Source organism: Diadema setosum, chromosome 12, assembly GCF_964275005.1.
Source record: "Diadema setosum chromosome 12, eeDiaSeto1, whole genome shotgun sequence".
NCBI lineage: Eukaryota > Metazoa > Echinodermata > Echinoidea > Diadematoida > Diadematidae > Diadema > Diadema setosum.
The window spans coordinates 2,737,131-2,798,078 of record NC_092696.1 but is presented as its reverse complement, the minus strand read 5'-3'; the positions used below and the strand labels follow the sequence as shown (position 1 = coordinate 2,798,078).

The 60,948-nt window shown below is 37.2% G+C and overlaps 2 protein-coding genes across 2 annotated transcripts in view; one reads left to right on the top strand and one right to left on the bottom strand.

Moving 5' to 3' along the window:
- The first annotated feature begins 1,092 nt into the window (after positions 1 to 1,092).
- Positions 1,093 to 31,142, top strand: LOC140236286 (uncharacterized). Its single transcript, XM_072316241.1, has 10 exons — positions 1,093 to 1,165; positions 11,484 to 11,719; positions 21,046 to 21,232; positions 23,941 to 24,177; positions 25,122 to 25,435; positions 26,153 to 26,291; positions 27,228 to 27,550; positions 28,682 to 28,823; positions 29,934 to 30,073; positions 31,026 to 31,142. The coding sequence occupies exons 1-10, from the start codon at positions 1,093 to 1,095 to the stop codon at positions 31,113 to 31,115; spliced, it is 1,881 nt and encodes a 626-aa protein (XP_072172342.1). The 3' UTR covers positions 31,116 to 31,142.
- An 11,830-nt stretch (positions 31,143 to 42,972) lies between these two features.
- LOC140235961 (uncharacterized) overlaps positions 42,973 to 60,948 on the bottom strand; it is a 28,317-nt gene continuing 10,341 nt past the window's right edge. Inside the window, exons 11-27 of the mRNA XM_072315957.1 lie at positions 60,883 to 60,948; positions 60,339 to 60,415; positions 59,832 to 59,881; positions 58,856 to 59,051; positions 58,138 to 58,248; positions 57,641 to 57,694; positions 57,111 to 57,134; positions 56,248 to 56,347; positions 55,529 to 55,649; positions 54,801 to 54,954; positions 53,841 to 53,960; positions 52,401 to 52,702; positions 51,236 to 51,313; positions 47,564 to 47,614; positions 45,176 to 45,339; positions 44,201 to 44,317; positions 42,973 to 43,412 (exon numbers count right to left, since the gene is read on the bottom strand). The exon at positions 60,883 to 60,948 is cut by the window's right edge and continues 175 nt beyond it. Coding sequence (XP_072172058.1) covers positions 43,147 to 43,412; positions 44,201 to 44,317; positions 45,176 to 45,339; positions 47,564 to 47,614; positions 51,236 to 51,313; positions 52,401 to 52,702; positions 53,841 to 53,960; positions 54,801 to 54,954; positions 55,529 to 55,649; positions 56,248 to 56,347; positions 57,111 to 57,134; positions 57,641 to 57,694; positions 58,138 to 58,248; positions 58,856 to 59,051; positions 59,832 to 59,881; positions 60,339 to 60,415; positions 60,883 to 60,948 — 2,051 coding nt within the window. The 3' untranslated portion in view covers positions 42,973 to 43,146. The remainder of the gene's footprint in view (positions 43,413 to 44,200; positions 44,318 to 45,175; positions 45,340 to 47,563; positions 47,615 to 51,235; positions 51,314 to 52,400; positions 52,703 to 53,840; positions 53,961 to 54,800; positions 54,955 to 55,528; positions 55,650 to 56,247; positions 56,348 to 57,110; positions 57,135 to 57,640; positions 57,695 to 58,137; positions 58,249 to 58,855; positions 59,052 to 59,831; positions 59,882 to 60,338; positions 60,416 to 60,882) is intronic.

Below are 60,948 nucleotides of genomic sequence, written 5' to 3'. Positions count from 1 at the left end.
GCAGTCATATATATTCCATGAAGTTTTTGCTTTATTTTAATATACACTTGGACAAAACTATAAACTGACTTGAACTGAAATGTAGCATGATTATAATTACAAAGGCACCTGGGGGAATTTGCCGTAAAACTCGACACTGTTTGTTTATTTGTTTGTTTATTTGTTTGTTTGTTTGCTTGTTTGTTTGTTTGTTGTTGTTGCTGTTTTCTTGACGTATCACTGCAGGTGACAGACTAGTCATTGTACACAATCAGAAATTGTGCTATAGCAACGTACTCCCGTTATAACGAACACGGTTATAACGAAATTACGGTTGCAACGAAGTAAAAATTCGGGCCGCAACGTTATACACTAGAAGTGCTTTTTTAGTGTTTATTTAATTTTGTTCGGTTATAACGAAATTTCGATATAACGACAGAAAACTGCCGGTGCCGAGGACTTCATTATAACGGGAATCCACTGTATTGTCCACAATCTGTGCCTTTCGAGGTAACAGCCTACCAATATCGTTTTAGATGAATACGTGTCAATTATTGCATCATTTTAACTTTAATAAGAAACACGGCAGGTCACGCGATTCATGTACTAACTTGCTTTACTCTAACACACACGTAGAGATAAGAACACGAATATCTCTATTCTGAACACATGTAATAAACGGACTCGCACCAGAAGTGCCTGTCTACGTGTTTACGTAGTACGTGTAGTATGTCCTCAATTCCGCAACATTTAGTGGGAAAGTATAAAGTTTAATCGTATTTACTTTTATATGTTCTCCTTTGCTGCAGATGACACAATAGTATTTTTAGCGGTAAGCTTCTTCTTTTTTTATGCGGGTATCGGGCGAAGTTTGGACCTTCGATGTTTTCAGGTTAAATAGACCGAGACTGTCACTTTTGTAGTCAGAACAGCGTCCATCGCCGCGTTGGGGAGTCAAAGTCGGAATTGTCCGTTTCGTCTGGTTATAATGGACACTGTCTGATAGAATCGTAGAGCATCTGTGTCTAGCGTTAAACTTTGTGAAAAGCAATAATTCCCCTCACAAAAAATACAGATTAAGTGTGCAAGCAGTCTTAGACCTGGAGAATCAAGATGAATCTCGTGAATATGCGCAGATTTGTGATAGTCGGTCTTTTGCTGCACGTTTACACGGACGTGACAGAGGGTGAGTACACTGTTCATGAAGATCATTTATTTTCTTTTTAGTATAAAAGAGTGTAAAAAAAAAAATATGTTTGACTCTATCAGCCGATTCCTTTGTGTTAGTGAGATTATAACAGATTTGTATTAAGACAACCGTGCCCTTAGTGGCGCAATAGTTCATTTACCTTAGAGAGTTTGAAATGCAGTCGCTTATTTGTATCATGCTGTCAGAGATCGAGTTCTTTGTCAATAGCACCACTCTATCAAAGGTAATCTTAAAGGTATAATTTACCATTTGCAGATGAAACAAAAACCCAGCATCAGTGCTTTAAAATAGTTCTAAATGTGAGATTGGGATAGAAACAACCACTGTACAAATTTGAATCCGTATAATCGATGTTAAGTATTGTTAAATACACAAAATGTGAACAATAGTTATAATATTTAAAAAAAAAAAATGTTTCCAGACTAAGCCATCTACAGTTATGGTTTAACGAGGAAAGTACTGATATCTCCTTATATTTTAGGCTTTATTGCGAAAATGTTATATGGTAGGATGTTTTGTGATACAACAGTAACACATGTGCACCAAATGTGATATCTTGAACATTTTTTAAATCATTGTTCCCAAAGGTAAACAGGACCTTTAAAACTCTGATTGCTCTGTGATTATCAATGTTGATGTATCTTTCTTTGATAATCCTTCAAAGAGGGTTTTCTTTTTTCAAATAAAGTTCCGGGTGATTAATTGAAGTCATTTATCGCAAAACGAACTGACCGTAGCGATTATCGCTGAAGGGTTTTTTTTTTTTTTTTTCGCGCTGTCTCATGACGGACTTGATTAGAAATGTTTGAAAAATGGCAGTTGGCCTGCATGTTTTGCGATGAAAGTCTTCAATTAATCTGATGATTATCATAAAAAAGAAACACATACGTTGGACTGAATAAAGGTTCTGATATGCTACTGCAAATAAATACTGCCATCCAGTACCGAGAGAGACGGCAGAATATACGGGATGATCCCGGAGGATTTCATTGATTGCATACATTGCTTAAAGGGATTGTATAGTTTTGGTTGAGGCCTTACATCAGGTTTCTAACATTTTTTGATGAGATAATGAGAAACTTCTTATAGAATATGAAAGAGCATGTAATTCCATGAAAAATTCAACACTTATTTGATGAAAATTGGTTTTGAAACGGCTGAGATATCCAAAACAGAGCGATTCTAATAAAAGGTGGTACCCGCCTTTTATTACGATCGCTTTGTTTTACTTTGTTTTTGGATGTTTCAGCCATTTCAAAACTGATTTTCATCAAATAAACTTTGAATTCCTCTTACAATGATATTATGCTCTGTATACGTATACTATATTATAAGTGTTTTCTTTGTATCTCGCAAAAAGCTAAAAGCCCAATTCTCATCTTCACCAATACTGTACCATCCCTTTAACATCATGATGTAGACGGAATGTTTCTTTTGAATGCTAGAAGTTGTTTAAGTCATTTCATTCACGATTAGCTTGAAGCCTTTCCAGTTTCCCTGGAACAGTCTACGCCAAAATTTTAAAGCGCAGATACCAGCTGTCACCATTTCGGCAATTCCTCGAGGTTCAGGTCGCAGTACTTGCTGGGTTTAGAAATGAAATAAAAACGCCAGATGTTTTCCAGTATACACTTCCGTTCAGTCACCGAGAGTGTCCTTTTGGTCAGTTGAACGGGAAATATTGTTCGATGTTTGCTTGCTTGTGGACAACTATGGTCGTTCATTTATCCTTGTAAATGCGGGTGTAGAGTCAGCAATGACACTTTTTCCCAGTCAAATATACTTTCAAACGTTTACCTAGATGGTCATAATGGGCACCGTTAGGTGAAGTTCGTTTTCTCAAAGGTTTTATGATTAAAAAAAAAAAAAAACTGAAATAGGGATCATTATTAAAACCATTTTGTTATTTCGATACACTTGAATTTTCGGTGTCTGTACATGTCCGTTAACTCTAAAATGAAGGAAGGTTGTTAATTTGAAGATTTGTGGTGTTATTTGTGTGGTTCGTTAGTCCGAAATTGCTCAAATATAGGGTTCGTTAATCCTAAAGTTCCAAGCTATGAGATTGTTAATACCAAAATTAGATAAGGTTCGTTGCTATATATTTCGTTATTTATATATGTGACCCTGCACCACAAAACAAACAAAAAGTCGCCAGACATGCAGTTTTAGTTAAGAGCATATTCTGAAAGAGCAGACTTCAAGCTTTAAAATGATGTATAACTCAAATCAAATGGACCCTCCTAACCTATCTAAATATTGGAAGGAAAGCACACACTCTAGAGAAGTGTGAACTGAGAAATGAGGCTCTGAAGCACAGGGTCTATTCAAGCGTTTAATCTTCACCAAGCCGTGCTACCTGTGCAATGAATGGGACAAAAAAGCAGGATGAACCCACCGGTTTAACCACAATGAAGGGGGTTATCAGATTAAGCTGAAATTAAGCATATTATATTAACACATTCTGTCCATGATAAATGCCAACTTTCAAAGCAGTAGCATCATCCTTTATAAAGTTATTAGAGTTAAAAGTGACGAGTGTGTACAGGGTTTTGTTTTGTTTTTTTTTAAGAAATGCAAGGAGGACTCTCAAGACACACCTAATCACACTATTCCAAAAAAAAGTATTCGAGATAAACTGCTAAAAAACACACTTTCCTGTTCATTTTATGACACCAAATTTTAGCATAATGTAGAAGAAGACTTACTCTTTCGGAAAATATAAAAAAGTCAAGATTGACCAAATTGACCCTTTTCACCTATTTTCAGTCCTCACACAAAATCAGTGCATGCGACTTTTTGTTCGTTTTGTGATGCACGGTCACATATGTGGTTCATTCATACGAAATAAAAAGGTTCGCCATCAGAAATTTTGTTAATCTGAATTTTTCCGAAAGACACAATTCCCTTCACTTACACCAGGGCTTGACACTATCATTTTCTCTGGTTGCTAGCGTGGGCCAGTAAAATCTTTGTTGTTTTTTTATTATTTATTTTGGTTCCCCGAAAAGAATTGCAATGGCCCAAAATGAAAGGAAATGTAATATAGCATTTCATTTTCAAATCTTAGCTGCCCGATTGGACTACCGATCAGGCAGTTGAAAGAAGAAAAAACTGTATGATTATAATTATGATTATGTTACTGCAACAGTCGAGACAGTCACCTTGACAATTTTTGATTTACTTTGTTCATCAGAGACAGTAAATTCTAGATTCTCTCTCCAGATCATCAAGAGACCCGGGTTCGATTCCTAAGTCGGCGCGCCCTTTTTTCTTTCTTGCGCACGTGCACTAGTGATCTAAACTTCTCGATCCAAAGATCGAGAATTTGTCTTCCAGTGTGAACAGACGACCAAAGATAGTAAAGACTTCGCGATGTTAAACTTCTCGATTATTTTTTTTTTTTCGCCAGTACGCCCGCTGCTACAGACATATTTTCAAGTATACCGGATACTGACACATGCGACTTTTTGATGGTTTTGTAATGTAAGGTGACAATAAGCCAGTACATAATAAGCTCATTTATGCATTTTTTTTTAATTGGTTAGGCACTTCACCCGAAGCGACCTGATACATAACCTTGCTCTCATTGTGGAATTCATGTTCAAACATAGAGTGATCTTGCCCAGATCAGATGACTAGAATGGCCTCTCAATTTCCATCTTTTATTTCCCTTCCTATCTCAATTTGCCTCGTCTACTCCCTCCATTTCCCTTCATTTAAAAAAAAAAATGATACCAGTCAGCTGTCAGTTTTACAGTTTTATGGTTGTTACGTTGTTTCCTGTAGGGGCAGGTCACATATTCCTATTTCATTGATTGATATAAGAACATGTTTGTTTTCTCTTTCCTCGAGGTATTTTCACTATCAAGCCCACAACTGGCCATTCACTGTGAATTGAAATCCTGTAGTTGATGTGAAATATTATCCTGTCCTTAAAGGATCATCAGACGATTTATTAATTTCACGTTATGTAGCTCATAGATAGTGCCATGTACAGACTTGCAGAATTTATTATGGTCTTATATATCATTATATATCTTAGATAAACAAATGCCCCGATGATGCAGGAGGTTAACATATTGCAGAAATGTAGCGCTTTAATTTCAGTACAATACCACTTGCTTAGCAAGTTCCCCTGTGTGGATCTGTGCATGCCTTTCATGGCCGGCGGAACGGGGGGGGGGGGGGGGCAGGGGGCTCCCCCCCCCCCTTTTGTGCACCATACAAAGGAATACATATCATAAAATCTCATCACTTTGCCCCCCACTTTTTTGAACCCGGAAGTACGTAAGTGGCACTAAAACGATATGGATGGAGATCTTGAAGTGTGAGCGCGGTAAGGTTATGTTTTTCCGCTGACGACCCTTTTTTTTTTTTTCGTTTTGTTGTTGTTGTTGTTGTTTTTTTTTTTTGTTAGGTTTTTTTTTGCTTGTCAGCAGAAGAAACCCAGAAATGGAAGGGGAGAGATGAGCTGAGGACCTTTTTTTTTTTTCTTCTTCTTCTTCTTTGTTAGCTCATGAAACCCGGAAGTGGGCCCCCACTCACTTTTAAAAACGCTCAGCCGGCCCTGCCTTTTTCTCTCGTCTACTTTCCTGAACACCTTATCATGCATATTTATGTAAAGTTGCCATGTCATGATCCTTGTTCATTTTGATTTGTTATGAATTTCATAAATATTCTTATTCCTCATCACAATCATGATAAATTCTGAAACTCTGTACCCAGTATAACCAATTTATAGGTGTACAATTCAAAAGTCTGAAAATTATCTGAAGGTCTTCTTTTATAGATAATGTTTTCTACTTATAGCTGGTCACGTCAGCTTGGTTTATGATCTCGCAATATTTGCTAAAGCAAAATGTGCGACAATGAATCATAACTGAATAGTTCAAACAACTTTAAAATGGAGTCATATAAACCTTCGAACGTCCTATCTACTCTTTTCAACATGTGATCGACCTTTTCTAAAAGGGCCTTATCAGTTTTGGCGAAGGAAACGTACTCAGAAAATTAAGTCAAGATACATGTTTACATGTTAAATTTGTTGTTAAAAACGTCCAATGTTACACTTAAAATGACTAATTGTGATTTCGGAAATGGTTAATCCAACATTTTGACTGTTGAATTTAATATTGACCGAAAGGTTGGGTGAGTGACTGCATTTCAAATGTTGATTTACCATTTCAGAGAATGTGTATTCCATGTGGCCTTTGATCAGCATCAGTCAACCTTTAAAGGGATTGTATAGTGTTGGTGGCGATGAGAATTGGGCTTTTAACTTGTTATGAGATACCAAGAATCACTTGTCAAATAGTACAGAGCATGCCATTTTAAAAGGATCTCCAAGTTTTTATTAGATGAAAATCGGTTTTTGGAATTGCTGAGACATCCAAGAACAAGGTAAAACAAATCGATCCTAATGAAAGGTGGGTCCGCATTTTATTAGGAATGCTCTCTCTCTTTTTTTTTATATCTCAGCCATTTCAATACCGATTTTCATCAAATAATCGTTGAATCCCTCTTGGAATTACACGCTCTTTCACAGTCATTTCGTAAGAGGTTTCTCATTATCTCACCAAAAAATATTAGAAACCTGAAGTTTGGTCTCAACCAAAAATATACACTCCCTTTAATACGTTATTGAAACAACCATCAACCAACAAGCTGGTCATTCTGTCAATAAGAAGTGTTCAACATTAATAGTACAGTGTACGTAAGGTTCATCAACAGAGGTCCTTGAGTTGTCATTGAGGTATTAAGATTGCGTTGATGTTTTGAAGAAAGACATTGCATTGCATATTATATCATGCGTACATAGAGATCAAAGTTTCCTAGTATCAGCCATGTGATGAGAGATAGAAGAATAATTGACTAGTAAGCATTACACCATGATTATTTGACCGCAATTTCCTCCTAGATTTGTGGAGGTTAAGCACGTCCCTGCGCAATGACACGTTAGCTCGATGGTGTAAATATCCAAGCAGTCTAGGCATATTATAAAATCATTGATATACATACAAGATTTATATATGTTTACATATATGTATTTTTATCTATCTATCTTTATATATATATATATATATATATATATGATGTATATATATATATATATATATATATATATATATATATATTTATATATATATTATGTATGTATATCAATGATTATATATATATGTATATATATATATATATATATATACAGTGTATATAAATGTGTGTGTGTATGTGTATACGTGTGTGTGTGTGATTATGTATTACACCATATGAATATAATTATTATCTTGCAATGCTTGAAAAATTGTGCTCAAAATCAACATTCATGTATGGTGGAAGCACCAACACGAGATTATTCTTGTGGCGACCAACAGGTGTGTATAAAGGGACTGCTGTTTGAGACACGTTTTCATCTCTCTTTTTAAACAACTGAACATGAATCAAGTAATTTGAAATTTCATTCTTATTTTAGTTGAACGTTTTTACGCAATAGATGAAGAGGATTTTTTTTTTTCTGTTTATATAGGACTTTCTACCTCCTGTTTGATTGGGGTTTTTTTACGTCCATGTTATTTGAATTAACACAGTAAATTGTCATAAATTGTTGTATACCTTATACGTTATGGTGTAAAGTCCTTGATCATTTTTTTTCAACTTTCAATGTTCAAATAATGTAAGTTCATGTTTTGATCCCTTTTCTAGTAATTCGTAGATGTGTTCATGTGTATGTATGTGCGTGTGTGCGTATGTATTTTTGCTCGACAGTATGTGAACAAGTTTAAAGTGTAGTTTAGGACTGATTGATATTTTGCTCTGTTTTTTTTTTGTTCAGTAACTCCTTCTGTTTAGATTAGGTATATCATTTTAATTTTGCTTTTCTTCCTGAGTCAAAGTTTGCATTTATGGTGGCCTAGGATTTCTATTCAGTCCCTGTCATTATTAAGATTAAATCATTGAAGTGTTGTGAACAGATATGATACGCACATACTGTGGATAATGACAAGCGTGACAAGTAGCAATAAAGTGGGGATCAACAAGCACTGAGCAGTTTTCAAAAGTTCTCAAAAGTGGGGGGGGGGGGCACTTTCGGGTTCAGCGCAAAAACATAACCCTTACCGCGCTCACACATCAAGGTTTCTATCTATTTCTTTCTAGTGCCACTTACGCGCTAAAAAAGTGGGGGGCCAAAGTGGTGACACCTTATGTATTCCTTTGTATGGTGCAAAAAAGGGGGTGCCCGAGCCCCTGCCCACACCCACCCCCCCCCCCCCCCCCCCCCGTTCCGCCGGCCATGCTGGGTTACATCTAGACTTTGAGTATAGCATGACGTGTGTGGGCACGTGCGTGCGTACACGCCCTGCATTCAATCCCCGTTTCCTATTTAAAGCCCCCGTTACACCGGAGCCGAATCAGCTGCGAATCCACCCGAATACACGTATTCGGGTGGATTCGGGAGCATTCTGTTCTCCTTCCCCGAATGGGCGAAAATTCTGAAGGAATTCTGGAACATTCGTGAAGGGATTCGGCCAGTTTTGAAATGTTCAAAACTAGCCGAATACCCTCCAAAATACTCCCGAATGTAAAGTGGCCCCGACAAATTTCATTTGGGCCACATTCGGGATGTATTCGGATGGAATTCGGTTGGATTCGGGGAGGCATTTGGGGCATTTTGGGCAGATTCGGGCCTATATTCTTATCATTAGGGGAGTAACGGCGTGAATCATCAAGCCGAATTGACCCGAATATCACGAATAGAACCGAATCTGCCCAGAATGTCCGAATATCTCCCCGAATCCATCCGAATTGTTATCCGAATACAGAGCAGAATACAGGCGAGTGAGTCGCCAGAATACGGCCGAATAGCAGCCGAATAGGTCGACTGAGCGGCCAAGATGGGTGAATAGCCTCGCGAATATAGCCAGATTGGCGATTCTGCTCTGATTCGGGACCTATTCGGATCCTATTCGTCTCTGATTCTGGGAGCTCCTCGAATCAGACACGAATAGGTTCCGAATCCACCGAATCCATCCGATTCAGGCCATATTCGGGCAGAATCGGTCCAAATTTATTCGGGAGAACTTGGCTTTGGTGTAACCCTGGCTTAAGTGAAGGTATGCCTGTGTTATCAGCTTGAAGTATGGTTCGCCCGGCAGGACGTGCTGCATGCGCCAAATGTGTTTACTGAGTGTATGTGTCTGTGTATTTATCTGTCTCTGTTGGGGGCAAGTGCACGCGTGTTTTGCACGTGTGAAAGGCCTACTTGACTATGTGTTGTGCAAACTTTTCGGTGATGAATTTCAGTTGTTTGACTTGTAATCACACGTACGTCCTTGCGTCATACCTGTTGTAGATAAGATTCATTCATATCTAATAGTTTTTTTCTATTATTTCAGTCCAGCTCAATGACATTTATTTCCATCAAATATATCAAAAATGTATAAAGACACAGAACATGCGATCAAATTGAAAATGCTGATGGTGCATATCTCGAGAAGTAGAATATCTAGAATTCATCATATCTTGTATAATGCTGAAGATTTTATACTTAAGGAATTGTAAACACTTTTTACAGATCAAGTTTTAAGCCAATGTGAAATAGGGAACAATGTAACACTAATCCAAGCCTACTTCTATTCAATATTAGATATTTTATTTGTTCATAACCTTTGATGAATATGATTGTATATAAATTCAGTTATTTTGCTATGCAAGTTATCCAATCACAAAAGTGTTGGTTATGTAATCATCGAAGGTGTCTGTCACATTTTGCAATTGAAATATAATCCTGTAATTTTTATGATATATATATATATATATATATATATATATATAACATCACATCGCATCCTGGTCGCTGATGAAGAATGCGATGACTAACCTTTTTGGTGTCTTGTTTCAAAAACATGCGCTTTCCTCGCCAGGATAAAGCGTTTTAATGCCATTTTAGGTTTTAATCTCATATATATAACATGGGCCGTGACGCGAGAAAAAGGCCCTTAGCGCCGCTGCGCGCAAACGCTAGAAAACGGCGCGGAATTTTGACAAAGCAATACGCGCAAAAAAAAAAATCACCTGCTAACTGCGCGCACATCCATAGACGCATCAAAAAAGTGACAGGATTTTGGACAAAACATGCTTTTTTGAATGTCGTAATGGGGTCATTCAGGATTGGAATTTCAGAAAAAGGTTTGCATATTTAAATATATCAGAGCTCCTTCTACAATGTGGAGGTAAAAACTCATTTTTCGAATGCCCTAAGGGTTCTTTTCTCGCGTCACGGCCCATTTATATTATGTTCATACATGTTGCGAATTCACGTATTGGCTCCAATATAGCGAAGAATCAAGAAATAAACTAGTAATGCATTATTTCGCCAATAAGAATGAGTTTATTGAACAACTCAAATTTTTGGTGGCCTCCACCTTCTTCAGGAGTCTCGACGGGGAATGTCAATACCAAAACATAAACTTATGTTTTGGTATATATAACGTTAATATGAAATATATTTTTCAATTCAATTCAATTCCATTCAATTTTATTGTCCGTTTCTCGAAATTTGTATTGCTTGCATGCATATCCGGTTATATCGATACATTTTACATATACAAAGCACACGTATACATTGTAACATATAGATACACAGACATGATAGACATACAAAAGACATATTTATATGAAATATAACGCCTATTAAACAGGATGGCACTTTGTCCCTTTAATATATATATATATATATATTCACACATCATATATCATAATAAAAACAGTAAAAATAGTACAGCATCTCACTACACACACACACACACACACACAAAGCGGACGGGCGATTTCGGGCTGTTCAGTTGCTAATGAGATAACGATAAGTCACATTGTCACTTCTCCGGGACTCTATATTTGTGGTGATCCTAAAGAATAGGCCCCGTTTTATTAGCAATACATATAAATTCTTCGATTTTATATTTAGTACAAATATTGAGAGAGAAAAAAAAAACCCTTTACCTCTCATTGGTATTTATGTTTGGGCGATAACGCCTATTAAGCAGTATGGCACTTTGTCCCTTTAAACATTCCACCAATACGCTATAATATCACAGTTCAATATCAATGTGAGGTGATCATCACGTGTGCTTGAACATCGGAGTCCGGAGGACTTTATGAAATTTTATGAATGTTTGTCTAAGCCCGAAAACTACATTTTACAACACTTTTCTTCTATGTTTTTCTTCACCTAATCTGCTCTAATCGTAAATGTATGAATTCAAATATGTAAACTTGACTATTGCGATCACTCTAGGTCACTGGCTGATAAATGACCTGGACCACCCCTGCGTGCGAGACTGTGATACCAGCCCTGGACCAATGACCTGCCAGTACGACTGGACCATCGAGAGTTACTTCTCCGTCTCTCGCGCCTGCTACCAGTGCCCGTTTAAAACGTACGACTGTCACCGAACGGACTGCGTGCCACTGGCGGGCTACGCCCGACCAGTACTATCTGTCAATCGGAAAGTGCCGGGGCCTACAATTCAGGTACATAAATCATTGGTGTGGAACATTAACCCAACGCAGTTCATGACACTATTAATACGATGAAAACAGAGAAAAGATCTCGATATCATGACACGATGACCATGTCCACAAGAAGATCTTCGCATAACGCCTGAAGCGCCATTTTTACACATTTTAAAATGAGTTCATCATCAAAAAGAGCAAAATAAAGGCTTTCCAATGATACCTCACTTGTAAGGAATACTCTCAAAATTGCGATTAAAAGTATTACTTATTTGCTTATTATTTTCTCCTTTTTTTCAGCAGCTTTAAAGGCAAATATATCAAAATATTAACAGAGCTTGAGTTGACACGTTATGTGATTTATGTCGTCATATTATGGAAAGGAGGTGGAATCAGACTGGGGAGTGGGGGGGGGGGAGGAGGTTGTTGGAGAGGGGGTCGAATTGCTCAAAATGTTCATCTCGCAGAATTGCCACTTTTCCGAGTAAAGTATGAGCTCTTTTTTAACGTTTGTACTTACACATTGCGTTTTGTATATCTTCCCTGAGAGCTAATAATGTTCTGTTACATCACGAGTCCGCCGCAAGGAAAAAAAAATCACGATACCGACACTATCACGGGTCTTAATGTATGTCTCGTGGGCCATTTTTGCCTAGTATGGGGCTCATTGGTCTTATTTGCGTATTGTCGAGCTCATGGACTGTATTATGACTCACAGGTTGCGTGACTCATGATGGACCTTTTTTTTTCGATGTCAAGCTCGTGGGCCATTTGACTTGTGGATGTCGGGCTCGTAGGTTTACCCTACCTGAAATGGCCACAGGTCACCACAGGTTACTAGTGCTTGAATTTTTGTGAAACAAAAAAAGGAGTTTGTTACCTACGAAAATAATCTGAACTTTCTCTCGAATGCAATGATAATTGATGTAAAAATATTGATATATCCCCTCCCTAACTTATTTCAAAAGCACTCGCTATTAAAACACACAGTCCCCATCCCGCTTTTGCATGATTGGTCTCACTCGTCTCAGGAATCCTTGAAGAAACACACATTTTGTGAGTCCTTGGCTTCATCTATTCTAAAGTCCAGTCACAATGTAATTCATATGTACCAATACATTCATTCATATTGTGAGCTATTATTTATTCTTTCTCTAGTTCTTTTATAGTGTTGAATCTCTCCTCCACACTCTTATCTATCAAATTCATAAGTATTTGTTCCTTCTCTTTTAACAAATGATTCGTAATTTAAGCTGTCGCAATATTAATGATGTTTTTTGTTGTTGTGGGTGTGGTTGTTTTCTGGCTAACCAATAATCTGTATAGGCCCTATACATTGTATTTTGCAAACTCTTTTTGCGAGCTCTGATTTTTCGCTGATCCCATCATTTCTGTCCACTGTGTGATGTGATCGTATGGTGTCATGTGATCGTATGGTCTTCGGTTTGATGAGGTGTTTTCCTTAGTTACTGATAGTTATTTTCTTTTTGTTGCTGGAAATGAAAGTAGATTAGCATATCGAATATAAAATGCCCCCAAAATAAGTAGTGTCACCAAGCGAGAGGAAGCCTATAGAGTGCGTCTCAGAAACGCTGATGCATCCGTTTTGTTCGTGGCATGATATTATTTACAATCACTGTATATGATACTATTTGCAATGACTATATTATTTAGAGAGATTTTGACACAAAGCTACCCCTCACCCCCACCCCATCCCTCCCCTCTCCTCTGTTTGGATGTTTTTGTTCGTCGAAATGACTTTCGACACATTCCCATCCCCCTTGCCATGAAATACCACAAAGAGCTGTATAAAAACGTAACACAGAAAAACATTTTACACATTTACCTAAGTACATACATATGATTTTACAGACGATGCTGTTTCAATATAACTCTTCAATAATAATAATTATGTTTCATCGTCCATGTAAAACACGCATTTTTTTTTTCATCATGCTTCATAGTGGTCTGCTTTAAAACGTCTTTTAACTATACAACACTTAAAAGAAGATTTCACACTCGATATACCATCATTATATTTTGTCTTAGTATTTTGACTTACTGCACTTGCTTGTTATTTATCTCCTTTAATCGCACAAATTCATACTCTGTGCTTTATTTATTCATTTATTAGGGCCTATGTGTTCTCTATACAGGGTAGTTTCTCCAGTAGACCCTACATAAGAACTGTTTTACAAGATAGAGTTCATTTCTAGCTGGCAATGATTTGTGTTTTGAGAAATGAATATAAACTACTGCCGCCTAGATCATTGTATAGACCGGTGTAGCAAACATTACACCATAGTGACAAATGATAGCCAGTACAAGTAGTGGACGCAGGCTTAAAAAAAAAACATGTCACATCCTTTATGGAAACACACGTGCATTCACGCGTTATTTGATCTGCCCAAATAGACTACAAAAACGAAGAGAGGTCAACATGAATGGTCTCTTATTTAACACAGACAAGAATACGTTTAGCTTCAAGGCATCATGACTGCATGAGGTGTAGTAAAGGCCTTCGCCCATTCCCCCTTCCCGTTTTACCCTCATTTATTGACCGTTGATGACCTAAAAAAAGAAAAATAGTCAGATTAAAATTATTTCAATTTTCAAGATAACGAACATTATATTATATGCTGGTATTAACGAACCTTGGGGAAAATGAGCCTTATTCCGTTTTCGAATTAACGAACCTTCTGAATAACGAATCTTTGGAACAACGAACCTCATTTCATTAACGAATCCTTTTTCGTTTTCGGATCAACGTACATTCGAAATAACGAACCTTCCATGTCATTTTCGTATTAAAAAACCGTATAAGAATCACAAATATTCGGGATAATGACCCTAATTACATTTCTGGATCAAGGAACATTCGGAATAACGGACATCGCGCCAATATTCCAGCAACAATACACTACCTGTAACATATGGAGTTCCCCAGGGTTCGATCTTAGGGCCATTATTGTTTTTAATTTACATTAATGATATTTCAAACGCATCATCTATGTTACAGTATATATTATTTGCCGATGATACAAATGTGTTTTACTCACATGCTGACCTAAACCACCTAGTTGCTATTTTGAACAATGAATTACCGAAATTATCTACATGGTTTAAAAGTAATATACTGGCACTTAATTTAAGCAAAACTAATTTCATTCATTTTAAATGTAAAAAAGCTGATTTACCAGAATATGAATTGTATATTGATGGTATATCTCTTGAAAGGAAAATATTTAATAAATTTCTTGGTGTGTATATAAATGAAAACCTAAAATGGGATGATCATGTAAAACACATCATCTTGCCTATATCCCGAAACGTTGGCCTGTTAACTAAGCTTCAGTATTTTTTACCAACTCGTGTATTGTTTACCCTGTATAATGCCTTAATCCTACCATATATATCGTATTGCAACATTATCTGGGCAACCCACTGTAACACAGACCGTATACTTCTCCTACAGAAAAAAGCAATACGAGTGTGCAATCGAGCACGCTCTCGAGATCACACCGACCCATTGTTTTCCAGCTTAAATCCCTTAAGATAAATGATATAAATTTTCTCCAAAAAGCTGTATTTATGTTTTGTCTCAAGTCAAACCTCTTGCCTCCAATATTTAACATAATATTTCGGTCAAATTCAGAGATTCACTCTTATCCAACCAGACAATCCACAAATTTACACTTATTTAACCCCCAAACCGCACTCGCGCATCATTCTATCAGACACTCCGGCCCTGACACTTGGAATTCCCTTCCCATCGAAATTAAAAACATGACCACTATGTATTCATTTAAGAAGGCTGTAAAACTTCACCTCCTTAAGCAGTATTTCCCAGGATAACATTCTGATTCCTTTATTGTATTATAATCAAATGTATATGAATATGTACGTAATACATAATGCATGGATGTGTGCATACACATATCGATTTATTTATCTATCCATATTATGAATATGAGTATGTATAATATGTATGTATGTATAGGATAGGTACATCATGTATATTATATGAGCATGTATGTGTACGATGTGCCTTACCATTACTGCATACATAAAACAAACACAATATATTCTGTTCAATGTCAGATAACACTATGTATAAGATATTTTGTATTCACACATTATTATTTCCATAGTGCATATTTGGTCATTACTCCGGCAAAGGCAACTGAACGTGTTAACTTTAATATCATTATCATACTGTATTTATCATCATTACTATCATTGTAAAGTAGTTGGAGTGGTACCCATACACTCTGTAACTTTCCCTTTTTCCCCTATACCCTTCCCTATTTCTCTCTTTCTCTATTCCCTATTCTATTCAGAGTAGGTAAGCATATAGTCTCCATACCGTCAAGCCTCGGCTTATTTTGGAGACCCTTCTGTTTAAGTTCCATAAGCTAGTATATTTGTATTTGTCTTGTATAATAATTACTAAAAACTATGTGCTGATATACTGTTTGTCATAAATGACATGTACATGATCCTATCTGATGTAACGGAATTAAGCAGAAATAAATCAAATCAAATCAAATCAAATCAAACTGATTAAGATATTTTGTTCTCTTGAGCATTATTGTTTGAACATTGATTACCGGCACTGGGCATTCCATTCGATAAAGTGTTGATGTCAATTGCTCTCCTTTTGACTCTCAGGCAGGAGTAGCTGGAGAGAGTTCGTGTTCAGACTTTAGATATTATAGGAAAACAAAATTTACTGGTAACAGTTTCAATTCAATTCAATTCAATTCAATTCAATTCAATTCAATTCAATTTAATTCAATTCAATTCATTTCAATTCAATTCAATTCACTTCAGTTAAATTCATTTTTTTAATTCAATCTGGTTTATTGAGAATACTGCCATGGCAGCCAAGTGGCTGAATTGCGGAGCAACATACAGCTGTATACAATAGAATATAAATATCATATTTGCATTAAAAAAATACATAATAATCATATACACACATACATATATTCATAATTACTTGGTAAAACTTTAAACGAATAATAGGTTTACTTCACGGTATAAAGAATACATACTAAAATGACAACAATCAACATAACTAAAAATATCAATTACTAATTTATCATTCACCAATATCGGGCGCATGGTTTGCTATTATATAAATGGCGTATAGATGTAATCTAGAACCAAGTGGTATAATTAACGTGCCTCGTTAATATACTACATACCGTGTGCTAATGTTTAAATGATAAACCATAGGCTAAGGCAATGTAAAGGAAAGTAAAGGACATCGACTCTTTTCTGTCTGGTGGATTGCAGGTCAGGACATCGTCCGTGCTACCTGTACAGTATGTCCCCCAAAAATTACAATCCACTTTTCGCACTGATAACACCCAATATGACTAAACCGTCTAAGATGCTACTCCAGAGTCTTAGAATATAACATCTTAGCTCTATTTTGCAGAAAACCTTATTCAATTTGGTTAATCGGTCACAGAGAAATGTGGATTGTTGTAAAGCATGTCATGAGTCTGATTCTTCCAAGTTTAGCACTTGGATGCTCTTGGAAATGCAAATTAATGTGTGAACACAATGGACAGAACTTGGAGGGAAGAAATTCCTGACATGCTCTACAAAATTCCTCATTTCTCTTTGACCACTGAAGCAAATCGAATGGGGTTTTCTATAAGATGTGGGCAATGAGTGATAGTTTCATACCCTGAAATTGCATTTGGATTGATTCACTATTTAAACTACCGTTGCGGAAGGCTATGGTGAACAGCTAGTTTTGGAGTTAGGTCGATTGGGTATAATATTCTGTTGCTGCAAAGTAACTTACTTTGTTAACCTTCCATGAAGGAAATGCTTTTATTTGTCCTGTGAAGTTAAAGTTGCATTGGTACCGTCAGTCGTGGCTGATCCAATATTGTACGTGATCAATATAGACAAAGGCATAATATGACCATTGACTTTTTTAGTAGAGGAAATTCTGTTGTTTGTTTTTAGGGAGGTTGTTTTGGTTGTCTGTTTTGTTTGTATGTTTTTTGTGTGTGTGTGTGTTTGTTTGTTTGTTTGTTTGTTTGTTTGTTTGTTTGTTTGTTTGTTTGTTTGTTTTGGTGTCGCAAGAAGGTTAAGAAGTCTATTCAAATGTTAGACACTGCCTGGTAACATAACATTATCCTCAACAGAATGAAATACCTGTGAAAAGGCGTATCTATCCCATTAACACTTATCCTAAACGCAAAGTGGATCAGACTAAGTTAACATAGATCAATAAAAGCAACCAGGATGCAGGTGAAGGGACTAAAATTTAACCCAGTGCCCCTAGGAAAAGTACCTATAGAATTTAGACATTTCACAAAACGCCAATATATTCAAGTTTTATTACCTCAGTGAGAGAAGTCGGTCCCGATGACGAGAAAGCTTGCTGAAGCAAATCCGACATAGTCAAAAAAAATATTAATGATGAGAAATTTCATATCAACTTTTGAAATAATGTTCAGGTGATTAGAATTGCTTGTTGCTGTAGTGTGGTACTGCGTCAGGAAGAAAAAAAACGCCTAAATATGAATGAATTATAGCAACCGGTACCGCTGTGGTAAAGTACTACGAAATAACACAAGAAGTGTTGAGAAATGCATTATTATATGACCTAGATATGAACTCAGTGAAGCCAAGGAGGTGATCGAGTGTCTCACACCTCCCTGGTGAAATCAAAGTCCTCCATTATTGGCGTGTATGTAATCACATTCTTCAATGTATGCTGACTACGTGACATTTGTCCCTTAGTAGAATTTAATCTCCAGCCGATTGGAAAACATGATAAGCATCCAAAGGAACCGAAATATGAATGGAACAATAGCTTTCCTTATGTAAGTCTGCTCCTTTGCATGTTTCAGATATATGGCGTTATAAAAATATGCTGTGAATCGTTATTATCAATATGTTACACATAATGTTGCACCTGAAGCTGTTTGGAAGATGTGGTGCAATGCCAATAAAAAATAATATCTTTCCACACCTACGTGCAAAGAGGAGGCGACCTTTTATTCTTTTCTCTTCTTTTTTTTTCCAAGGCGCCTGTCTAGGGTATACATAAGATGGCAACAATGTGCCTAGCAATTTCCCTACTACCCTTCTGGTCTCGAACAAAGCATTTTGGAAAGTAAAGTCCGTTATTCCAAAGGTTCGTTGATCCTAAACTAGTAAGGTTTGTTTATGCCAGAGGTTTCTTTATCCATAAATAAATAAATAAATAAAAAAGATTCGTTGTACCGAAAGTTTGTTAATCCGAAAATGATCCCACTCAGATTAACGAACCTTCGGAATGACGGACATGTTATGTTAAACCATATCTCACAGAGGCCAGGCTCAGTGGCGTATCTAGGGGGGGGGGGCAAGGGGGGCACGTGCCCCGGGCGCCACTCCTTGAGGGCGCAAAAAAAAAAAAAGGAAGAAGAAGAAGAAGAAGAAAAAAGAAAAAAAAACGAAGAAGAAGAATAAGAATAATAATAAAAAAAAAATCGCCCGGAAGGGGGGAGGGAGAATGGTGGGGGGGGGGGGCAGAAAACCAAATCAAACAAGATAAAAAACAAAAACATGATGACGCGGACAAAATGACAATGTTTATTGTGTTCACACAAAAATTCCATGTTCTGTGAGCTGAAATACAAAAATTTTCGGCTCGCTCGCTGCTCTCGCTCGCCAAAATTTATGTAAAAAAGAAGGTAAGAACAAAACGCGATGATGACAAAGTGTCTATTGTTTTCACACATGTCATTTTATATTTAGCAGGCAAAATGTTTCACAGAGCAGCGGCTGCAATTTCTTTCGTTCTGAAGCGATCGCCAATTGGATCAAAAGAAGGCGCCAACGGTTTCGAACATACGGGAGGGGGGGGGGGTGCGCAAAAAACCCGAATCAAACAAGATAATAACAAAACGTAATGATGACGCGGAAATATACAAATTTCGGCTCACTCGCTCGTACTAATTTAGAGTATTTTTTCAAGTCCTCAGTTTTTTGGTATAAATCGTTATCTATAAGGCCGTCACTATATCTTGATTAGAATTGTAAGATTTAATAAGCAAAAAATGACAAGAGTTTCATGATTTGTAGGCTCAATTACAACATTTTTCGGCTCGCTCGCTGCGCTCGCTCGCAAAAATTTATAAAAAAAGAGAAGAAGATAAGAACAAAACGTGACGATGACGCGGACAGAATGATAATGTCTATTGTGTTCACTCGTGTCATTTTATATTTAGCAGGAAAAATGTTACACGGTGGAGCGACTGCAATTTCATTCCTTCTGAAGCGATCGCCGATTGGATCAAAAGAGGACGCCAACGGTTTCGAACATACGGGGGAGGGGGCGAAAAAACAAAATAAAAAAAGATAAAAAAACGTAATGATGACGCAGAAATATACAAATTTCGGCTCACTCGCTCGTACTAATTTAGAGTATCTTTTCAAGTCCTCAGTTTGTTGGTATAAATCGTTATCTATAACGTCGTCACTATAATTGTGAGATTTGATAAGCAAAAAATGACAAGAATTCCACGTTTTGTAAGCTGAAATACAAAAATTTTCGGCTCGCTCGCTGCGCTCGCTCGCCAAAATTTATATAAAAAAAGATAAGAACAATACGTGAAGATGACGAGGACATATACAAATTTCGGCTCACTCTAATTTAGAGTATTTTTTTAAAGTCCTCAGTTTTTTGGTATAAATCGTTATCTATAAGGCCGTCACTATATCTTGATTAGAATTGTAAGATTTGGTAAGCAAAAAATGACAAGAATTCCATGTTTTGTAAGCTGAAATACAAAAATTTTCGGCTCGCTCGCTGCGCTCGCTCGCCAAAATCTATCAAAATTCATTACATTTAAATCAACCTCAAAAGATCCCTTTTAATCGCTTGAAAAAGCATCATGTGGACTTTGTTTAAAGTCCCTACCGGGATGGGGTTGGGGTTGAACACTTTTTCATAAAATAGGGGCGCAATTTTCGTGCTTGCCCCGGGCGCCTTTTTCCCTAGATACGCCACTGGCCAGGCTATGTGTGTGTGTGTGTGTGTGTGTGTGTGTGTGTGTGTGTGTGTGTGTGTGTGCGTATGTGATTGTGTGTGTGTGTGCGTATGTGATTGTGTGGGTGTGTGTGTGTGTGTGTATGTGTGTGTGCGTGTGCACAGTGTGGAGACCACCTCCACGGTTTATTGCAACTGTTTCAAATTGAATTCATGCAGATAACTCAACGAGTAATATGCCCAATATTGAGTTTCATTGATATCCTTATAATTATGATCAGTACCCGATTATCATTAAAATCACGGTATCGCTCTTTTTATCACGTAATACTTCAAGGTTTGCGAAAATGACATCATCGAAGTGCGCGTGCGCAATGTCATGCAGAACGAGGAGGGAACGTCTATACACTGGCACGGGTTTCACCAGCGAGACACGCCTTACATGGACGGGGTGGCAAAGGTCACGCAGTGCTCAATTCCGGCTGGGCAAGAGTTCACTTATCGCTATCCCGCCGCCAATGCAGGTTAGACCTACTATCATATAATCTAACTAATCATGGTTTTTCATTTCCAAACTAAACTCTCTGGATTTTGTAATTGATATGTATAGCAAAAAAAAAAAGTTTGGGCTTAAAAACTTACTTTTCCATAAAAAGTTCCATTTTTTGTTTGTGACTCGCATGACAGGTTACTATCTCGGTTTTCCAACATCACTTTCCATTCAGATTTCTCTTTATTTCTGTGAGTCCCCAGGTCGAAATTCCAATAGGCTATTGGACCATCAAAACCAACAGACCTGTTGTGTGTGTTTTTTTTTCAATAGGGAAACTGAAATGTTGGTCCAATAGAATACCAACAGAAAATTTCTTGTTGGTCTCATAGAAATCCAACAGAAATCCAACAAACAGCAATAGAAAGTCCTATAGGTCCAATAAAATACCAATAGACAATTATTTCTTGTTTGTCCAACAGAACATTTCCTGTTTGTATAAGTTATATAAACTTGAAAATATATACAACAAAACAATGTGCAATACAATTTCTGATAAAGTTTAAAGGTTAATTTTGGCATAAATACTTAAGATGATAAAGTTCCATTAGTATTCAAATTTTAGATGAATATTCATAACCTCAATAAAAACCAAGAAAAACTAACAGAACCAGTCGAAACCAACAGAGAAAAACAGAAATTGAAACCCGACTGTCTAGAATCTATTGGTTTCAAGGGTTCCGATAGAAACCAATACTAGGACTTACAGAATTTCATGTCTGTTTGTTTCTGTTTGACTTGTTGGATGTAATTTGCTCTAATGGAATTATATTGGCCTCTGTTGGGGTTTTCTGTTGGTCCCAACAATTACCAACAAAAAGCAATAGATTATCAATAGGTACCAATAGAAACCATTAGAAACCAACAGAAATGCTGTCTTAGTTTTCTATTGGTTCTGTTGGATTTTCGACCCGGGTCAGATACGGGATCGAGGCATGCCATATAGCTGGTGCAACACAATCTTGAGACTTGAAGGTATAATCCCGATAGTAGCTTGTCCGTGAAGTTGAACTGTGATGATAGCCGTGACAGTACCCGAGCAGTACCAGCATCTCTTTAATCCCTTAAAGGGAAGATAAACCCAAAGAGCAATGTGGATTGAGTGAAAGCAGCAACATTAGTAGAACACATCAGTGAAAGTTTGAAGAAAATCGGACAATCGATGCAAAAGTTATGAATTTTTAAAGTTTTGGTGTTGGAACCGCTGGATGAGGAGACTACTAGAGGATATGACGTATGAGTGGACAACAATACAAAGAAAATATAAAGGAAATTCAACAAAATCTCACTTTTCTGGAATTATGAAAGAGCAATGGAGCAACCGCTTTCAGAAAGCAGGGGGAATAATTGCTACCCTTAACATATGTCAATATCAAGTTGATGGAATTTGTAATTTTCATGAAAAATTGATTTTTGTAGAATTTTCTTTATATTTTCTTGGTATTGTTGTCCACTCATACGTCATAACCTCTAGTAGTCTCCTCATCCAGCCGTTCCAACACCAAAACTTTAAAAATTCATAACTTTTGCATCGATTGTCCGATTTTCTTCAAACTTTCACTGATGTGTTCTACTAATGTTGCTGCCTTCACTCAATCTACATTGCTCTTGGGGTTTATCTTCCCTTTAAGAGTCATACAGCTGGGATGGTGCTTGAAAAGTACCCATGTAAACGTCCCATAAAGAAGCAGCGCCCCTTTCTTTTATTTTCAACACTACAATTTGACATGTCGTGTGGTTATGATTTAGCAGTTTTTTATTCATTTATGTTACAGATATTATTACCTCTTTTTGTGGGGTCAAGCGCTTCAAGATTTAGTATTTGTTTATTGTTGTTGTTGTATTTTTGCACAATTACTCTTATTTTATGTCGTATTCCTTGCTTATGATTTTGCCTAGGATCTATCAGTTTCTGATTCTTCACTGACCTTGTAAAAACACTGCAAATCAACATACATGTATATACATGCATTACTGCTCAGTATTCTCATTACATCGAAATACTGTATATCCCTGGAATACAGTCATATAGACATTGGAATGAAAGCATTTGCTAAATGACTGGTTCCAAAATGGATACTGTTTTATATGATGCATCGCTCGAAAGTGAATGTGTGACTCTCGTGAGATTGTTATAACCATGATCTACAAAGCAAATATCAATAGTTCTTTGTGACGTAATAGTTCTTTGTGACGTAATAGAGTGCCGCTCCTTCGTTTACAATCATGTATCATTTTTGTTGAATGATTGTTCAGTTTGTGTGTGTGCTTGTCTGTATGTGTGTGTGACATGCGTTACATCAACGATGCCTGTTTTCAAAATGATTATTGCTAAATTGTTTTAAAAATAATTTGCATTGATAAATAATAAAAAAAAAACTCAGTGGAAATATATTATAATGTATGAGTAGATAGTTTGCATCATAAAGCCTGCATTTGTTTACCCGAAAACTTGGTGCTAAGTCAAAGGGCTGCACTTTTTCAGAAAAGTTGGAGTAAATCATATTTGAGCCATTTTAATATCACTTTGATAAAAGCAACATATTGTTGTTGTTTTTTTCCAGTTTGCTGTCGACCCTCACTTGGAGTAACTGAGATAATCTGTATGTATGTGATAGTAAATCATAATGTGCCTTTTACGTTCATTGTTTCCCTGTGGTAACCAATTAATGTCTCCCTTAGGTACCCACTGGTGGCATTCCCACAGCGGTATTCAACGGGCCGACGGTATCTACGGCTCCCTCATCGTTCGACAGACTTCGTCCGCCGAGCCTCATCGAGATCTTTACGACGTCGATGATCCTCATCACGTCCTCGTGATCGCTGAATGGTCAAAGGAGACAGCATTAACGATTGGTACGGCGAAGCTTCATGGAGTGGAAGTGGCCGACGTCGACGGCCTTCTCATCAACGGCCGTGGTCAGTCGATCTTCTAAAACTCGTCTTACATCACATTTCGTCATCTATACGTCATTCTAACATTGTCTTTGATTTAATGTTAGGTAGCATGGAAATATCATAGAGGGGAAGGCTATATAGCCCGGCTCGGGTGTGTGATTTGAGATATCATCGGTTGCCAAAGGGTCAAGCTTATAGCTTATTATTAGCGACCGTTCCGTATGGTAATTATGTCACAGATGTATATGTAATTAAGATTGGGTAGTTGAACTCTTAGAAATTAGTTGAACTTTTAGAAAATAGCTATAATGACTATCATATTTGTATATAATATGTTGATTACATTGATTAAAAAGAAATTGCAAGCGATGCCACACAGAGAATGAATCAAATCAAATCAAAACAAATATAATGATTTGTATACAGCTGTATCATTTATCGCTAATGAAAGTCCACACACAGCGGAAAAATTTATATTGGATTCTGCCGTTACTGATGAGAATACGCCTCGATGTATCACATTCTCTGACCGAAGCTATTTGTGATTTTCGGATGTATCCCTGTGGGCAGCGAATGAATCGGGCCACCCACCAATCCCCCACGCTACCGAATCTTAAAATTCGGAATTCGACCTCTTTAATGCTAGGACTGTGAGATGAGGCGTTGTTTGTTTTCATTTGTTTGTTTGTAGGGTGGCGGGGTGAAAAGAAACGTAATGCAGACGTGTGCGTATCATTTAATATTAATTTTATGAATTTGTCAAGACATCCAAAATGATATCAACATGAGATTTGACTGGTGACGAAACGAGCAAGTCGAGTTTCATTGAAACCAGATTTCGTTAATATTGTTGATGAAGAGCAGGGCAGTTTTCAATAAGGGCGACAAATTGAATATTGTTGGAAAAATACTCAGATATTGTGATATCACGGAGAGAGAAATCACTTATAGGATCATTTCTGCAGGGACGAACCAGGTGTTTCACAGCGACGACCAAGGGAACGTGACGGTAGATCATCACGTAGTGTACGTCAGATCCGGTCTGCGGCATCGCTTCAGGGTCATCGGCGCGATGGGTGACGTTTGCGCCGTGACCATCTCGGTGGACCACCACAAACTGACCATCATTGCCGCTGATGGTGCACCGATCGACCCCGTGGTCGTTGACCGCTTCACCATATTCTCGGGAGAGCGTTACGACTTTGTGCTTCACGCAGACCAAGAGAAGGACAGTTATTGGATTCGCGCAGCGGGTGAAATAACATGCGGCCCATTTCAGGTTCACCCATCGTTTCAGAATACTTTCTACTTTCAGGTTCACCCTGTTCTATATATATAGTAATAATAATGTCACAATAGAGGAATGCATTAAATGCCAATTGCCTTGATTTTATTCAAAATCCGAATATTATATATATATATATATATATTATGCCTATTTCAGCCATAAGGGGAGGGGGGGGGGCAGTATGCATAAAAATAGTCGATTCGTGCACTGACATAGCAATGCACCTGACTCTTTGCATAACACATTGAATCATCTATTCTTCTTAGGAAGCCCCCACCCACCAGTTATGGTCGACATAAGTTACAGTGTTTTAAAACCGAATATATAGGTCTACGCGCGCTATGTTACTAAACAAATTATTCCAGATTTCAATACTAGACTTCGTCGTGACGGGTAGCATTTGTGTTTTCTGATTGAAAACAAAAATTATGAAGGAGTGCTTTGTAGGCATATCCAGCATCAAAGTTTCTTTCTTAAAAAGGCTCCTGACACTGGAGGATTAGGGAAGGAAGGGTCAAGGGTTATACATGATATTATGCTCATCAGTACTTGCTATTGTCTCTCAAATAATGCGGGTTTTTTTTTTTTTTTGTGGTTCCACAAGATGACATGATGTGTTTTTGGAGTAGCATCCATGATATCGGCTGCGGGATGTGATTACAACGATTTGAATGAGTTCTTTTTCTTAATGATTATATATTCCTGAAGGAGTTTGCGATCCTTCGGTATGACATGACTCCGCGTGGTGTTGATCCTGACGAGGACAAATCGATTAGACGAGAAGGCGTGACGTTAAACCCCCTTTCAGGCACTGACGGCATACTTATTTCAGACTTGCGAGATAAAGGTATAGTATGATATAAATTGGCCTTCACCTCAGCCCCTACTGGAAAGAAGATGATATACATGGATTTACATTTTGAAATGTTGCCATTGTCTTATTCGATTTAGTTACAAATACGTTGGAAGACGCCTAATATTACTATACATTGCAGTTGTTAATAGATATTGAAATAGAACATATCTGTTTAACCCTTTGGTATAATTATATCAAGTTGTTTAGGAAAATTCAACTAGACAGTGATCTGTCCTTCGTGTTTAGAATGTAATAATGTAAATACTAAATTTGATAGATCTCTCCTTAATTACCCCAAACAATCATTTTAATGACCTTGAATTGTCTCAAATGGCACGCGTTTTTCGGAAATCAGTGATTCCTGCCATTCAGGTGGTTTTTGACTGCATATAATTATATCTGATTTATATAATGGCCGCCCTCTGATGCTTCCGAAAACAATCGCTTTTGAAAATAGCATCCAGTGCATTGTTTCCATGGTTAATCATTCTTTCCGTTACAAACGATGCTAAAAGATGATGATTAGTCCTGATGATGGGGATTAGGGGACAGCAATGTATCTGTAAAAATTATTAGCAGCGATATCTGTCAGATCAATTTCTGGGTGTTTGTACATGGGTTACGGTTTGTTATTCCGAATATTCATTATTCCGAACATTGCCGAAGGTTTGTTAATGCGAAAATGAAGGCTAGTTATTCTGAAGGGTTGTTAAACCGAAAATGAAATGAGGTTCGTTATTCCGAAGGTACGCATCGTCTTTCCATTTTCGGATTAACGTACCTTCGGAATAACGAACCTTATTTCTTTTTCTGATACTAGTAAACGAAAAAATCTCAGGAATAACGAACATCACCCGTGCAGCTGTTCTGTATCTGTTTGTAAAAGTTTGCCTTCACCCTCCTCCTTGTTGTGTCTTTGACTCTCAGAAGAGACTCAGGATGACCTCAGTCAAGTTGACGTCACTCGCTACCTAGAGATTGATATAGTAGGGCGCAACAAGGCCAAGGCCGTTCACGACCCCATCTTTTACCCGGTCGAGAATGCCGGTAGGGAGGACACGTATACAGCAACCAATCTGAATGTCTTAAACAACATCACCCTGACATTACCCGGTATTCCGCTCCTTACACACGCACAACACCTGGATAACTCGCTCTTCTGCAACCGCGAAACTTTCCTGGATGATGGGCGAGACTGTTCGACACAAGACTGCGAGTGCATACATACCCTCAGTTTTAACCAGAATCAGGTGGGGTTGGTTTCACTCTTTTATTTCTTTGTTTGTCTGTCTGTCTATTTGGTTACTTTGATTGCCGAATTAGAAGTAGACTCGACATAATATAATAATGATAATAATAATAATAATAATAATAATAATAATAATAATAATAATAATAATAATAATAATAATAATAATAAGGTCTTATTTACCCAGGGTAGCCTCTTCAGTGTTGCCACTGTTCTACCAGAGGGCTCTGCTGTTATTATTACCCTAGCATTGCCAGGTACCCATTTATACACCTGGGTCGAGAGGGACATATTTCTAGTAGTGGGTAAAAACATCTTGTCCAAGGACGTAAGCACTGGGCGGGATTCGAACTTGGGTCCTCCGATCGGGAGTCGTTAGTCTTATCCACTATGCCACAGTGGTGAAATATGAATGGTAATAGGAGTTCGATGTTTGATTTACCACGTTTAGAAATGAGGGAATTTGGGGTTTAAAATGTGAAGGGGCATGAGCGTCTGTATTCAGTCATTAACAGACAACAGTCAGTATAGTATGAGATTTGATTTGTCTGGGGCTTTCCTGGACATCCGGGCTTTTCATGTTAAACGAGAACGCATCTGGTAAGGGAGAGAAATAAAGGAGACATAAAGCCGGCGAGAAGTTACATAATAGGATGAAAGATAGAAGTGCATGGAGAGTCGAGAAAAGGACCGAGCAAAAGCTCAAGAGATCTCGTTGAATAATAATAATAATAATAATAATAATAATAATAATAATAATAATAATAATAATAATAATAATACTAATGATAATAGTAATATAATGATAATAATAATAATAATAATAATAATAATAATAATAATAATAATAATAATAATAATAATCATCATCATCATAATAATAATACTAATGATAATAGTAATATAATAATAATAATAATAATAATAATAATAATAATAATAATAATAATACATGAGACTGTGGTGCTTGACGTTTTGGACAAATTTACTGTCCTTCGTCAGAAGTGTCAAACAGTATCGGAACTTTCAAGTAATACATAAAGTCTCTACTTATTTGGCAATGATGTTTGGGGTCTTCGTCGTTGTTTATCCTTGGTTTCTGTTGTTCTTGACTTCCTCTGTTGTAATCAAGGTTGTTGAGTTGGTGTTTATCAACAAGGGAACAGGTGTGGCACATCCGCTTCACCTGCATGGATATTACTTCAGCGTCGTCGGAATGCACTCATTCTCGCTACCATTCACGACGGAAGACTTTAAGGTCCTTGACGAAGAAGGTTCGATTATTAATTTGTTTCTGCTCTGAAATTTACTTATTCCGTGTTTGTGATCGTGTTTTTTTTTGTATGTTAATTGGTGCTTTTCTTCTGTACGAAACATTCTTAAAGGCATAATCTACCATTTGCAGATGAAACAAACGCCCAGCATTAGTGCTTTAAAACAGTTCTAAAATGTGAGTTAAGGATAGAAACAACCACTGTAAAAATTTGAATCAGTAAAAACGATGTTAAGTATTGTTAAATACACAAAATGTGAACAAAAGTTATAATAAAAATTCTTCCAGACTAAACCGTCTACAGTTACGGTTTATTGAGGAAAATACAGATATTTCCTTATATTTTAGACTTTATCGCAAAAATTGTATATGATAGGATGTTTTGTGGTACAACAGACCTACACATATGCATTAAATGTCATATCTTGAACATTTTTGAAATCACTGTTCCCAAAGGTAAACAGGACCTTTAATATTTGTTATCTTTTTAAATATTGATAAACAATTTATACAACCATCACATCATCACAACCTCACTGGATGTCGTTGGGGAACACGATGCGCAGTTGCAGATGCTGAAGCAATGATGTGATAAAGCAACCGGCTTTGCAAACATTGCTTGCCTAAGCGAGATAACCAAGGGAGGGAATTAAGCATTTAGCGTTAATACAACGAAGTGCAAAGATATTATGCACAACGATGAAGGTAAATTCAGTCTATAGCTAGTACTTGAGTTCGGGAACTAATTGAAACACACACACACCACCTGAATCTCTACATGAAAGTTAATGCGAATGGGATTTCAAAATATTTTGAATCGAGTTCTTCAATTCACTTCAAAAGCACATGTGAATATGTTTGGTAATCTTTTAAAATGGCCATGATAATTCGACAATGCAATTCTTGCCTGATTTTAAAATGCTACAAAAATACTCCCGATAAGTTGGCCGGAATGCTGATTTGATTTTCCATCATCGAGACATTTTTACATTAAAGTAGGTTGTTTGGTATTACAATCCACGAGGTATAGGGGGAAACAAGTAACTCTGTCGGCTGACATTAGTAGACGTTCAGTTTAATCGTGTCTGATTCAATCGGTCCATTAATACAGGAAATATAAGTCGCAATCTGCGCAATCCACCGCGGAAGGATACGGTGATGATACCTCCAGGGGGCTATGCAGTGATGAGGTTTCGCGCTAATAATCCAGGATGGTGGCTGATGCATTGTCACTTCGACACACATTTATTGGTGAGAGTAATTAATATTTCCTTTAGCCATTGTTAGCATTTGAACTATACGTTTACAATACTAATAAAATCTGGTTTCAATGAAACTCGATTTGCTTGTCTAGGATAGTCTCATAAAGAAAGGTTATTGTTCGTTATGCCGAACGTTCGTTACACTGAAAATGAAGTGAGGTCCGTAATTCCCAAGATTCGTTCACTCAAAAAAAAAAAAAAAAAAAGAGGAAGATAATAATAAAATGGCAAATCAACATTTTGAATGTTGTCATCCTCCAACCTTTTGTTGAATGTTAAATCTAACCTTCAAAATGTTGAACAACCATTTCAGAAAGAGTTCATCCAACATTTTTACGAAACCTTCGGAATAACGAACCTTAATTTTTTTTCAATTTAATAACGAACGCTCGGAATGACGAACATCATCCAGAGAAAACTGTTGTAGGTTTTTTTTTTTTTTTCTTTTTTAATGTCTTCAGCTTTTGTCTTCATTGATACGGTATGATAAAAGTTGAGTCAATACATATTTCCCGATTCAAATCTAGAATATCAAAATTCTGAAGTGTGCAGGTCATGCAGGTGCAGACCTTTTTGTTTCTCTCTCTCTCTCTTTCTCTCTCATTGAAACTAATAAATGTCTTTCATTTAATAATGATGGCTTCAACAGAAGAGATCTTGCTACTGTGAAACGGTATCACTCGCCACTGTGATTTGGGGGAAAACGCAGAGGAACTTTGTACTTTTAGATTATTAGTAGAATTTAAGACCTAAGCTTGTTATATTATGGGCGACAACTGGATGTGTTGTAAAGAGTTGGACCAGGACATTTCATGTACCCCGCGATAATGGCTGGTCAATAGCATCGCTGTCATATCAACATTTATTGATTTATTCCTGAGAAAGTCGTAATCATACTTATTATCATAACTGTTATGACTCCTATCACTATTTGTTCACAGCTTGGCATGGGACTGGTAGTACACGTTGACGGCCCGCTGTCTTCACCTCCTGATGATTTACCGATCTGCACTCACCGGCCGCCCCTCTGAGAAGGGAGAGGGGAAAGCATAGCAGAGGAATCTTTAAAGGACAAAATCACTAAAATGTATTGGTGAATTGAGTGAATGCAGCAATATAAGTATATCACATCAGTGAAAGTTTGAGGAAAATTGGACAATCCGTTCAAAAGTTATGAATTTTTGCACTTCAGTGCTGCCAATGCTGGGTGAGAAGACAGCAGTTTGTGACTTCACTTCAAGAAAAACGAAAAGAAGATATAAACAGAATTCAACATATTTTCTTATTATATATTAAAATAAAAGAGCAATAGACTTATCTCTTTCAGAAAGCAATGTTACCCGTAACATGTGTCAGTACCGAGGGAATGTGTACTTTTCATGAAAAACGAAATTTGTGGAATTTTGTTTGTTTTTGTGGAGTGATACCACAGACTGTTGAGGTCTTCTCATCCAGTGATGGTGGCATTGGAACTTTGAATATTCATAACTTTTGAACGGATAGTTCGATTTTCCTCAAACTTTCACTGATGTATTCTTCTATCATTGCTACATTCATTAATCTGCACCTGTACTGTATATATTTGGGTGAACTTGTCCTTCAAAATCTGTGGATTTGTGAAAAAGCTGTGATACATTTTCGAGTGCAGACAATAATAATTTACTTCAGAAGCATTTATCAACCATTAATCATTGTGATGGCACAATTTCAGATATTGTCAGATTTTGCTGACTGATAATGTTCATACGGTCATATGATGTTCATAGGCCTTAAAAATTCGACTTAAGAAAAGTATGCTGTCATTTTGAAGAGCTGTAGATTTAGAATGATTTACTTTATTTTTTCAGAAAGGACTTTTTTCTGCGCTTTTAGTAAATAATATAGTAATTGATATTTTACAACATAGAGTTCATTAACTGCAGAAAGAGATAAATGACTTAAGTTACAGACGTGATAAATTGTAACTCAAAATAGAAATACATGAGCAGACTTGAGATAATCTTGCAGTATTAGGGAACACAGGAATCGGTAACTACAGCTATAGAAATTGCAGATGACCGCCATATACACGCCTTAGCTTTATAAACAATTATCACAATGCTGATGAACCAGATGACTAAATTTTCTACGGTACTAATAATAATTATGGACTATATTATTCGGCACTGTACTGCGATGGGTAGATCCGGTCGCTTTAAGATTTCCACTTTTTTAGGCTTTCAGATTTTATTTTCCACTCCGATATACAGTAAATAACCTAATATTACAGTGGTATTACACAATACATCGTGCCAGAGAGTCTGGTAATATTTAGTACCACACAGGTCGGATCTTTAACCTGGAAACGCTTTTAAACAGTGCATTAAAGAAATGACGAGCTTTTAAACATTTCAGAGTCGAATCGATCCTGGAAGAGGTTCCTTCACGTGAAGTTGTTTGTAGATGATCTCATATTTCGGTTATAAAACTCGTTATTCCGAATGTTCGTTATTCCGAAAATTAGGTAAGGTTCGTTAATCTAAAGGCTAATTAATACGAAAATAGATTAAGTTTCTATATTCGAAGGTTCGCTGATCGAAAAACGAAGCCAAGTTTGTTATTCCACATATTAGATTCATTTTTGGATTAACGACCTTGATTCGGAGGAACAAGCTTTTTCTTGTTTGTTTGTTTGTTCGTTTTTGTTTTGTTTTGTTTTGTTTTGTTTTGTTTTGTTTTGTTTTGTTTTGTATTGTTTTGTTTTGTTTTGTTTTGTTTTGTTTTGTTTTGTTTTGTTTTGTTTTGTATTGTTTTGTTTTGTTTTTAATTTCGGATTAACTAATCTTCGGAATAACGAAATTTGTTTCATTTTCCGTATAACGAACTTTCGGAATAACGGAACTTCGGAATGACGAACATCACCCTTATCATATAGATTCCTGGCAATTCAAATAATTCAAACACGTGAATTTAGAATCCTGTGAACACGACAGGGAGATGAAAAAACAAAAACAAAAACAAAAACAAGAAAAACACGTACACATGAAGGCGATGCGTATCTCTACTCCAGTCCACTAAGGCGTAAATAAAAAACTATATCTCCATAGATATGCAATATCTATGGAGATATATGTACAGAATACAATGTCCCAGTCAACGGATAAAGCACAGAACACGTGTACCCAGATAAACTCAGCTATAAGGTTTGTCCACATTGACTCTAATCCTGATACTATGGGAATTCCATCTGCGATGTTTGAATTGATTGTTTTGTCATGATTGTGCTCCTCAGTTACGACAAGATTATTACACTTCTTCTTCAACAAAATTATGAGGTATTGTCGAATATAACTTCAACAGTTACTATATACCGAGACGGTGTTGACTCGCTAATCTCAATAATTGTGTAACATTCTTGTGGGAATTCGCCATGGGATTACATTTTGAATCTTAGAAGAATATGGGCAAGATTGAACGTTTCTGTGTAATACTAGTAGTATGTGTTCTGAACATATTTTATGTACCTTTCGTAAGACATGTAAGACGTGTCCATCATGTGATTTGTATATTTGGTAAGCTGTAGCATCATGTTAGCTTGAAGCGTTATTAAAGCTTGAATGCACGTTTTATAGTTTGCATAGTTTTATTGCAGGAAGATGCTGACGTGTGATTTGTGTTTGTTTGTTTTTTCGACTGTCTTATGACATGACATGATTTATGGCTGACAGTGCGAGATACAGACATCATGTTTGTTGAGAAATAATATGACACCAGTAGATTTTGGAAATATCAAATTGGTGCTAAAATTCTGTATAGAAGCAACTGATCAGTACCACCACCACCACGAGCAACAAGAACAACAAGAACAACAACAGCAGCAGCAGCAACAACAACAAATACAAGACGAAAATAAAACGAAACGATCAAGAGGGACACCAAGAGGGCAGCAATATCACATGTGTAATGAAAGCTTCTATTTATCATAAAAATACACAATTTACTGCGGTATTTATCCACGACGAATGATGTACGTTCAGGGTTTTAACAACACAATCAACAGGTGATCGAAGGATTTGCTGTATCCTCGTGTATTCATCGCAAGGTTTGCTAACCACATTATGACATAGCTTTCCCTCGCGTCACGTGTGATGTGATAATTCACGCAATTTCACAATGTTTAAATAATACTTTATCATGTTTTGACACAAATGGAATGAACAACCTCCTATAATTGTTGTGTGTGGTATATAACAACGCTTGGACATGCCATTAATTGAAATTGATTAGTTTCCATATAACAATTACTTCAGGGCCCCGTTTCATCAAAAGATGTTATCGATTATAAACTTCCTTAACACACAGGCTGCCATAGACTTATAATAGAAAGCAACTATATCATCAATTGTACTAGTAACTGTTCATAAATAGGGCCCAGGACGACTATTTTTTTTTGTTTTTTTTTTGCCAATCAGCATAATATGCGTTCTTTAAAGGACAAGTCCACCTTCAGATACATGTGGATTGAGTGAATACAACAACAGTAGTAAAACACATCAGTAAAAGCTTTGGGAAAATTGGACAATCCGTTCAAAAGTTATGAATTTTCAAAGTATCTGCGCAGTCACTGCTGGATGAGAAGACTACCAGAGTGTATGATGTCATATGCGTACAACGATATAAAGAAAATAAAAAGAGAATTTCACAAAACTTCGCTTTTTGAATAAAGTGCACATCTCTTCGACTTGGTAATGTCGTATGTTAAGGGTAATATTATTCCCCCTGCCTTCTGAAAGAGAGAAGTCAAGTGTTCTTTTGTTATGCGAGAAAAGTGAAAATATGTTAAATTTTCTTTATTCTTTCTTTGTATCGTTGTACACATGTGACATCATAAGCTATAGTAGTCTTCTCTTCCAGCCTTGAGTAAGCAGAGACTTCAAAAATTCATAACTTTTGAACACATTGTCTGATTTTCCTCAAACTCTCACTGCTGTGTTCTACTAATATTGCTCTATTCACTCAACCCACATGTCAGGTGAACTTGTCCTTTAACAGAAAATGCGCTTAATATACATGATGCACAGACTGTAAATCAGGGTGGCAGTTCCTCGTGACCTTGCTGTAGATTATTCGGGTCATTGGAAGAAACTTCCTGATGAGGACGGATCGATTGTTGTGTCCACGGGCTGTGTCAAGGATTTTAGTTGATCAATTCAAAGTGATTTATGACAATACATCAATAACACAAATTATATTGATAGCATGGGCCGATTAGACTGAAGTAAAGGGAGGGATCAGCCGTAAAGAACAACGGATGATGTTCTTAATTTCGAAGATTTGTTAATCCGAAAATGGAATTCGGGTCCGAAGGTTCGTGAATCCGGAAATGAAATAGCCTAAGTTCGTTTTTCCGGACGTACATTAATCCGAAAATGCAACGATTCAAACGAACATCCTGAATTACGAACCTGATTTCGTTTTCAGATGAACTAACCTTCGGAATAACGAACTGTTCGCAGAGAATGCTGTGGAAGGTGTTGTTTTCCCAATGTCATGTCATGAATACGTTGGTAGATAGTGACGAAACATTAAATGTTTGTAGCTAATGTGTGTGAGTGTATGTATCTGATGTGGATATGTCTGTGCGTATGTGTATGCGCGAGTGTGTTTAACGCCTAATACCCCTTTCATAAACTCAATAATGCGGATAATATCCGCAACATTTGGTCGTAAAATCGGAGAGGGGAAAGAATAATGCGCATTATTTCGACCCTTCTATTATCCGCATAATAGCAGCGTCGGGACGAGATTTTGAGTTTATGAACGCAAACCCAAATAATGCGGATAATTGCCGGGGTGCGGTCAAACGTCACCTGTCTTTCCCGCAGAAGGGGGGTGTGCAGTCACCATGACGATTATCCGCCTTTTTCTGGACGGGCGCTCGTAAAAATAATGCGGATTATTTTCAGAGTTTGTGAACGCATTTTTTATTGAATTGTCCGCATTATTCTTATGCGGATAATAGGAGGATGAGTTTATGAAAGGGGTATTATATTATTACTGTTGTTGTTGGTTTTTTTCTTAAATAAGAGTAATGAGGTATAGGTGGCATCATCAACTTTTAGTTCTTAATATCACTGTCCTTGAAAACAGGAGAACAATTCTAGGAATCAATAAGTTCCAGGCTGTTTGCTTGATTTTACCCTTTTCACTGCAATCAGTTCGCTGGGTGTTTTTTTTTTTTTTTTTCACTTTAGTTGATTGGGCGGGATGGGTGCTCATGATGACTTGTGAGTTCAACGTATAGTACAGTCAACTTTCTCTCGTGAGAATTGTCGTTTGATGGTGACTGGTCGTTGGTTTTTATGTTCACGTTAACGTGTAGGAGATCAAAGGAACGAATACATTAACTTTCCTCACGCGTAACAAACATATTCACGTCACGCGCTCATAAAACTACTCTTTTGAGAGAGTCAATCATAGTTATTGTCATCAAATGTGAGCTTTTTGGTGCTTTCCCTTGGAGATAATGAAATCAACATCTGCAGGAACTTTTTTATCACTCACGCACTTCTCAATTTTGTGTTTGAAATGACCCAGTTTGGAGTCACACCGGAAGTTAGTGTGATCCCATAGCCTGACGGACATCCAAGACAGTTGATTTGTCACGAACATCATGGAATGACAATCAGACCTTGACCTCTCGACACGCTAACGTGAGGGAGAAAAACCCGCCGCACAAGACACGATCCGACCGGTTGCACGACCCTGCAGGCGAGCCTTGTCGCACGACCAATCGCACGACTAGTCGCGCGACTCGACCCCTCACGAGATCAGCTGGCCACACAGCTAGTATCTCTACCACTGAACTGCCTTCAGTACATACTGTAGCGTGATTGGCCAAAAGTGTATACTGTACGCGATTCGTCGTGAAAATCTGACATGTCAGATCTTCCGGACTGGCATTTCCGACCTTGTCGCACGACTGGAAACTGGCGAGGCTGGTGATGTCGAATTTCTGGTCGCTAGGTCGTACGACTGGTTGCGGTGGCAAAGTCGTGTAGTGTGAGGTCAATGCTATGCTACACTCTTCCACAATCGTGTTTTTCAGTTTATACCGAAACAACACACCACATACCGGAATCGAGCGACGGTCGTTTTGGAAAGCACCTGCAGACTTAAGACTCATTATTTGCTGGACAAAATAAACAGAAAAAACCCCAAGAGTTTTTATCAATATATTTCATTAGTAAAGTTAAATTAATCGCCCTATCATTTGGCTACATTAATAGAATTGGATTTAAAAGAGTAAATGTTCGCAAGGAGTAGAAAGGTCGGGTGGGAGTAGTGCACTTGCTCCCCCCCCCCCCCCATTCTAACACATGGCGCACCCCATCAAAACTACGTCCACTTTCAGAACCGGACCACTTTTCATAGTTCAAGTCATCTTTTGAATCACTTTTATCAATTTTCACAATCTCTTTAAGTGTGCTTGGCGTCGTACAGCTACAGCATGAGCGATCAGAAGAGACGGATGTAATTACAATGAATATTGGTTGCTAGAACAAGTCGCAGTGTTAGAAACCCATGCTGTAATATACAAATCCATTATGCTTGCCACCTTCCAAAATAACATTAACTTCAATGTTGTATTTGCAAATGCAAGAGAAGAATAGCTGTAAAATGTCATGTCGTTGTAACTGTAGCTGTAATCTGGAATTGAATCTGAAAAAAAAAAAAAGTTATATGTCTACAGACCACAGCACCTTGACCAGCTGACACAATGAACCAAGAAGAATTATTAATGAATTAATGATAGAAAGAAATAACGAAATTAACCATACCGTATGTCCCCCCCCAAAAAAAAAAATAATAATAATAATAAAGAAAAGAAAAGAAAAAAAAAAGATACAACGGGACCCTCCGCACTGATAACTTAAAAAACAGCGAATCAATCCAAACACAATTTCAGGATATGATTCACTTATTACCCACATCTTACAAAAACCCAATCTTATTTGCTTCAGTGGTCTGAGAGAAATGAGGATTTTTTTTTTTTTTTTTTGTACAGCATGACGTCAGGAATCCCTTCCCTCTAAGTTCTGTCCATTGTGTTCCCTACTATGCACTTCCAAGAGCATCCAAGTGCTGAACTTGGAAGAATCACATCCACATGCTTCACGATTGAGTTTTTCTCTAACATAATTCTTCTCTAAAACAATTTGGTGAAAAGGATGAATATTTCTGAAAACAATTTGATGATTCAACATTATTTTGCGTGTGATGAATCAAAATCTGGATGATGCAGCTGTTTTATCCGTGAGTTTTGAGAAAATTTCATTTTCGAGATAAGCACGGCAACAAGATTCAGCCAATGGCTGTTCATTGTAACTCATGAGTCGTACGTGGTAGTAGTACTGTATGTAGTGATAAGTAAGGCCTACATTGAGTTTTATTAATAAAAATGATAATAAAAGTCGTGGTCTTCGTAACGATAAGTGGGCTCTACGATGAGTTACTGAACTGGAGAGGAGATGGAGTCTGTTGTCCATGGGTTGGCCTTGAGATAGGATTTACTTTATGGTTTTGAGGGATTGCGGTGGTGTGTGGTTCACTGGGCGTGGATGGGTGGGGGTCACTGGTGGCAGTAGTTGTGATTATTGTGGTGGTGCACTCATCGTCATTTTGGGATCCCAGTGGTGGTGGTGTGGGGGCGCATGTGTGGTTGCTGGGCGTGGCCGAGTGTCGGTGCTGGTCACTGAACTAGTGGTGCTGGTGGTGCGTGCGTGTGTGTGTGTGTGTGCGCGCGCGCGTTGCTCCTATAATGGAGCGCTTGCGGAGGCTCGTGCTGCACGTCCGCTCATGGCGGCCACCAGGGAGAATTCCGCCCGACCATCCGGGGGTTGCATCTCTTTTATTAACTCTTGGTGTTCTGCATGAATGATCTGCAAATAGACTAGTCTTCTCCTGCCAGTCGCTTTATCTAAAATGTAGAGAAGACAGTGTCCAAATGACCAAGTAGCCTAGTCTATTCTTACCAGTAGCTTTCTGTAAAATCTACAGAGGACAGAGTTCAACAACACAATGACATTCTGTGCGGTGATGTCAAAAAGACTTGCGTGTAAAGACTATATTAAGCCCCTTATTATCCCTATGAAGTGCTGATGCTGTAGCCACAATAAAAAGAATTAACCCTTTGAAACCACAATGCAGTGTTCCTGTGATTCAGCAGGCTATACAAGCTGTGACTAGTGAGGGCAGTTTTAATCCATCTGTCGGTAGACCTATACTTACGCGTCGATGAAAAAAAAAAAGAAAAAAAGAAGGAATTTTGGCCGCCAAGTGTATAGGCATCATTCCAAGTATGTTTGAAGACTGCTGTCAGAAGACTGGAATGGACAATGGATAGTACAAGCCGGGTTTTGTATACGGATTGCATCACAATACCATGGTTAATAGTCGAGTCTTTTTGCCGGTATTTGTCAACGCAAAATGCAAGAATTCGAGTATCACACCCATCATGATTATACAAACACAGCAAAGACCAAATTGCGCCTCTCTTAAATTCAGTACAGTGTACTGAAGTTTGAGATCTCGCCTAACACAAACACTGTTGACAACATAAGCTCCATTTGATCATTTTATTATACAACGTACATGTACCGTTCGTGCCTGAATATCCCTTTTGAGACATACAATTTTCCTTTTCCTTTAACACTGGCCATTCTACAATGTATTCTTTGTGACATTTTTGCTCAAAAATCACATTACATGTCCTATACTGAAAGAACATTGACAATAAGAAGAATGTAACTTACTTTCATCTATTCAAGCATTTTTTACAACTATGTATAGGCTATGGAAATGGCCTTGTAGACACCACCACAGCTGTGAAACAGTTTTTTTTTTTTTAATTCGGAATCCATTTTCTTTGCTCATTTTTTTACTATTTTATTTTTAGAGTGATTTGGGCATGTATTACTTTAGAAATGTTTTACCATCACGACTGGACGAGAATGTGTATCGATATGAACATGGGGTACATTATTATTTTGTTGGAATCCTGCAGTGGTTTTTGTCAAGGATAATGAAGTAGTGGTCGTGGTGGTGACAGATACATGTACATTGTATTGTCATGTTTTACCATTGCATTTGGCTGTGCAGAATGAACTCCACTTCTGACCTGAACCTTAACTTTGTTGTAATGAAATTTCTTTATTACCATGTTCATTATAACAGGAGTGCAGTGTACTCACAGTGGGTACAGTGGTTCTTGTGAATAAAATTTAGCAGGTTCAGAAGTTTATTACAGAGACGTAAAGTGCAACTAAGTCACAAAAATGTTAGTATGTGCAAATACACACACACACACACACACACACACACAAACGACCCAACAACAAACAAACAAAACAATGAGAACTTCAGTTGCTGGAAATTTAATCTCTATACAATGGGGTGAAATATAAAATCTCTTCAACATCAACCCATGATATTTGTTACAATAAAAGAAAACAGCTGAGCATGATTCTGCCTAATACAACCTTTGGGGCTGGGAGTGGTGAGAGTTTAAATCTTACAATGTCATGATCTGGACAGAGAATTTAACAACCTCAACAATCTGATGTCCTGAAAGACAGTACAGTAATTATTACACATTCCTCTTTACATTGAAAACCACAAGTTATTTTGTGAATACACAGCCTCATAGCCGACATCTTTATTCATAAACCTACCAGTTGAGGACAAGACAAAATTGTTAAAGGGATGGTACAGTATTGGTGGAGATGAAAATTGGGCCTTAACTTTTTGGCGAGATACCAAGAAAACACTTATGAAATGATACAGAGCACACCATTTTAAGAGGAATACAAAGTTTATTTGATGAAAATCGGGTTTGAAATAGCTGAAACATCAAAAAACAAAGTAAAACAAAACAATCGTAATAAAATGTGGGTCCCACACTTTATTAGGATCACTCTGTTTGGGATATCTCAGCCATTTAAAAATAATTTTCATTAAATAAACGTTGAAATCCTCATGGAATCACATGCTGTTTTATATTTCATAAGAGGTTTCTCACTATCTCACCAAAAAATGATAAAAACCTGAAGTTAAGTCTCAATCAAAACTATACGATCCCTTTAATGTATCTAGCACATCTCTAGCTGTTACAGCAATGACAATTTGCAACCATTATTATTATTATTATTATTATTTTTATTATTATTATTATTATTATTAGTAGTAGTAGTAGTAGTAGTAGTAGTAGTAGTAGTAGTAGTAGTTGTAGTAGTATAATTATAATAATCATTATTATTATCATTATTATCATCATTTTTATCATTCTTATGAATTATGAATACGAATATGAATAACTATGAATACTTCAATACTGCAGTTTCTTTCTTTCACTTGTTGTTTTTAACATAAGAAAATTAAAGTAAATCATGATTTAGTCAGCCTCGATTTGGTCAAATATTTTAAAACTACTGGGATTGTATACAACTTTCATAGTTTGCCTGGGAAATTTTAATCTGTCCTTTCATTTGCAGACTGTTTCCCTCCGTCTGAAGCCATCCAAAATATGTTAAGATAGTTTACTTCAAGTCGATAGGTGGCATTTAAGTGATTATGATGGTATGACATGGAAAAAAAAAGAAAAAGAGAGTTAAGCCAATTTACTTGAAGTTGAGAAGCTGCATTTGAATGATTTTGAAGGCACAATAATTGCAAAGTTAATGAGAAACTCAATAATTTCACGATAATGTGGCAAAAAAAAAAGGACGTCATGTTTTAAAAACATACAGGGTAATACATTGTATATGCAACAACATCATGGTCACATGATCAAGAGAATCGATTTGTAATTTTGACCACAGGCCATTTTATATGACATTGTTTGATTCCATTGGCTGTTACTGTTTTTATGATTTAAAATACAACTCAAGTTTCTCTGCTCTACTTTTTGTATTCTTGTTAAAAAAAAATGTAAGTATTTTTTTGTCTGATGATTTGCAATGAGAAGGCAATAAGAATGGATATTCTTTGATCTAATGTGCTCTCTGGCTCAGATGTGTAAAGAGAACTCAAAACTGTAGATGTTATTTTTATGGCAATTATTGTGAGACCAGCATTATGTGCTACAACAAAGGGTCTTCCATGGAGCAAATGTTAATGGCTGAAACTCCTGGGTGAAAAGCATACATTCTGCAATGTAGGTTTTTATTTGAATACACAATTTGTACATAGGCAACATTAAACATATACATGTATTACAAGTCATCAAAACACTGAATGGTCACCAAGAAATTTGACAAACATGTAGCCTACAGTCCAGTGGAATAAAATCTATTGCACACAGAAGGGAAATACAATGAAAGGTTCTTTTGACAAATCACACAGTAGTCAAACATGTCTACAGCAGGCTAAAAATGGAGATGAAAAAAGCGGCCGCTAGAGAGCGGATCTGTAACATCATATTTTTTCTCAGAGGGAATTGTTATTAGTGGCCATATACGGCACGTGGCTGCTATAGACAGGTGGCCATGATAGACAGTTGGCCCGCTAAGGCAGGTTTGATTATACTTTGGTGTCATATGTCACTCATTTACAAAACGGAATGCAATAAAAGATGAGAAAGCTTGAGAAGACAAGCCATCTTCACTCGGAATCTTTTCCCCTAAGATATAAAATTCACATAGTATGTGTAGATGAATGACTACATGAATGATGGGACAAAACCTTAACAAACTCTGGGTTTTTTTTATATCATAAGTCACACAAGTTAATTATATCTTACAAATTGCAAGACTGCTTTCTAATAGCCTCTTATTTGTTACCATGGTAACATCAGCTTCATGCTTGTCTCCTTCTTTGAAAATAAACTATGATAATGAATTATAAATACATATATACAATAGGGGAGAACAAACACACTCCTTGTCATTCAGTCATCAAATCTTGCATGTACGTCCTGTTTCCATTTCCAACAATCCAGTACAACACATTCTATCAAAGAAGCTATACGAGTCCAGAGATGTTACCTGTCTTGTCATCTCCAAGATGCTGTACTTACATACAGCCTTATTGCATCAGAAAGTTTCTAGGCTTGAGTGGAGGGAGTGGTACCCTTCCCTGCCCCAGCCGTGGGTGACTGTTATTCAGATTCCCGCCCCCTGCCAGGGATCGCTGGTTGGGCAAGGAGGCGGAGAGGGGAGGGTGCTGGGAGACCGCCCCTTTCTCTCGGTTGGCCCTGAGGGCAGCCTGGGCAAAGAGCCCCTTGCGGTGGGTGCCCCGTACCTTCTGGGTGATGGCTCGCACTAAGTCTCTAGCATGCTTCAAGCTGTGAGCTGCAAGGTGAATCCAAAGAAAGACATCCAACATTTAACTGCAATCCTTCAGTTCCATATTATCCTCATTCATCCGAAATACATTGCAATACCAGCATACAACAACTGTACATCAGTTAGTCAAGGGGTTTTGAATCAAACTGTCTTAACTGTAACAACACTAGCGAGTCTACTTATATTCAAAACACTGCTTATGTAACCTTGCCTAATGCAAACCTGAGGAAGATTAATTCCTGCCAAAGTCAAAGTTTTGGGGAGATCATATCTATAAATCACAGGGAAATCCAGCTTGACCTCCTGTTGAGGACAAGCTGGCTACAACATGCATTTCCTATAGACACTTGCCCGAGTATACTTGGGACTCGTCCTCAGTGGGTTAATATCCACCCAATATCAAGTCCTCCTTGTAATGCATTCAAGTGGGCTTTAGTTGACTGAATTTTGAATAATCAACAGTAAGATAAAGATTGAACCAACTACCAACTTTCAGCTCTGACAAGATGAATGCATAATAAGTAAATGATTTTGGTCTTTTGTCCAGCTTCTAGAAGTTAATTTGTCATCTTTCTATTAAGACATCATCTATTTGATCCAAAGGTGCTGGTACAAAGTATTCTGAACACACAATCAAATGATAACTTTATACATGGGGAAAATGTTCTGACTGGTTTCAGCATCACTGTAACAACAAGAGCTTTCATTGAGATGAAATGGGTGTTTCCAATACAGCAGAGGTTCTACTCTAATATTCAACATGATTACGACAAGAGGTTTCCATGGTAACATACCTTTTAATCTGGCCTTCACCTCATCAGTAAAGAAGCCACATTCCAGCCATTCATCAAAGTCAATGATACAGTCAAAGGCAGTCAGACCCTGGATGTTCTTGTGTCGGACATTGGCGCCTGTAAGATGATGATAGGAAAATCAATGATCTACAAATATGATGTGGTCTTATGTACCCAGGGTAGCCTCTTCAGTGTTGGTATTGTTCTACCAGAAGGCCCTGCCATTATCATTACCCCAGCATTGCCAAGAACCCCAATAACTGTGGTGAAAGGGACTTCTCGTATAAAAACAACTTGTCTATGAGGATGTAAGCACTTAATAGGACTTGGACTCAGGACCTCTGTTCCAAAGACAAGAGTCTCATCTACTATACTACAGTGCACCATCCCAATTTTGCAATCCTTCAACGCATTTCCAATCCAGCCACCTGAAAACAACAACAAACAAACAAACATATTGTCACCACTTTAAGTGTCTTAATGATCTGTTGCAAAATTATCAGTATTCATAAAACCATTTAAATTTATATCACAGATGTTATTCTCTTTCATATTTATACTAAAGATTCTCATGTGATCTGATATTAGCATGTCTATTACCAACATCAGACACATAAGTAGATCACAGGAAAGGTACATGTGGGACCTTTTCACCATTACAGTATGATTTGGATATGAAAATGAAAATATGGTAAAGGATTGATGCTATACATTTTACAAAATGGGACAATTTTGCAAGTGGTTGAATTTGTGATCGAAAACCAAATGATGTACTGAAAAATAAGTATCATCCCTTTTCAGGTGAAAATTTGGTGATATTCAACCAGAAAGATAATACACAGAGCATTTGCATTATGGGAAGGGGGGGGGGGGGGGGCTATATGTTCATGAGATATTAATTTCACAAATATTAGTCAACTTGGTAAATTTGTGAAATATGGATGGAGTATCAAGAAAGGAAATTATTTTAAAGACCTGCATTAAGGAGGACACTGGCAGCGTAGTAGTTGTTGGACTGTGTGGCAAAGAAGAGCGGCGTGCAGTTGTCTTCATTGGTGGAATCGATGTCAGCACCATATTCCAGCAGAAGCTCCAAGATATCTGTTGGTCCTGTCATCCCCGCCGCATAATGGACTGGTCTGGAGGGTCAAAGGTCATAGTGCTGCGTGTTATAAAAGGCACTACATGTATGCAACAATGCAAAGTGATCTCATTAAAGCCTTTGCATGATTTCAACATTATTACACAAAGACATTTATTTGGCACTGCAATTTAGGTTCAAGATTTTCCCCTTACAAAGACAATGTCTAGAGTAAAGTTAGGAAGATGATGAAAAATCCTCTACATCACCTGAAATTTTTACAACCATATCAACACCTCTCAGGATGAGGAAAACTCTCATTCTTGAATCTTATGATTCATCAAATTATTGCAAGGTGGCTCTAAGATTTTTGACTGGATATCAAAAGTAACATTTTGCTCATTTCTTGTAGCTGTATTAAATAATCTTCCCATTGAGAACACATTACAATCAGACCATAACTATAATCGATATAGCATTTCAGTATGTATGTCATACTTTTAATTAGAAAAAAACAACAACAACTTTATCTGATAAAGCAATTTCCAATTCATTAACCTCACCACCAAGAAATTCAACATCTTTCCATACCATAAAGTCATACATGGACAATCAACCCACATCTGCAAGCCACCACCAAACCAAATCCTACCAGACACACTCCATCACACAGTACTCACCATCCATCCCAGTTAATTTTTTGATTTACATGATTCCCCCTCATCCCACCACAGAGAACAACAAAACACAACCCAAGCAACAAACACATCTGCCAAGGTAACTACACTCAATTGTATTATAATCATCTTCATTTCTGCTTGCCAATATCTAATATTTCCACTGCGTGATATGTTCGTAAATACATGCAAATCATATTTTCATGTCTATACTTCACTGTCTTATGCTTTCAAATCCCTAAATACATTCTAAAATTGTTATATTGAAATTATATTCAGTCCATTGTGTTCATTCAATGAAATTATTCCACAGCTTATCATTTCATTTTATGTTCAATGTTTCTACAGTATCTAATGCATGCAACTCAGTTTATTACATTTTCTTTTTTAATCACACCAGTTTGTGAACAGACTATAAAGCTGAAGAAGACTGAGTGTCAAAAGCTTCAAGTAATCGAGCTGACATACACTGTACTATGACATCTCTTGTCTTCACCTGTGGCGAATACGAGATTATATATACTAAAAAAAAAATCCATACAATACAGACTAAATCATGGATATGCAATTGTACCAAAGTATCAAATCCTGATGAGTCCTCACCTATCGCTATCACAGCTCTGTTTATTTTGACTGTTAATGATTTCACACCAAGTGGATTAGAATGGATGATGGGGACAACCAGTTAAGAGCCGAGGTCATACCATGAAATTTCTTTGTTATTATACACACTTAGAAAAACAAAAGTCAGTCAAAAATTTGGTTCAGATGAGTTAAAATGGGGATGGGGGAGAAGGGTAGTAATGGGAGTTAGGGAAGGTTGCAGAGCCTAGAACAAACAAAATATCTAGTTTTCCAGAGTTAAAAATCCACAAGGCAAGGCAAATATTAATGATGTTGGTAGTTATAACCCAATGGTAGGTTAGATGGGGCTTAGAGGGTGAGTACATTAGATTATCATTCTGAATTCATGGAAGTTATTCACCAGTTAGAGTCTAGTCATGAATGTATGACATATGGTTATAGACCCAGCAGCATGGGGACAGAAGGCAGGCCCGATTAGATATTGATCTTTATCCCATACCCACCGGGGAACGGTACATTAAAAAACAACTATTAGCAAAGGCCTGCTACAATAGAATTGCCTGTCAGCCAATATTTGCATAGAAGCATGTATTATGCTTATCTGTAAGGTTCAACGTCAGTGTCAATTCTTTGGCTGTGTGCATACTTACACAGAGATCAGTGATCGAGTTGTACGTAATTTGTTACACAGATTCTGAATAATATCCGAATTGGACCAGCCTTTCCACTCTATGGTATCCCCACGCTACCGGGTCTTTGAGCAAAATTGACACCACCATGATACCAAAACATGACAAGATGAGACAAATTTAGAGAGAAGACAAATATGTGATGATGATGATGATAAGAAAAATCATGCAAATTCAAGAGAAAGAGGATGGAAACCAGTCCATGCCAAGTGCCTGCAAAAGACAGTAACTTCATTTAATGGATTTTTCAAGTATTTTTTTTTTCTTGAAAGAGATCAGAAGTAGAGGAGGAGGAGGAGCCAAGATTTATCCGCATGCAAGCAAGTCTTACGCATTCATCCTGACTACTTGAGTCATCATTCCAGCTGCATAATGCAAAGGGCTTTAAAATGAAGAGACACCAAATAGGGAGACATCAAACGCACTGACTATCACACAAAGCAGGGGAGGATCAAAAATGCAATGAACTTGGTTTATGACTACCAGAAAGGACCAATGAGTTTGCATCCATTCACATAGGGAATCGCGTCTAAATGTTTGTAAGTTTCAGTGCAATGTATTGATATGATATGAAAGGTTCAGTAGCTTGATTATAACCAACAACAAAAACAAATTGAATATTACGAGGAGTAATAAAAAACCCCAGGGCCCTGACAAGATGTTCATATCAATTTGAAGTAAATGACCCAAAAATCAAGATGTATATTACAAATGGAAATAAATCATTGTCATTACGGGTAAACACAAAGCCTTCCACATTAGCAAAACTGTAAAAGATTTACAAATAAAATGAGTATGGAGAAAATTTAAATCTTGGAGTCTCCTCTTCTTCATGAAGACTTTGTCAACATTAGTGTTACTTACAGAGCCTTTCAGTATGTTGTGTTGAGGTACTGTAAGATGCTGTCACAGTGGCGACATATGTACATACAGTTGTAGCATGGACATTAGATTGTATGTACATAATTTTTCACAATTTTGTATTCATTTAACACTGAACTATAATTAAGTGAGGAATGCAGATTTGTAAATGTGATCAATTTGATATGCACTGAAAATTAGTCAGCTTCTCTCTCTCAAAGATAAGGTTGAAATTACTTTCTGCTAATCTTCACAAAAAAATGCCACCATCACACACAGGTTAAGCACAGCTGGAAAAGGAAACAATACACAATATATCTATTCAGCATGACAATTAGACAGGGAACAAAAAAAAAAATATATGTTTGTACCGACAAAATAAAATTGTTAAGTAGACAGAAACAAATACATAAGCAGGGTATATCACAATACAAAGCAATACATTATATGTAAGTGGATATAAATGAGACCAAATTGCACAGACATCAATTAACACTTCAAGAAATATATAACTTTTGGGGGAAACATGAAAATAATCAGTCTTAATATTCATGATTTAATGATAATGATGGCACAAAGATCTGTAAACACTCATAAGTAGAAAAATGCTTTGGGGAAACAGAAAAGAAAGCATAAATTTGCCGTTTTCCTAAACATTGCACTAAATATTCAATACTGGTTTTACCATACTATGCAGCATCAGGGTGTTTAAAAGATGGTAGAGTATGAAACGTTGTTTTGACAAAAGCTTAGGAGAGCTTGTGCAAGTAAGCTTGATAATACCAGATGCAGTGCTTAGGCATAAAAGTGCTGTTACTGTACACTAGACAGCAACTTATAGATCCAGTAAAAATAAAGAATATATCTTACAATTAGTCTTGGATCTATCACAGCATTGATATCCCTTGTGACAGCTAAAGTTAGGAAACAAAACTTCTACAAGACATTGCTAAGGATTGCGACTGGTATGTTTTGACAAAAAAATTTGGGAATTAAACAAAAAATTAAAAAGATCTGTAATTGATTGATGCATATAAGGAGATATCAGGAAAAGTAAATAGAGGCAATGCGGATTGACAAAAATAGCTTGAAGACCAAAAGCTTGAGAACCAAATTACCGAAAAGTTACATTAACACAATAATTCGTAGCAGTCCCACAGATTTGTTTCATGTTCTTCAATAGCAGAATGTTGTAAAAGATAGTTAACACATTTGAGGACAGGCTGATTTTGCTACAACACGCATTGTCCATAGAGACCTGCCCGAGTATTCTTGGGACTCGTCCTCAACGGGTTAACAATACTTGCCACTGTCAAGACTTTGTAGGATTTGTCTAATTGTCTTTTTAAGGCAAACTTTTTCGTTAGCTCCTTTTAACACATTCTAAACAAAATTCCCAGACTTTATACAGAGCTGGAGGTTCCTCTATGCAATGGGCTAAGAAATATTTATTTATCAGAAGTACACTCTAGATTCAATTCACTTTTCTTCCAAGTATCCACATTCTTGCCTGCACTCTGGGGCAAGAGTTAGATTGTTGTTGTTGTTGTTGTTGTCCTTATATAAAGAAGTGGGACCCTATTAAAAAAAAAAGAATAAAAATGCCCCGGACTAATCAAATCAGACCATAATGAATTTTAATCAAATCAAACACTGTTATAAAATATACAGTGTTATGCTAGTATAATGTCTCCACGAGGGAGCTCATAATGGATATCTCCACAAGGGAGCTTATAAAAATGATAATAATCAATAATTACAATAATAATCAGAGTTAGATTGACTATCATTCATTAATTAGTTTCACTCTTCAGCATTTCAAAGTCAAATATATATCATGTAAAGCTGATTAAATAGTTGTAAATTAGTGATTTTCCTCCGCTGCACTGCACTTTGCCAATGATATAACATGAAGTTACAATACTCTGTTGATTAGAAATGAATATGTACGTCATATATACACACACAAACACACCAATACTATGCAATATGGATTTTCTTTGCTATTTCCAAAATTGCATGAAATGTTTCAAACAAGCTTTTACACAGCAAATGCAATAAGTTGTTGGTCATTATACTACAGCTTCTTCAAAGGGCAAAATAATGTAATATTTCATAGTAAAGCATTTCACATCATTCTCAGCACTAGCTACACCTACATGTAATCTAATCATTATCACAAATTGTGCCAGTAATACAAGTTGGTAAACCGTGGAAGGGAAATGTGGACATTAGTCAGAGCAAAGGGTGGGCTGAGGTTGATTTAGGAGTAAATCTGATGCCATACAATTAATTTGATTTCTTTTGAATTTGTGTCAGTTTCTATTAACAGGTAACATAATTGATGTATTAAATTATAATTTTATCCATGGAACCGTTAGTTTTTGGATTGTCAAGTTGAATCTTGTCTTAGAAGTACTTTACATGCATTTCTTATAAATAGATGAATAAAAGAATCTAATTTAATCTTAAATTAATCAAAACTGAACTCTAACTCCATTGGTAAATTAAGATTCATCTACATGAGAAGATACTGATTAATCACCACTCATTAAGTATGCATCTATACAAAATAGTTATGTTATATGAATTTATCAATATGTTGCCAAAAGCATCACAATCAAATGACCTGTTTACATTACAAAAAGTCATCAGTGAGTGGAAATAGATACATAACCAAGAACATACTATAACCACTAACCTCTAACAAATATGCAACTATGTGGGTCTAAGGAATAATTTCCTGGCACGCAGACGTGACAGCATTAGTTCTTGGAACTAATGTTTGTGTGAAATATATTACAGTAACTTGTATCAGGTTTTTCTATATCCTAAATTCATGTCTTCATAAACCATGGTATGCATTTATAAAATATCAAGTTATGTGAGTTGATGATGAATGCGCGCTAAGTACCACCTGAGCAATACACCAATGAATCACAATTTTCTGTGAAGATTTTTGAATACATAAATACCAGTATACCAGTAAATGTCAGCAATGTATATGGACACTCATGATTGGGTATGGATATAACTTCTATGAGGGTATTAAGGTGGGATATATCTGTCTTGTTAAAGGGTGAAGAAACCTGGGGTATATGAGGAGTAAATATAGGGTGAGATGTACAGAAGGCTGACTTACGTATTTCCTCCTGCATATCGCTGGTCCAGGTCCGCTCCATGTTTGAAAAGGAAGCGCATGATGTCCAGTCGCTGTTTGCTACATGATAATACACACAAATACAAGGAATAAGACTTAATCCTTTATGTGCTGTGAGAACTGATTGGCACAGAAAACCCCATAGCATTGTACACACTGTCTTAAGTCTCTGCCACGGATAGGGTTAACCCACTGAGGACGGGCTGATTTTGCTACAACACATATTTCCCATAGACACCTGCCCAAGTATTGACCGATTCGGGTTCGTTGAGGGCAGCAGACATTTCATGGCACTGGGCGCAGCCATGAGCTCAAATTGCGGTGTCTCAGCCGACCCCCCCTGCTCTCCCCCACCCCCCGGGCAACATGTTTATCACGCACTTGTAACAGAGGTTCGCGCACTGAGCAAGCATTCGCGCACTCAGTACGAGACGCCCATTGGCTAAAGCAACCATGCATCAGTTTTTCATTCTGCGCGCGTGCTAATGTAGGGAGAGGGGTGGGGAGTGGGAAGGGGGGATCGGCTGAGACACCGCAGTAATGGCGCTGCCCATGCCAAAAATACACATAGCGCGTCACAGAATCGGTCAATACTCAGGACTCATCTTCAACAGGTTAAACTGACCTTGCTCAACTGGGTGATCCATATAAATGCCAAATTCATAAATGACATGTTTTTGGGTGTTGTTTTTTTTTCACTTGTAGTGATTTAAAGACAAGAAAGATAAAGATCTATTACAATAGATATAATAAAGAGACATATAATTTAGAATTCAACCACATGCCGCATGCACCAAAATGTCTCCCTGTCACATACGAACCGCTATGTGAATTGAGATCACTACAGGCTGCCATGTACACATTATGAATGATTTACATCTGTAAGAGCACAAAAGTGCTTTAATCTAAAAATAGTGCACTGACCTGTGACCTTTTCACCTTGTGCCATGCTTCATAAGTACCTTTGGTTCCAAGATGTTCTACTAATATGTCTTGCTAATACACCATGTCCCATTAAGGTGGATCCTTGTTCTATTAAGAAAGGGATACCTTCCCATATATCACAAATCAGTTCAACATTTTAAAGTGCCTTGACCTTTAAAAGTGCAGTGACCTTTAAAAGTGCAGTGACCTAAGAAGTCCTTACCTCTTGATCTGTTCAGTGAGTAGCCGGTGTACCAGGATGTCCTGTTCATGTTCTTTGAAGGTAAATCCTTGCTCTACCAGCCACTCTCCACACTCCAGAAAGTCATTGGCCAGGGCTAGATGGGGCAGGGAGGGGGGCGACTTGGGGTCCTCTTTCTCCAGGCTGGTCCGAATAGCGCCCTCTTTGGCCGTATCCAGCTCCAGCAGGACCTGGATGGCGTCAATGCGGCCCTGCATGGCACAGCAGTGGATGGCCATCAGCTCCTTGTGGTTCCGATGTGTCAGCTTTATGTTTTCTGACAGCTGCCAGGATGGAAAACATCATAAATCATAAATTTATTTGTTTGTTTTTTTCTAGATGTGCCTATGTACCCTGTTGTAAGCTGCCAAACTAATCCTAGAGCATTCAGTTCATTCCCACAAAACTTGTCAGTAACTTTCACTAGAAAATCCCGTTACTGACAGCAGCTTACTTTTGTCACTATGAGAGTCCCCTGACTTGGTGGGCAAAAAGTCACCAAATGCTTTCCCTTTCAAGAACTATGACCTCATCACAGAATCATTCATTGACTAAAGTGTCAAACTTTGGACTTTGAACCATGACTCATAACTACAATGTACTTCACTACAAATCTACAGTCATTCTCAGTTTAGCATGGTTGCAAGATGAAAGTGATCACAGCCATCTTTAGAGCTAATGAGTAATGACTGCAAGTGGATAAGGCAACAAACATCATAAAATCTTGCTGCCTATTGCTACTAAACAGTAGTATTGCAATCACAAGTCCATGTTTGTGGCCTGAATGGATTGATGACTAAGATTTTAAGCAGGTACTTAAAACTCCACCTCCCCACAATACCACCTCATCACAACACCACCTCACCACATACCGCACTACCACACTTCCACAACAAATAATTACCACCATACCTCAGAGTCACCACACCACCTCACCATCACACTACCACATACCATCATGATCACCACACACCTCATTACACCACCTCATCGTCACACAACCACATCACCACCACACCACCCTCCCATTCCACCTCACCACATTCCCACATCCCCACAAGTCACCAGATCATCTCGTCACTTCACCACTGCACTGCCATATATACCACCACACCATCTCAACAACACACCGCCACATCATCTCACAACCAAAACAAAACACTGTCTCGCCACCACACCACCATGCTATCTCACAACCACATCATCACCACAACATAACACCACCAATCAGCACAACACCAGGGCCCCGTTTCATAAAAGATGTTAGGATGGCAACTCTTGCTGGAATGGCAACTTCCAATAGCAACAGCCAATCAGGAAGCTGGATTCTTGTCGTTACCATGACAATTGCCATTCCAGCAAGAGTTGTTATAGTATCAACCTTTCATGAAATGGGGCCCAGCAGGTCACCTCAGCACTCACCAGTTCTTGTATGCATTCCATCTGAGTGGGTTTGCCTGCCTCCCCGAAGCACTTGACATGTAGCGGTGTGTTTCCCTCGGAGTCTATGGCATTCAGCATGGCTCCATTCTCAAGGAGCAGCTGTCATTTAGAATGAGGAAGAAAATTAGACAGGGGTTAAACCTGTACATAAAAATCACTATATGGAACAGATAAACAGATAAAACATTGATAATCTTCATGCCAAACTGGTCCCTTTACACAGGTCTACGATTAAGCAAAGTGCTTGAAAGAGAATGAATCTTTATGGACAAATGGTCTTTGTGGACAAGTTACCCCTGTGGGCAGGTGGTTTATCTTGAAACTTGTAGCTGTTCCTTGTGGACAATTAGTCCTTATAACTCTTTGTGTGCCACGGTACAAATCCCATCTGCGACATATCCATCCTGAGACAGTGAGCGTTATGTGACTCAACTCTGAGTTGAGTCACAAAACGCTCGCTGTCTCAGGATGGATATGTCGCAGATGGGACTGTTTTTTCAAATTCATAGTAATTTTCTATGTGGGAAATGTTCATGCTAGAAATGCTGTGCACCAAAGTTGTACAGAAGATTGCAAGCTTTGCTGTGATGGAAATTTTTATGTGGCTATGTTGCTATGAATGTACAGATATTGCTATTCATTGGTCAATTTGTGTGCAGCTGTGCATTCAAATTAAACATGTGAGGTTGGCTAGCCATAGACTGAGTCGGTTGCGTAAACGTGGCTCACAAAGTTGATAGCATATGGTGTCCCTTGTAAACAGGTGGTCATTCCGCCAGGTCCAGCTTAAATCACATTACAGACAAGAGAATCAAATCTGGAAATCTTCATCGACAAATTGTTGCCATGAAAGGACAGAATGGACTTCTAGGTGAATGAAAGAGAGATAATCCTAGTATATAGCCAGTGAGTTTGACTTGACGTTGGCTTGGCACTGACCCGTATGGTGGGTTTGTCCTTGGCTCTGTGTAGTGGAGTAGCCCCCTTGTAGTCCCGCAGGTTAACATCCACTCGCTCCTTGAGAAGTACCTTCAGCACTGGAATTACTCCAAAGTATGCTGCTGTGTGGATCAGTGTACTGCCGTTGATACACCTGACAACAAGTACACCAAATTTTTACAGACTCGTTGAGATAATTTTTCAACCTACAGCTGTATAAGCAACATTTTACTTCCCTGTCAACAAATACAAAATGGAAGTCAAAATTTATTGAATAGCAGGGAAATCTCATTTAACAGAGTAGACAATACACTGTATTTCAGTTGAATAGTAAGTTTCTTTTAGCAACATTATTCAACATTCAACATTATTACGCTACTTGTCACAACTTCTCATAAAGACATTGTAAATGTACATCTGGGATTTTTTTTTTTTTAATCAGATAATCTTGATATGGATTTTTATATGCAAACGGAATCATTATGAAAAGGAATGAAAGAGGGCAAAATAACAATTTTACAATGACAATAATTAATTCACAAATTCCACCAATAACATAGTATTACAGGAAGGATATTGTATCCCACAATGATATATTACAATTTGTACTGTAGCATCATATTGACAATCTTTTCTGGTGATTTGAGTAGCATTAAGCAGAAGAATCAAAACATGAAAGAATAGCATCGCAGAATTACCCCATATTGTAGAAAGCTAGATACACAAACCTGCTACGAAGACTGGCAAACTTTTTGATGCCAGCAAAGTGATCTTCCACCATCCGCCTCAAGAGGGCGATATCACCCCTCATCAACCTGGGAATAGCAGCCTGCAGATGTTCATAGTAACCTGATCGGAAAGAATGGAAGAAAAGTATAAGATACCATCAGATTGAATGTAGGCTATGATTGAAAAGCATTGCATTGATTAGGTTTTGATCATCTAAGCCCATATTCAGAACATCACACGTAACTCATGAAAGTATATAGGCCTACATTGGTTTTGAGTGTCAGAAATAATAATAACTGATAATAATTTTTGCAAGAGGAACAACCTGCCATCACTTACCCGTTGAAGATGATTCCCGAATATACTCGGGCTGGTGTCTATGGGAAATGCCTATTATAGCAAATTCAGCTCATCTTCAGCAGGTATTCAAACTCCAGTAACATGCTTATAATACAGCTCCCATTCATGAAAATTTAGGTCAGTTAAAATATATTACTCCACACATCAAATATTGATTGTCAACAATATCCTCATCTCATGATTTTTATTACAATCTCTTGATATATACTATTCTACCTCATGACTACCTTTACCTTTAGTATTATACGTTACATAATAGTATTATATTTTGCTACAATCCTTCAGATTATGGAAACTTTGCAGCTTGTCTACATCACAAAAAGAAGTAAATGGACAATTAAAAGCACTAAATACTCACCTATGAGTTCTGTCCTTTGCTCATCATTCTTTGCCACATCAAAAGCTGACTTGCCCAGTTTGTTCTTGGCCCAAATATTTGCACTCCATTCCACAAGAAGCTGAAATCAATGAAGCACAATTAATCAACCTTGTCACTTTTTCCATCTAAACAGATTTCATACTCATTATTTTCATACAGATTCTCACAGTGTAAACTGATATTTCTTTCTCGGAAAGGCTAACACTATATACCACTGTTTTTCATCTAGGGGTATCATGAATATAAGGACACTTTATTTGTAACATTTCTTGAATCTTCTTATGAGTTATACTACAATACAAGTACATCTTTCCTGATGACAAGCTAGAGACAAAAAGGCAGGCTTATCAGGAATTCATCACTAGCTAGAGATACTAACTACACATAACTACAGTGTGCTTGCTTCTACATCACTTTTATTTTACAACACTACACTACAAACTAGTCACATTCCATATATATCGTCCATCAGTATATTGATAAAAATATTGGTATTTCATTGGTTACTCTCATACCAGGGAGATATCAGGAGGTCTCTTTTATTCATTTCTGTATTGTATTTATTCTGTATTTCTGTGTTGGAAGAGGTTCATCTAATTGGCAAGTCTTGACTGGATGTAAATCAAAGTCTGATTGTGAACTAAGAAAATTTGCTTCCGATAAGAACTTTTGTGAACATTCGTAAATACATCATTACCCTGTAGATCTAAACATTTATAACTTCCTCATCTATGATATTGTAAAAAGAAAATTGTTGCCTTGCTTGTTTAAGTAATAACGTCCAAAGAATACATTGTACTAAGTGTAACTTGTGATTAAACTTCAACATGTATAATGATTACCTGAGCACAATTGCCATGCAGACCCTAGAAGATAGAAAAGGGAAAGAAATTTGCATTTAGACACATTTACATTTAGTCACATATATCATATAGGTTAAACATCAATATTTACTGGTTGTGGTTGTTGTCAGTGTTTTTTGTGCAAATCACATAGATTTGAGTACATATAAAGAGATTCAATATGCATAAATGAATGTTTTCATATTTATTAATGTATACATGAATAATCATTCACTTGTGTTTGAAAAGTCAGCAGAGTACATTTTGACCATTTACCATGGATGTCTTAATTCTCCTCACACGAAACAAAAGTGATTGATGGTATAAATCCATTATGAGGTTGGTAGATTATAATAATTACAATAACAAATGCAGATGAAATTACTACATGAGATTCTTTGTGACTAAAAAAGTCTCATTTGTTCATTGGGGACTTGCTAAAGTCCTTGATATACATGGTTGCCAAATGGTTCAGGATATCAAACATATTCTGAGCTGGTTTAAGTCTACATCTCTAGTAAGAGTCTCACCTTGTTATCCTTGGCAAATGAACTGGTTCCAGAAACATCACTGATGCGGAACATCTGCAGGTATGAAATGAAGAATGTGGAAAATGCTGTAAGTACTTCATGACAACAAAGTACAGATGCCTGGTGGAATATCTGTGATGTGAATATAGCTGTTAAATGGTCTTGCCCTATTTCAAGGGAGCAACAAGGAATTGCTTAAGGAAATGTAATCCCAATCAATCACAAGAAGCCAAATAAATCAACAAATAGCAATTACATCTCTACAATTTACACAAACAAACCTTGAAATAAAAAATATAATGTTATTACATATGACAAGTAGAAAATTCACACAATTTCAATTTTGCACCAACTTCACTTTGCATGAAATGTCCAGAAAATTTCCACCTTTACAGTATTGGTTTATTACTGAAAAAACAAACAAAACAAAAAACAAAACAAGACGAACAGTTAGCCAGTGGTTGATCAATGCGTTTCCAGACTCTAAAGTGACCCACCTGACTGATCCCCTTGTGGAGACCTTCTACCGCACTGAAGAAAGGCGTGGCACCTGAAACATTCCTGGCATCCAGCTTGGCTCCATTCTCCAGCAAGAAGAGAGCGATGTGCTGGAGAAGGAAAGGATGATGACATAAAGAAGGTTATTCACTCAATAGAAACAGTATTACTTTCAAAAATTTGAAAATGTTTGAGCATAGCAAAAATGTTTGATAAATAATGCAGAACTCCAGAACAAGACCTCATATGTCATTTGGCATACATTACGAAACCCTCTCACTCAAATTTGAATATCTAAAATATTGATTACAGCTTTAAAACAGAAAAATATCAGTAAACATTAATACTTGAATGATTACACTTTATAGAATTGTTATTCCTTGTCTTTTGAGTTCTTAAAATAAATATATCTCTACAAGCAAGAGAGCAAAAACTCTTTTAAAGAAATCTCACAACAGATCCACGAATATCAACTTGAATTGGTTTATTTTGGCCTACTCTAAACAAAAGGAAGTCAAGTCTTTTTCAGCAACTTTGTAAATAATGTATGATACAGTGTGAGAGCTAACTGTGTCTTAATGTTGTTTACAGACAAATGGCACTACATAAATGCTGTTTGTCATTACCATAAAGTGTGTAGATCTATCCTTTCCCTACTGTGGACATGATGACAGTAAAGAACAAAGTGTTAGTGGTATGTCAAGGGTAGATACTCACATAGTGACCGTTCCTAACAGCCATGTGGAGACCAATATTCCCAGTTTTCTTCTCCTTGGCGTTGATGAAGCCAGGTTTCTTGTCCTGGAAGAAGACTACCAGTTTCTGGACGGTGTCCATCTCACCCACCTTACAGGCCTTAAAGAAGAGGGCCTCCCACTGGAGGGAGTTACCAGGGAAGACTTGGTAGAGGAAGCTGGTGGAGCAGGGGAAGAGATTTGAGGATTACTGGTAGAAGTTCATACAAGCTGCGGTCACACTGGCACATCATCTTGGAAGTTTGATTTAGAAAACTCTTTGTGAAGTTTGCTGGTCGGGTCAATAAGGCAGCCAAACTTCCTGAAGTTTGGGTCACTGGTGCGCACTGGCAATACAGCTACATGTAATTATTGCAATCTTTACAGCTAATGATTGCAAAGTTTGTTACAATGCACACACATAATGTCCCAATGAGCATGTGGTTCAGAAGTACCGCAAACAAGAAGTGGACTGGTCACTTGACAAACTTTGCAAAGTTTCAGTTGCGTGCGTCCAGACTGCACAAACTTCAATAAAAATTGCTGTGGTTCAGAATATTGTCTTCAGTCTTAAAGGAAGGTTTTGGGGAATTTTAAGGTGACACTGGCAAAAGTTAAAGAACTTACTCTCTGCAAAGCTTTGCGAGTGTGATTGCAGGTACTAAACTGGTATTAGATGAGACATTGTAACACACCCTCACCAAGAGGCCCCTCTAAGAAATGTTACATGTCCTTAAACACAACATAGAAATTAAGTGCTATACAGGTAGTATCTCAAGCCTGGACATATACATTGTACTTCTGTAACACTGACTGGTTTTGGTAGGATTACAAAATATAATGGATTGAACTAAAACAATACATCTTGACACACAGAAAATTCATCATCATCTTAAATTCAATTTGAGATTTGGACACATTGCTGTCATGATAAACATGTCACACTACTGGGTACTTACATACTGCCCGACTTCAACAACTTGTTCTTGGATGGACTTTCAACAAAGATCTAGAGGAGAACATTTCAGAATAAGAATACAGTTAGACATTCCAGAAAGGAATGCATTCATTTATTCCAGAAATGAATGTATTTACAAATTCTAGAAGAGAACACATTCATAGATATCAGAAGAGAAAGCAATCATTGTGACTATTACAGCAGTCACAGATAAATTGAGAACACCGCTAAGTGTAATTCCTTTGAGTACAATTAGAAAGTGCAGTGATACCTGTACAATGGGCATTACTGTTAAGTACCAGTAAATGTCAAAGTACTAAGATATACCTTTATCAACATTCAATATTGCCTGCATTTTCAAATTTGCCACTTCATGTCCATAAACTGAAAATGTTTCCCAAATCTGAAAATGTCACGTAGCATTAATGTCTGATATGAATTTGAAAATTTGAAAATTCACAGGTGGATTTCACACTATCAAACACTGGTAACACATGTTGATACTAACCTGAAACTGAGGATAGTTGGATGGATTCAGCTCAAAAGTGTCGTACAGCGAGACTCCAAGGATCCTCCTCACGTTCACTGAGTAAAAACAAAATAAAGTTGATACAAACAAAGTTAACACATTTCATGTAATAAGCATTGTCATTGCCTTTCCTTACACCTCACAATAAATTGACAACACACCTCAAAAATGAAATTGATTGATTTTATAAGGAGAATTTAAAGAAGAAATACAACCTTATAATAAACAAGATTTAATGTGTTTCAGTTGCAATACAAAGTGTAATTTTAATCCTTGCAGGCCTTTTGCTTTATATCAATATTACTATCATCATCAAAACATTTCTTGTTTGCACAAAATATTTTTTGACATGGTCTCTTCATGCTTTAAGTAAAGGAAAAACAAGCAATTGAGAAATACTGCTCAAATTTTAACTTCCTTTTGTTTTACCATTTCTTTACTGGTTTGGTCTGGTTTTATATTTTGACCCTGCCATGAATACGAAAGAAGATAGAGAGTCCAAGAGCCTGGAAAGGAGACTAACCTTTGCTGGGCCCCTTGCCATGTGTGAAGTCATCAATAAACTCTCCTGTCTCAGCATCCTTGAGAA

Bases quoted from the DNA above. Each gene is read 5' to 3' on its own strand.
- LOC140236286 (XM_072316241.1), top strand. From the start codon at position 1,093: ATGAATCTCGTGAATATGCGCAGATTTGTGATAGTCGGTCTTTTGCTG. The intron at 1,166-11,483 runs GTGAGTACACTG...CGATCACTCTAG, and splicing joins TTACACGGACGTGACAGAGG to GTCACTGGCTGATAAATGAC. The intron at 21,233-23,940 runs GTTAGACCTACT...TGTCTCCCTTAG, and splicing joins CTATCCCGCCGCCAATGCAG to GTACCCACTGGTGGCATTCC.